The 59,842-nt window shown below is 43.2% G+C and overlaps 2 protein-coding genes across 2 annotated transcripts; both read right to left on the bottom strand.

The window, feature by feature from the left end:
- Positions 1–3,704: 3,704 nt before the first annotated feature.
- Positions 3,705–16,200, bottom strand: LOC140076425 (uncharacterized). Its single transcript, XM_072122955.1, has 4 exons — positions 16,013–16,200; positions 5,336–12,712; positions 5,149–5,243; positions 3,705–4,379 (listed from the first exon to the last, which is right to left on the bottom strand). Exons 1-4 carry the CDS (start codon positions 16,068–16,070, stop codon positions 4,323–4,325), a joined length of 7,587 nt encoding a protein of 2,528 aa, XP_071979056.1. The 5' UTR covers positions 16,071–16,200; the 3' UTR covers positions 3,705–4,322.
- Positions 16,201–44,815: 28,615 nt separating this feature from the next.
- On the bottom strand, positions 44,816–50,924 carry LOC140076859 (uncharacterized). Its single transcript, XM_072123614.1, has 3 exons — positions 49,654–50,924; positions 47,702–48,478; positions 44,816–44,905 (listed from the first exon to the last, which is right to left on the bottom strand). The coding sequence occupies exons 1-3, from the start codon at positions 49,709–49,711 to the stop codon at positions 44,826–44,828; spliced, it is 915 nt and encodes a 304-aa protein (XP_071979715.1). The 5' UTR covers positions 49,712–50,924; the 3' UTR covers positions 44,816–44,825.
- Between the last annotated feature and the right edge of the window lie 8,918 nt (positions 50,925–59,842).

Raw genomic sequence — 59,842 nt, 5'->3', positions numbered from 1 at the left:
GCAGCTGGATGGTGAATGGACCGGGTAAGTAAATCTGCCCCTCTATCTCTAGCTGTCCATGTGATGCTGTACTGAGACATTCTGCAATAGAGAGCAGAGCAAAGAAGTTAAATCAAGAAGTACGATGGAGTCTCATTAGTGGTTCAAGGCAAGTCTGGGTGATGGGCTACACTAACTGAAGCAGCAGCGCAGGTGCCTAATATGTAAATATACTTTTATAGCCCACTCTACGGACTGTCGCTCTAGACCTAGAGTTGGATCACTGTATGACATTGGGACGTTAGGATTAGGTATATTAGGGCCCTGTCCTAATTCTTATTTCCAAACGGACAGTGGAGCCTCCCTGACTGTATACTTATAGGGTAATTACACTGTCCTCCCTGCAGGCAGATATCATATCTCTAGCTGTCCATGTGATGCTGTACAGAGGCATTATGGGATTGAGAGCAGAGCACAGAAATAGAGAAATCAATAATTAAGATGGAGTCTTATCAGAGGCTCACAACAAGTCGGGGCGACATGACATCCTGACTGAAATAGGTGCCCGACATGTGGCCCCACCCTTATAGCCCGCATTGTGATGTTACTCTGTAGAGTGTAGTGTCTATCAGTGGCGTAATTTGAAGCTGATGGGCCCAAAGGCAAAGTCTATGCCAGGCCCCGACTGTATATGGATGGTTTATAGTTATAGTTTTCTCATATGGGAAAGTGACACCATAAGGGCCCCCTAAGCCCCTTGGGCCCAGTTGAGACCACACCCTCTCCATCCCCTCAAGTTACACCCCTGGTGTCTATGAAGAACTAGGGTTTGTTCACTGTATGGTTATAATGTTGGTTGTATTAGTGTTATTTTTTCTTTCTTATATTATTGATACATATTTAAAGGGGCTTTTTTAAAGTTTAATATATTTGCCCTCTCTGACGAATCCCGGCAGTCATATCCCCACTAACAACAGGAAGGGGATCCAACTTCTCAAATGCTTCTGATGGGGATAACTCTTAAAGAAATTCATTAAAATCCAGCATGATAAACCAGGGACCCCTTGGTCTTATATCCAGGCACCATGACAGTTCCCGCTCATTACATAAGTGCCGAAGGAGCAGGGGGAGGGGTAAGACAGTGTAACAGTTTGTAAATCCATTGGTAATCTTATTTTAATGATCTTATGGAGCTTCCCTTGCCACTTTGTGACCTGGATTTACAAACTGTTACACTGTCTCACCCTCCTCCCTGCTTGATCAGCACTTGTGCAGTGAGCACTTCCTGCTATATTTAGTGCTTTTTTTGGGTGCTCACACATCCATTGTCTTCCCTTAATCTTCTTTATACAATGATGACAGTATAATAGGAGGTAGACGAGGATCAAGGTAAGTAACCATTTACATTCTCTGAATTCTTCTATTTACCCCAAGAGCAGAATCTAAGGAACAATGCAGACTTCCATTCTTATATGATCAGGACCTACACCTAAGGCTTTCCTCGTGATGGAGAGGACCTGACAGAGCGAAGACCTTACAGGAGAAATGTCACCTCCGTATCTATAACCTGGGTGTGGTCCTTCCTTATACGTGACGGAGTTGTCATAGAGATAAATAAGGATGATTCTACCTATGTCGTTTGCCTCTGGGTACAGTCAGGTGAAGTATGACACCTCATGTAGAGAAGATGTGGATGTTCGAGGTCTGACATGCTAGTGACAAATCTTTCATCATGACTTTGGTGGATCTCATAATGGGGTTTTAAGGTAATGGGCCACATTTACTACTAAAAACAGATGTACAAGTTGTGGTTTGGGCTTAATTCCTGGTGCAGAGGCGGGAATTGCGACTTCTCCAGTTGAGTGGGGAGGTGCTGGTTTGTGCAGTGGGCCGGCGCGGGGCAGGAACAAGCACTGCCTATAGCCCATTAGGACGCAGTCTATGGTGCAATCATAAATTTATCAAATCCTCCTGATAGATGAGGCGACAGGGCTTCTTTACTATAAAAACGGTCAATCTGTGGAATAGCCGTGCTCAGGAGCTGGTCACAGCAGTGACAGCAGAGAGCTTCAAGAAGATGGGCTCCATGACTCTTTCTCTTACACACCCACCCAAGTATTTGTGACCCTTCTCCATGCTTCCTCGGTGCTTCCCCCTCCCACTGTCTACCAAAATTTTGCAGTAGCACATAGCCCTTTATCTACTGGGCCCCTGATAACATGATAGCCTTTTCTCATAAGCTTCAATGACGTTGAAGATCATATAAGAAATAGACCACTAAGCCAAGTGTTTGGGACCCAGGTCTCCTTAAAATTTGTTTTTCATGATGGAGCTTTTTATGTTTTAAGAGAGAAAGTCACTCCATGGGCTGAGCCAACCCTAACCACATGTGTGGTCCCTACGTACAAAAAGTAAAATGTTAACATCTAAATGTTGTTCATCCATCGACCTTACCCAGCGTAGAGGTAAATTGGTACTCGAAGATGGAAATCAATTTTAGTCATTTTACTCTTCATAAAGAAACAGAAGAATAAGAAAACGTATCACTGTAGACGAGTGTGATGACCCTGTGGGATGCAGTGACCTATCTGTAAATGAAGATGCAATTCTTCTATATGCCTATGTATGATAGGGTCGGGAAGAAAGCGTTCTCCTTATGGAGACTTTACCAATTAAGGCCACCGTGTAGGCGCGTGGAGACTTATAGCCATTGATGCTCCACTAGGGGATTCTGGGAAAATATACAAATACGTTTTTCAGGGTGGGATAAGGAAAACCACACCGCATCATATCATTAGGCTTCCTGAAGGTCATGATTGATGTCAAGGGAGCTGCCTTACGAGGTAGCTAAAAGAGGCATAGTTTTCCTTATCCCATCCTGAAAAACTGAATATTTTCTATGTATCTCATAAACAGCCATGGGCTTGGGCACATTTAGACATTACGGATTGCTGGAATAGGAGCACCCAACTCTTTGGACAAATATGTGTACTTTCTTAGCTTTCCTCTGAAAGCAACACATTGAGAGATGAGTTTTGGAATATGAAAAGCTTTGTGAAAAACTTGGATTTGAATTGTGAGAGTAGCTCTTAAAGGGATTAGGGTTATTGAAATTGATGGCCAGTATTGGATCAATTTGAGTCTGAAACATTGCAACCCTTCCAATCAACTGCTCTCAATTCTATGTGCGAATTCTGTCACAGCTACAAACTGTTGTTGGGTCTTTGATGGACCATAAATATAAATAATCAAGATATCCCTTTAACAAGATGTGATGGAAAGTTCAGGTTGGACACATCCAACTGTATGATAAAGATAGAATATTCTTGGAAAGTGGAGGACCAACCGTGTTTGTGCCTAACCCTGTTACATCAGGCGGGTTGGAAGGTGACCAAGACTTCATAGGGCCAGGAATAAGTCCAAGGGGCCCCAAAGTTTTCATCTACTAGGTCCCCAACTTACTATGTATTGTTTCAGTAGTGACCTTTCGAATAAGGATGAGGCTTCTTACAGACCTGGAGGCGATTGAGCGCTTTACACCCTTGGAGCTTCTTCTGGAGGCCATTTTGAACTTTGTGAACTTTGTTATCCAGCTCCAGAGCTTTTCGTTTTGATCATGTTGGCAATGGTTCATTTTACTTATAACACCAAGTACATCATACAAAGTTCATGTATCCATCATATACCATAAAATACAGTACATCTTTATTCATTTTGCACAGCTGCCTATGTATAACACATACACAATAAATATATAGTTTCTATAGCAAAAATATTCAAGATATCATACAAGCCACACCCTGATTGGTTATGGTGTTGCCAGCAATACCACTCTTGACCATCAGAGGCGCAGTTTAATCACGTAATATTTAATGTAAATAACATATAATTTATCATTATAGCATAATCTACAGTGATCACCAGGATCCACCCTCACACTGTATCCCCACCACCTGACCAAGCTCCATGGGTTATATATTATTCCATTGTTGGCCGGTGCTTCTAGATAAAAATGTGTAAGTTCTACAAGCAATAATAGATGTGGTAACCAATAAGGTTGGCTTAGACCAAACCCTTGTCCACCACAGAATATAGAAGTCCACACCCTTCATCGTCTAGTGTAGAAGGTGCCATCTAAGGAGCCCCAGACCTACAACGAGGGACTTCTTGTACACCGAGGAACCTATGTAGCCTCCGTCACTCGTGTCATGTCAGTCATAGGATTACAGCCATCACCGGATGTTACCGTAGTCCTGAACCTTGAACCACTCTATGAATACTGCTTTTTTGGCTATAAAGCCACCTTATAACTGGTCTGCCAGGAATATGGGACATCATCTGTGTTAGGCGTTGACGTTGTAGATCGTTCGGAATGTGTGACGCCTTATGCAGTAGGAAATCTGTGTAATGAAAAGAAAAACATCTGTTAGTGTTGTCCGATGTCTTCTTTTAGTCCCTCTCTTACTATTCTATTTTTCTCAACTGGGCCATTGAGGATAACCAGGCATATTGAAAATGCTATCTAATCCACAGGATCATGTTATAGAGCAGGGGGAGCTAAGCAGATTGTACATAGTGTCCTATCTACAGGCAGCATGTTATAGAGCAAGAGGAGCTAAGCAGATTGTACATAGTGTCCTATCTACAGGCAGCATGTTATAGAGGAGGGGGAGCTAAGCAGATTGTACATAGTGTCCTATCTGCAGGCAGCATGTTACAGAGCAGGAGGAGCTGAGGAGATTGTACATAGTGTCCTATCTGCAGGCAACATGTTATAGAGCAGGGGGAGGCGAGGAGATTGCACATAGTGTCCTATCTGCAGGCAGCATGTTATAGAGCAAGATGAGATTCCATTTTCAAATTGAAAGTTTTCTCTTTTTGTTCTCGTGCACCCATTGTTACATCATAATCACTTTTTAGGCAGACATTTAAAAATGTGGACATTTTTGTTCTGTTTTATTCTCTGTGACAATCATCCCATGTGTGATGTCTGTATTTAGTGCGTTTCTAGCCTTGTCCCCTGTCAGATACCTCCCCCGATTCTGCACCATCACCCATTGAACAAATGCAGACCCACTGACACATCTATTTTATCTACATGTAGATGGGGACTCAGGGTATAGAAGGTGAAGATTTTCATGGGCAATAGACAGAAGGATACAGACTTACCAAAAAGAATGTACCCATGAGTAAGCCCAGGGTAAGGATAACAGCGAGTGATATCAGGATGATTCCCCAGTCAGGAATAATAACCCCGGAAGAAGCTAGAAACAAAAGGAAAATAATGAAATATTCAATTAAAAATGTTCCCTATTTTATATTTTCTTCTCATCCTTATCCATTACAATGGACTTACTAGTGGCTGCGACTGTGGATACATTGGTACTCGTGGGGTTGTTGGTTACTGTTGAGGTTCCACTTGATGGCTTTTGGCTAGTGCTGCTTGAAGACACTACTGTACTGGAACTGGTTGTAGTAGTTCTGGTTGTACTGCTTGTACTGCCTAAGGTAGTAGTTGTAACAGTTGTAGGCGTTGAAGTGCTCGTAGAAGTTACTGTAGTAGATGTTGGTTTACTTGTTGTTGTTGACTGACTGTTAGTGCTTTGGCTGGTAGTTGAGATGGAGAATGAGGTAACTGGTTTGGTTGATGACGTGGTTGATGTGGATGTGGTTGAAGTCGTAGAGGAACTAGTTGAACTAGTGCTAGTAGGTGTCTTGGTGCTGGTAGTTGTGGTAGTTGTTGTCACTGTGGTGCTTGAAGTTGGAATTGTAGTTGATTGGCTGTTGGTGCTTTGGCTGGTGGTTGAGGTGGATAATGATGTGACTGGTTTGGTTGATGAAGATGTGGACGTGGTTGGAGTTGTAGAGGAACTAGTTGAACTAATGCTAGTAGGTGTCTTGGTGCTGGTAGTTGGCGTAGTTGTTGTCACTGTGGTGCTTGAGGTTGGAATTGAAGTTGATTGACTGTTAGTGCTTTGGCTGGTAGTTGAGGTGGAGGATGATGTGACTGGTATGGTTGATGAAGATGTGGACGTGGTTAGAGTTGTAGAGGAACTAGTTGAACTAATGCTAGTAGGTGTCTTGGTGCTGGTAGTTGGCGTAGTTGTTGTCACTGTGGTGCTTGAGGTTGGAATTGAAGTTGATTGACTGTTAGTGCTTTGGCTGGTAGTTGAGGTGGAGGATGATGTGACTGGTATGGTTGATGAAGATGTGGACGTGGTTGGAGTTGTAGAGAAACTAGTTGAACTAATGCTGGTAGGTGTCTTGGTGCTGGTAGTTGTGGTAGTTGTTGTCACTGTGGTGCTTGAGGTTGGAATCGTAGTTGATTGACTGTTAGTGCTTTGGCTGGTAGTTGAGGTGGAGAGCGATGTAACTGGTTTGGTCGATGAAGATGTGGATGTGGTTGAAGTCGTAGAGGAACTTGTGGAAATAATGCTGGTAGGTGTGTTGCTGCTGGTAGCTGTGGTAGTTGTCGCGGTGGTGTTTGAGGTTGGAATTGTAGTTGTTTGACTGTTAGTGCTTTGGCTGGTAGTTGAAGTAGAGGATGATGTAGTCGGTTTGGTTGATGAAGATATGGAAGTGGTTGAAGTCGTAGAAGTACTTGCTGAATTACTGGTAGAAGGTGTGTTGCTGCTGGTGGCTGTGGTAGTTGTAACTGTGCTGTTTGAGGTAGGTTTTGAAGTTGACTGACTGTTAGTGCTTTGGCTGGTAGTTGAGGTGGAGAATGATGTAAGTGGCGTGGTTGATGAAGGCGTTGATGTGGTTAAAGTTGTAGAGGACATTGTTGAACTACTGGTGGAAGGTGTGTTGCTGCTGACCGCTGTGGTAGTTGTTGTCTCTGTGTTGTTTGAGGTAGGTTTTGTAGTGGTTGTAACAGTGCTAGTACTGGAAGGACTTGTACCAGTGCTTGATTGGGTTGACTGTGTACTGGTCAAAGTGCTGGCAGAAGATGTTGTAGTAATGGTTAATGTACTTGATGATGTCAAAGTAGTTGAAGTAGATATTGAAGCACTAGCAGTGGAAGTTGATGATCCAACTGTTGGAGATGTTGTAACAGTAACAGTGGTAGAAGGTGTAGAACTGTTCACTGTAGTCCCAGTGGTGGGAGGTGTTGTAGCGTTGGTTGAGCTTAGAGAAGTTGTAGAGTTCTGAATATTTGATGCAGTAGAAAGAGATGTTGTGCGTTGGGGTGTTGTAGATGAGGTAATTGTAGTTGAAGCACTAGTAGGAGAGGGAGATGGCCCAACTGTTATTGTTGTTGAAGTTACTATAGGGAGTGTAGTATTTGAGGTAGTTACAGTACTATTATTGATAGGACTTGGGCTAACAGTAGATTGAGGTATTGTAGTGTTGGCTGAGCTTGTGGAGGTTGTAGAGCTCTGAATATTTAATGGAGTAGAATGAGCTGGTGTGCTTTGGGGTGTTGTAGATGAGGTAGTAGTGGTTGAAGCAGGAGGAGATGGCCCAACTATTATTGTTGTTGATGTTACTGTAGGGGGTATAGTTGTTGAGGTAGCTATAGTACTATTATTGATAGGACTTGGTGTAGCAGTGCCAGTGGTGGATGGATTCTGACTAGTAGCAGTGTGAACAGTTGTCACAGTGCTGGACAGAGTTGACTGTGTATTGCTCAAAGTGCTTGAAGAAGATGAAGAGGCAGAGGCTGAAGTCAAAGTAGTTGAAGAGCTAGTAGAAGGAGGAGATGGCCCAATTATTATTGTTGTTGATGATGATGTTACTGTAGGAGGTATAGTAGTTGATGTAGCTATAGTACTATTATTGATAAGATTTGGAGTACTGGAAACTATTGAGGAAGAGGCCAGAGTACTGCTTGGGGTTGTGTTTGGATTGGTTATGGTGTTAGAAGTTGAAGGATTAGTAGAAGTTTTTATGGTGCTGATAGTTACAGTAGTTTGAGTTGTTGTTGTATTGGTTGAACTTGGTGTTGAACTGACAAATGTAGAGTTCTCAACACTGGATGAAGTAGACAGAGATGTTGCTGTCTCTTTTGAAGTTGATGTGATCAATGTAGTTAAAGAAGATACAGTTTGATTAGTGGTAGGTGTTTGGGTACTCCCCACTGTTGTAGTAGATGATACCACGGCGTGATTAGAGGTTGTAGCATTAGCACCAGTGCTTGTGGTGCTTGTAGAAGCAGAACTACTTGTTCCAGTATTTGAAGTTGGAATGATGGTTGAAGATGGGCTAATTGCAGATGACTGGCTACTAGTTACAGTAGTTGTTCCTGTGTTGTTAAGTGAAGAAGCTGCTGTGCTAAATGATGTTTGGCCACTTGCAGAAGTAGAGAATGTTTGTTGGCTGCTTGTTGGTGGCTGGCTGCTGGTTTCAGTACTTGACGTTGATGAGCTGCCAGATACAGTTGATGTTCCGACACTTGTAGATGTGAAGATCTTACTGGAAGATGGTGGAATACTAGATCCACTAGTCGAAGCCACAGTACTAAATGTTTGGCCACTTACTGAAAAAGTTTGTTGGCTGATTGTTGGTGGATGACTGCTGTTTTCGGTACTTGATGTTATTGAGCTGCTAGATAAAGTTGGTGTTCCCAGAGTTGTAGAAGTGAAGCTATTGCTGGAAGATGCGGGGATACTAGACCCACTAGTGGGAGCTGTAGTAGTCAGAGATGTTTGGCCACTTACAGGAGAAGTAGAGAATGTTTGTTGGCTGCTTATTGGTGGCTGACTGCTGTTTTCAGTACTTGATGTTACTGAGCTGCTGGATAAAGTTGGTGTTCCCACAGTTGTTGAAGTGAAGACATTGCTAGAAGCTGGTGTGGTATTAGACCCACTAGTGGGAGCTGCAGAACTAAGTGATGTTTGGCCACTTGAAGAAGAAGGAAGTGTTTGTGAGCTGCTTGTTGGTGGTTGGCTGCTGGTTTCAGTACTTGATGTTCCTGAGCTGATAGATACACTTGGTGTTCCCACAGTTGCAGAAGTGATGACATTACTGGAAGATGCTGGGATACTAGACCCACTAGTGGGAGCCGTAGAACTAAGTGATGTTTGGCCGGTTACAGGAGAAGTAGAAAATGTTTCTTGGCTGCTTGTTGGTGGCTGACTGCTGGTTTCAGTACTTGATGTTACTGAGCTGTTGGATAAAGTTGGTGTTCCCACAGTTGTAGAAGTGAAGACATTGCTAGAAGATGGTGGGATACTAGACCCACTAGTGGGAGCTGTTGTGCTAAATGATGTTTGGCCAGTTGCAGAAGAAGTAGAGAATGTTTGTTGGCTGCTTGTTGGTAGATGGCTGCTGGTTTCAATACTGGATGTTACTGAGCTGCTGGATAAAGTTGGTGTTCCAACAGTTGTAGAAGTGAAGACATTACTGGAAGACGATGGGATACTAGACCCACTAGTAGGGGCCGCAGTGCTAAGCGATGTTTGGCCGGTTACAGAAGTAGATAATGTTTGTTGGCTGATTGTTGGTGGCTGGCTGCTGGTTTCAGAGCTCAATGTTACTGAGCTGCTAGATAAAGTTGGTGTTCCCACAGTTGTAGAAGTTAAGATATTGCTGGAAGATGGTGGGATACTAGACCCACTAGTGGGAGCTGCAGTGCTAAGCGATGTTTGGCCACTTACAGAAGTAGAGAATGTTTGTGGGCTGCTTGTTGGTGGCTGGCTGCTGGTTTCAGTACTTGATGTTACTGAGCTGCTGGATAAAGTTGGCGTTTCCACAGATGCAGAAGTGAAGACATTGCTGGAAGATGGTGGGATACTAGATCCACTGGTGGGAGCCGTGGTGCTAAGTGATGTTTGGTCACTTGCAGAAGAACTAGAGAATGTTTGCTGGCTGTTTGTTGGCGGTTGGCTGCTGGTTTCAGTACTTGATGTTACTGAGCTGCTAAATACAGTTGGGGTTCCCACATTTGCAGAAGTGATGACATTACTGGAAGATGGTGGGACACTAGATCCACTAGTGGGAACATTGGTGCTAAATGATGTTTGCCCACTAACAGAGGAAGTAGAGAATGTTTGTTGGCTGATTGTGGGTGGCTGGCTGCTGGTTTCGGTACTTGATGTTACTGAGCTGCTAGATAAAGTTGGTGTTCCCAGAGTTGTAGAAGTGAAGCTATTGCTGGAAGATGGTGGGATACTAGACCCACTAGTGGGAGCTGTAGTAGTCAGAGATGTTTGGCCACTTACAGGAGAAGTAGAGAATGTTTGTGGGCTGCTTGTTGGTGGCTGGCTGCTGATTTCAGTACTTGATGTTACTGAGCTGCTAGATAAAGTTGGTGTTCCCAGAGTTGTAGAAGAAAAGACATTGCTGGAAGATGGTGGGATACTTGACCCACTAGTGGGAACATTGGTGCTAAATGATGTTTGCCCACTAACAGAGGAAGTAGAGAATGTTTGTTGGCTGATTGTTGGTGGCTGGCTGCTGGTTTCGGTACTTGATGTTACTGAGCTGCTAGATAAAGTTGGTGTTCCCAGAGTTGTAGAAGTGAAGCTATTGCTGGAAGATGGTGGGATACTAGACCCACTAGTGGGAGCTGTAGTAGTCAGAGATGTTTGGCCACTTACAGGAGAAGTAGAGAATGTTTGTGGGCTGCTTGTTGGTGGCTGGCTGCTGATTTCAGTACTTGATGTTACTGAGCTGCTAGATAAAGTTGGTGTTCCCAGAGTTGTAGAAGAAAAGACATTGCTGGAAGATGGTGGGATACTTGACCCACTAGTGGGAACATTGGTGCTAAATGATGTTTGCCCACTAACAGAGGAAGTAGAGAATGTTTGTTGGCTGATTGTTGGTGGCTGGCTGCTGGTTTCGGTACTTGATGTTACTGAGCTGCTAGATAAAGTTGGTGTTCCCAGAGTTGTAGAAGTGAAGCTATTGCTGGAAGATGGTGGGATACTAGACCCACTAGTGGGAGCTGTAGTAGTAAGAGATGTTTGGCCACTTACAGGAGAAGTAGAAAATGTTTGTTGGCTGCTTGTTGGTGGCTGGCTGCTGGTTTCAGTACTTGATGTTATTGAGCTGCTAGATAAAGTTGGTGTTTCAACAGTTGTAGAAGTGAAAACATTACTGGAAGATGGTGGGATACTAGACCCACTAGTGGGAGCTGCAGTGCTAAGCGATGTTTGGCCAGTTATAGAAGTAGAAAATGTTTGTTGGCTGCTTATTGGTGGCTGGGTGCTGGTTACAGTGCTTGCTGTTACTGAGCTGCTGGATACAGTTTGTGTTTCCAGAGTTGTAGAAGAAAAGACATTGCTGGAAGGTGGTGGGATACTTGACCCACTAGTGGGAACATTGGTGCTAAATGATGTTTGCCCACTAACAGAGGAAGTAGAGAATGTTTGTTGGCTGATTGTTGGTGGCTGGCTGCTGGTTTCGGTACTTGATGTTACTGAGCTGCTAGATAAAGTTGGTGTTCCCAGAGTTGTAGAAGTGAAGATATTGCTGGAAGATGGTGGGATACTAGACCCACTAGTGGGAGCTGTAGTAGTAAGAGATGTTTGGCCACTTACAGGAGAAGTAGAAAATGTTTGTTGGCTGCTTGTTGGTGGCTGGCTGCTGGTTACAGTACTTGCTGTTACTGAGCTGCTGGATAAAGTTGGCGTTCCCACAGTTGTAGAGCTGAAGACATTGCTGGATGATGGTGGGATACTAGATCCACTAGTTGGCACGTTGGTGTTAAGGGATGTTTGGCCACTTACAGGAGAAGTAGAAAATGTTTGTGAGCTGGTTGTTGGCGGTTGGCTGCTGGTTTCAGAGCTCAATGTTACTGAGCTGCTAGATACAGTTGGTGTTCCCACAGTTGTAGAAGTGAAGACATTACTGGAAGATGGTGGGACACTAGATCCACTAGTGGAAATCACAATACTAAAGGTTGTTTGGCCACTTGTAGAAACACTAGAAAATGTTTGTGTGTTGGTTGAAGATACTTGGCTGGTCGATAGACTGCCACTTGTAAAAGATATCGTACTTAATGATGTTTGACCACTTGTGAAAGCACTAGAAAATGTTTGCGGACTGGTTGTTGGTGGAAGGCTGCTTGTTTCAGTATTAGATATTGATGGGCTGCTAGATGCAGTAGATTGAACTGATGTTCCCACAGTTGTAGAAGTAAAAACATTACTGGAAGATGGTGGAATACTAGATCCACTGGTGGAGACCACAGTGCTAAATGATGTTTGTGGGTTGGTTGATGATGCTTGGCTAGTTGATATACTACTAGTTGATGATTGTGCTGAACTTGACGTTAAGACATTACTAGTTGAAGACTGGCTACTACTTTGTGCAGTAATGCTTGTGCTGCTGGATGCAGTTTGGCTACTGGAAGAAGGTGGAGTGTTACTTGTAGATATCAGCTGACTAGTTGTCCCAGTATCAAAGGTTTGAACAGTGTTTGATGTTAATGGTGCATTTGTTGTCGGTGGTGTAGAGCTTTCAAGTGTAACTGTACTCGGTTGGGTAGAGATCGATGTCTGAGTGGATGTACTACTTGTCCCACTAGAGGATGCAGTAGATGCAGAAGTCACAGTGGTACTTGTAGAAGTAGGTGGTGTGCTGGCTACAGTGCTCGATGTAACTGTAGTTGGCTTGGTTGTGGTTGACGTGCTCGATATCAGCGTTGTGGGCGAGACTGTTGTAGTAGTAGTTGTAGATGATATTTGTGTTATTAAGTTGGATATAGCACTAGCGATGGCAGCAAGAATACTTTGTATAATGGAAAGTATTGAGGATGTTGAGGAGGTCTGTGCTTCAACAGGGGACACTAGGAGAGAACATAAATGAGGTATTACTTGTAAGTACAATTTCTTTATATTACTTGAGTTTCTTGGACATAAAGCAAAATTCAAGCAATAGTACACCATAATACTTGTAGACATAAAGGCCTAGATATAGCTGATACCTCTGCTCCTTGGAGCTTATTATTGTGTTAGACACTAGACCCTTTAATGGATTCCTCTGTCACTCTGGTGGTCATGTTTTACACATCATTACCCAAGGTTAGTAGTTTAGTACATTCAGCTACATCGAACTCTTAAGCGATAAGTCATAGAAAGTTGACAATGTATGTAAACAAGGCCGTTAACCAAGGTGGGGCAGTAGGTAGCGAGGTAAGGCAGGCGTGTCGTACCCTGATACACACAACGTATAGACTCCAATGTTTGCACTGTGAGGTAGCTGGCCGTATGTGATAGCGATGAATAGCAGTGGAATGCTCTTATCTTCCAGACAATGAAACTGTTGCTACTGAAGTGCGGTTTCTAAGGAGCCACTTCCACCTTGTACCTCAATTGCTTCTTTTCATGAAGATGAATAGATGCTAAAAAATTCCTTGTGACTTTTGTCCCTGGCGCCATTGATGCAATAATCACAGTCTCCCTCCCTACTCTATCTATAGATTTCAGTGGTGGGAGAACCCACTATAATTGATTCCCTACTCATAGGGTAGACCACCAATGATAGAGTTTGGGGGTTTTAGCTCCCGATTCCCCACAGATGAGCTGAATTGAGATGATCTGTCATATTTAAAGTATGCACTAACTCCATTCATAGGCTAGTGGCTGTGCCTGGTATTGCAGCACAGTCCCATTTATTTGAATGAATAAGATGCATGAGGGGCAAGCTGTGCTTGGATATAGACATCCACCAATTATTTTACATGATCCATCTTTAGGATAGGACATAATATTGTAGTCCTGAAAAGACCCCATTAATACATATGGAATCGCTAGTGAGTAATACTTAATACACTGAGCTGCCAGGTACTTCAAAACAAGAGTTGGTCTTAGTACTTACTCACTTCTTTGGGTAATAGACCTATACGTAGAAGTCCTTTACAGGGAACCTCTACTAACTCAAGATTTGGGATGTATGGCTACTTGTCAAAAAGGATATTTCAGAAGAAGAAGAACCAAAAAATATAGGACACAGTCAGAAACAGAATCAGGGTAGACATAGTCTTACACTAGAGATCACTAGTCGGAGTATATAGTGTACAGTTCAGGGAAAAGTGTATAAGAAGGACATATCAGAACTAGAGAAAGTGCAGAGGAGAGACCAAGGGAATTCCATGGTAATGGGTGGATTAGAGTACAAGGACAGTAATATTGGGAATATTTAGTTTGGAAAAAGACGTTTACAGGGCGATCTAGTTACATTGTAGACAGAAATCTTTTTCTAACCAGTATGAGGGGGGAAACACTGGCGGTTTCCCCATTGTCCTACACATTGGGGGAGATCAGAGTCTGAGAGCAAAACTGTTCTAGTTAGTGATGGCAAACAATCAAAGGCCAGCTTTTATTTTCCCACATCTGTTTATGAAATGAAAGCTGAACTCTGATTGGTTTCCATGGGCAAATAGAAATCTCTCCCATTGGGTCTCATTTACTAAGGGTCGCGCACCCACTTTTGTCACACTTTGCACCATTTTCAGGGCTAAAATGGCTTGCACAGGTATTTAAGATGGGTGTGCGTTGTGATTGTGTCGCACGCAACCCTTTTTTTGGCGAGGCTTCCATGAGACAAAATTTAGGTGTCATGCCATTGGACAGTCTGACTGATTTGGATTGAGCGCAGGATTTAACTTTCAAATTGTGTACAAAGATGGTGAACGCTGTCAGACCTGAGCGGGGAAGCGAAACATGCAGGATATCCGGGGCATGATCTTAGTGAATCGCGGCACAGTGCCGGACAATGCACTTTCGGTGAACTACAGTGACGGGGTAAGTAAATGTGCCCCATTGTCTTTTATATGAGAGTAGGGACACTATGGACCTCCCTGCCACAGGATGTTGTGAGGTTGATTTATTTCCCATCTTTAAAACTCCTGTTCTTGGAATTAGATTCTTGGGATGGAATCATAATCGAGGGATTAAGTCCGACTGCCATATTTAGAATCTGGATGGAAATTCTCACTTTTATGGGAACACCAATATGGATCAATTGACTTTATGGGGTTTTGTGCCTCTAACACTGGAGGATTATAATCTGACGTCTTTATGTAACCTTATCTACCATAATATAATGTACCAATTATGGTTGAATGTTATGGTTGGACAATGACCTCCATTAGGGTGGTGAAGTCATGGATCTGTATAGGATGCTGAACAATGATCGGACGGCATTTTCCACTGAGTCTAAGACAAACACACAATACAATCCATCTCACTGCTACAATGGTATGCAAGCCCAGCCAGGCAGATGGACAAATAGGACTCTATGTGCTGTGCAAACTCCAGCAGGTGTACTGCATACAGAATACGACAGAACAGTATGGGGGGTATTGTATTCAGATAAAGGATGCAACAAAAGTTATCATCATCAACCACAACCTGACTCTTCCCTCGATTGGTGCAACTTTCCTAAAGTGAAGATCCATGCAAGGCACCAAAACTGTTTCTTTTATTATAGGGTCAGAGGAGCAAGGAGAGCGCACCCGTACCCCGCCATATATGTCACTAGGCAACAACAGCCCAGCACAAAGTACTAACAAATTAATGAAAGTGTCTAAAGTCTAATGGATTTTAACAATAGAAGGTTATATCTTTGTTAATCTATAAAAAAAAGGTAAAATAACAAATACAGTATAAATACAATGTAAAATGTAATAAAAATCTATACATATAAATGAAACAGAAATATAAAATAATGCCAAAAGAACAATAAAATCAACAAAAAAAATAATGCTAATAATTTTGTCTAAAATAAAGTGTAAAATAAGATAATATCTACTATATTATTTTTAAAAATGTGTCAACTATATAAAAAAAAGTAAATTAATTTTAATTATTTAAAATTACAACATTATAAAGTTTATGTTTTATTCCCAACGAAACAAAATCCAATATAAGAGAATATAATTTAAAAACAGAAAATATAATTTAAAAACTAAGAAAGAAAAACTAAATCTGATTTAAAATAAAAGCACAAAAACAAGAATTTAAAAATTGGCTTCGAACTAAAACATAAAATATAATAAAATGTGTTGCAAAATAATTAAAATAATGAAAAAGGTTTTTAAAATACAGTATGATATAAAATAGAATAGTTCATGTTTTTTTCTTACCTGTAAGTAGTAGAACAATCCCTAAAGTAATCACTCGTGTGGTCCCCGCTGTGAACATAGTGAATAAATATTAAATAAAAGTATTCAGCCAAATTAGAAGACAGTAAAGAAGTCACTTTGGCACAAGAATATAAAAATCCAGAACAGTCCTGTTGGAGGTGAGATGGACCCAATATAATCTCCCTCTCCTTTAATGTATGTGTATATATACCAGAGTGTACACACACATATATATACATTCAGACATATAGGAAGCAGGGAGTGCTCCAGGGTGTGTGACCAGTGACCTCATACTCAGCATGCAATCAATATCTAATGTATGTGTTCCTTTGGGTTACATATCTGGGTGCTATGTAAGGGTGGAGTTTCTAAATATAGACAGGAGCCAGAAGGTTACATACAATTTAGTGAGAAATGAAAGTATTTCAGGGTATACAGTAAGTAGGATTATGTGAGGGGTTCTTCCGAATTGTCAGAATTAACAAAAAGTTCACACGTGTAGTTTAAGATACAGGCAGTCCCCGGGTTACGTACAAGATAGGGTCCAGAGGTTTGTTCTTAAGTTGAATTTGTATGTAAGTCGAAACTGTATATTTTATAATTGTAGATCCAGACAAAAAAAAATTTGGCCCCAGTGACAATTGGAGTTTAAACATTTTTTGCTGTAATGGGACCAAGGATTATCAATAAAACTTCATTACAGACACCTTACAGCTGATCATTGCAGTCTGGGACTATAGTAAAGCATCCAGAGAGCTTCACCAGAGGTCAGAGGGGTCTGTCTGTAACTACGGGTTGTCTGTAAGTCGGGTGTCCTCAAATAGGGGACTGTCTGTATTCTTCCTAAACCTCTGTATACATTCAGGTTCTGTTCAGCTGCACGTGATTGTATTCTCATTAGGAAGAAGTAAACCACCTTTGGTGGTGGATCTACTACTTCACATACAAATTTCTGGTGAACGTCAAGATGACGTTCATGTACGTCAAGATGACGTGACCACAGAGAACTGCCTGCAACATTGGATACTGTCTGAAAAAGTCATCATACTTTTACAGAACTTTGATCAGATCCATATCTAAGGAGGACATGGCTCTGAAACCATGACATGAAGCCAATAAACCAAATCAAGAACTCATTGAACAAGCCAAAGTTGTCTATCTCAATTTAAAGCCTAACGTTCATGGTACTTTATGTGAACATGACTTCAAACCAGGGTGTCCACCACTTATCGAGGAGTTTAGAAGGTCCTGCTTTGCCCCAACCAGTTTTTATCACTTGCTTGACAACAAAACCTGGCAGCCAAGCAATGGAGATACCCCGCAAAGTCTTTCCTCCACCAATGTAGATTTACTGTATGGATAAGATCAGTAATAACCCCCTTCATGGGGAAACCTACAATTGACCCATAGACAACCAAAATCTATTTCCAAAGAGCCTTGGTGGAGATTGTCCATTTTTGTGTACATCATATTTACCTATCTACCATCATATCTAGCTATGGGTTACTCCATGATACAGTAACATAAGTCCCCAGTCTCCCCTTATCAGATGTTGCACTCTTTGGACCTACCCAACACTACACCAAACACCTGCTATAACGTAGGGATTGGAAACCTTTATGTGGTGGAAGTTCTTATTATCAGATGAACGTCATACTCTATTATGAGCTATTTTCGGCAAAAACATTCATGATCTTGAAAAGAAAAGACGTCAGCTTCCTGGTCTATAACATCATTGTCCGCCCAATCTGTAAATAAATGGAAACAGTTGACATGGAAACTGGATTGATAAATGCGGCGACTGGACAAATATGGAAGGGCGAAGATGAAAACAACGACTGGTGTCTTCCAAAGCCACGAGACATCATCATGTGTAGAAAGTGTCTTTCAGTGGCAAATGCTGTCCCTCCTCCGATGGGGCAAAAGGTGGCAAACACCATGGGGCAGATTTACTTACCCGGTCCATTCGCGATCCAGCGGCGCGTTCTCTGCGGTGGATTCGGGTCCAGCCGGGATTCACTAAGGTAGTTCCTCTGATGTCTACCAGGTGGCGCTGCTGCGCTGAATTTCCCCGAGTCCCGCCGGAATGCACTGAAGTACACCGGCCTATTCTTAGTGAAGGTAAGCGTGAGTCCCGCAACACTTTTTTAAAAAAAATGCGGCGGTTTTTCCGAATCCGTCGGGTTTTCGTTTGGCCACGCTCCCCGATTTCTGTCGCGTGCATGCCAGCGCCAATGCGCTCTACCAGGATACTTCTACCTTTTCTAACAAAAGTGATTGTATTGCATCCATAATAAAAAAAAAAAACTGGAATGTACTGATGAAGGAACCTACTGGTGTTTCCGAATCTAGGAACCCTCATTTATTTTTGTATAAACGTGGCAAAAATATAGGGAATCGTCTTGTAAAATCTGATGTGGGACCATTGAGGACTTCTATACAGAGGGGCATATTGGGAGCTACACGTACTGGCGGTTTCCCTTGTAGATCCTGTATTAACTGTACATTAATTTTCACATGGAGGTCACCATTATAGAATTAGAGTTCAAAATAAGAATACCGCAACATAGATAGACCATTCAAAAGAAGAAACTGGATTTACTGGAGTCAACACTTCCCAGAGGTGGGACATGATGAATCCCAATTACGTTAAACTTTGATTGACCACATACCTTTGCTGAGAAGAGGAGGTCAAAGGGCACAATTATTAAGGAAATGTGAACTAAAATGGATTCATCGCCTTAATACTCTTTAAACGAATGGCCTAAATATGGACTATAATATCATAAGTATCATCTAAAAAGGTGGATACATGAGAAGCTGTTGTTACTTGAGATTTCCTGTATCATCCCTCCTTTTCCTTACATGATGTAGACTTTAGGGAGATACCCCTTATCCAGCTAATACAGGCGGTCCCATACTTAAGAACACCCGACTTACAGACGACCCCTAGTTACAAATGGACCTTACTGTACTTTATCCTTAGGCTACAATAAACAGCTATAACAGTTATCACAGGTGTCTGTAATGAAGCTTTATTGTTAATTCTGTTTCTTATGACAATCCAACATTTTTAAAATCCAATTGTTACAGAGACCAAAAAAATATTGTCTAGAGCTACAATTATAAAATATACAGTTCCGACTTACATACAAATTCAACTTAAGAACAAACCTAAAGAATCTATCTTGTATATAATCTATGCCTGTATATATGTCCTTATTGTTTCAGATGTAAAGATATACACTCACCGGCCACTCTATCAGGTACACCATGCTAGTAACGGGTTGGACCCCCTTTTGCCTTCAGAGCTGCCTCAATTCTTCGTGGCATAGATTCAACAAGATTTTGGTCCATATTGACATGATGGCATCACACAGTTGCTGCAGATTTGTCGGCTGCACATCCATGATGCGAATCTCCCGTTCCATAAAGATGCTCTATTGGATTGAGATCTGGTGACTGTGGAGGCCATTTGAGTACAGTGACCTCATTGTCATGTTCAAGAAACCAGTCTGAGATGATTCCAGCTTTATGACATGGCGCATTATCCTGCTGAAAGTAGCCATCAGATGTTGGGTACATTGTGGTCATAAAGGGATGGACATGGTCAGCAACAATACTCAGGTAGGCTGTGGCGTTGCAACGATGCTCAATTGGTACCAAGGGGCCCAAAGAGTGCCAAGAAAATATTCCCCACACCATGACACCACCACCACCAGCCTGAACCGTTGATACAAGGCAGGATGGATCCATGCTTTCATGTTGTTGACGCCAAATTCTGACCCTACCATCCGAATGTCGCAGCAGAAATCGAGACTCATCAGACCAGGCAACGTTTTTCCAATCTTCTACTGTCCAATTTCGATGAGCTTGTGCAAATTGTAGCCTTAGTTTCCTGTTCTTAGCTGAAAGGAGTGGCACCCGGTGTGGTCTTCTGCTGCTGTAGCCCATCTGCCTCAAAGTTCGACGTACTGTGTGTTCAGAGATGCTCTTCTGCCTACCTTGGTTGTAACTTGGTGGCGATTTGAGTCACTGTTGCCTTTCTACCAGCTCGAACCAGTCTGCCCATTCTCCTCTGACCTCTGGCATCAACAAGGCATTTCCGCCCACAGTCCTGCCGCTCACTGGATGTTTTTTCTTTTTCGGACCATTCTCTGTAAACCCTAGAGATGGTTGTGCGTGAAAATCCCAGTAGATCAGCAGTTTCTGAAATACTCAGATCAGCCCTTCTGGCACCAACAACCATGCCACGTTCAAAGGCCTCAAATCACCTTTCTTCCCCATACTGATGCTCGGTTTGAACTGCAGGAGATTGTCTTGACCATGTCTACATGCCTAAATGCACTGAGTTGTCGCCATGTGATTGGCTGATTAGAAATTAAGTGTTAACGAGCAGTTGGACAGGTGTACCTAATAAAGTGGCCAGTGAGTGTATATCGAAACCCCCATCGGATGGACCATATTACATCCACGTCTCCTGTTTGATTTTTTGCCAGCTCTAGACAGTCCTATTAATAATTATTGGACTTTCATTGGTGGTAATATGAGGTGGGATTGCTATCCTATTATGCGACTATACGTCTTGGGTACCTGGTACCATATTCTCTCGTGACTATATGTCTGTCACTTGATGGACTTTGTAGCCTTTGGGGGGTTTCTGGCATTAAGTGGGTCCTGCATATGATGGGGATCCATGGTATATGCATATAGCATGAGCCGCTAAAACTCCTTTTATAATAGGGTTGCCCATATGCAAGATGGCCACCGCAAACACTATGGGGCTCATTTATAAGGGTCTCGGATTGCATTTTCGTTGGACTGTTTGCCGCTTTGGGGGATTACAGGACTTGGACAGGTATTTAACAGTTGTCAGCGCTGGGATTGTGTTGCACGCGATGGTTTTTTGGCGCAGCTGCACTGGCCTCCATGCGACACAAATTAGGGGGTGTGCTGTCAGACAATCGGACTGATTGGGACTGAGTGCGAGATTTAACTTTCAAATTGTGTCGCAAGACAATGCACTTTCATGCCCCAGGAAGAAGAAGGTGAACTCCGGCGGACCTGAGCGGGGAAGCGACACAGTGTATTATCATCAGACAATGCACTTTCTGCGAACTCCAGCAGCTGCGTAATTAAATGAGCCCCAATGTATCTAATACGCTTGCGCGATCCATGCTGATTTTACCAATTATGGTAGCACTTCTGCCTTGCAGCGCTGCGGTCCTGGGTTCGAGTCCCACCCAGGTCAACATCTGCAAAGAGTTTATATGTTCTCTCCGTGTTTGAGTGGGTTTCCTCCGGGTCCTCCGGTTTCCTCCCACACTCCAAAACATACTGGTAGGTTGTTCAGATTGTGAGCCCCATGGGGAAGGGGACCAATTTGGCAAGCTCTGTGCAATCTGTGTGCCCTATATAAATAAAGAATAATTATTATTATGTTCTTACTCTCATGACTTCTGGTTTCACGGAGGTTGTCCTCCATACTTCCGGTTTTATGTCTAGTGGCTTGCATACAGGTAATCTATTTTTATGAATGATTAGGAGGAGACAAGGGTTAGGTCATCATACCGGTGGGCGGGATTTTCTTCGTATCTCATGCACTATGTCACCTTTCGATCACTTGTATTATTTATTATAATGTAATATATAATTATGCACTTTATTTGTATACATAGATGAATTCATTGTATAAATCTTTACACTTTATCAATGTTTCATGTTTTTACATTCACTTTTTATTTGACCAATCAGATACACTGTTGGTCCTTAAATAGCTGGTTGTGTGTTATACACTTTATGCTTGAAAAAGGTGTACCGCTACACGGAAACGCCGCTTCTATTCTTTACGGTGAAACTGCGAATTAAAGCAAACCTACTACTTGTAGTGGCAGGTTTCTGATGGAAATACCGGGCACCAGCTCAGGGTGAGCTGGTGCCGGAGCTTATTTTCGTTAGTGTTTTAAACCGCGGTATCGCGGTGTCGCTGACGCCATTAAACCGAACTGTACAGTAGGAAAGGTGTGGTGTCATGTACTGTAATCCACTCCTTGCACCAAGGCCTGTATATTTGTTAAATCAACGCTTCTTCCCTGGCGGCAATTACATAGTGTGTATATCTGCATTGCGTTAGCATATGCGATACGAGTACCTCCTGACTGGCATCTTTACCCATGTATGGGTGGCATCCAGGTGCTAACTGTGTAACACCCCCGGTCCCCTAAAGACCCGCAGTTTACGGATTACCCCCATGTGCAAACCTCGGTTTGAGGGATCAGGTAGCGGTCAGTGTTTTACACAAAAAGACGGTCCGACACAGCCACACTACAACCTGTAAAGCCTATGAAAGGGTTAATGCAGACTACTGGCATATATGACAGTGTGCAAACAGGTCAACTCACATTGGCTTAGAAGCCCAATGGGTACACATCTTAAACGTTACAAACGTTACAGAGGTAGATAGGCTACTCAGGGTAGCAAGATAGTAAATGTCTCTTTTCCTGCAAAGAAAAGGCATAAAGAGTGCAAGCAGAATGTCCACACCTAGAAAGGAAGGCATTAAGTGCAAAATTATAATAAATTACATTGCAACTTTTCCTGGTAGTATCTGGCAAAAGTCTCACAGAAGGTCTTTAATAGCAAAGTCCATCTTCTGGGTACAGCCCTTGAGGTGGGGAAAAGTGCACTAAAGAAACAAAGGGTCTCCTCTTTGTGTAGAGGGACAGGGTCCTTTGGTAGGAATCTCTGCTGTGGCAGAGGAAGGGGTGCTATCATAGCACAGGACAATAATCAGTTCAAGGTATGTCTCTTGGCTGAGATAAATAGGGATGAGAGTCTCAGGAAAGCCTCTGGCTCTTTAGGGAAAATGGAGATAAATACACATATGTACACAGTGCAGTACCTGAAGTGGGCTACAGCCCTTCAGGGGTTACTCTGCATCGCTGGGTTCAGCAGAGACAGGATCCAGCTCCAGCAGGGAATCCTGTGCATCCTCAGCGGGAGCAGGTGCCGGCTGGGGACACCCGGTGGCAGTAGCGGGTACTGCAGGTGCAGCAACATCCTCCGGACCTTCAGGGGGAGGAGCGCTGTTGCCCGGGGTGTCAGCTGTTCCAGCCGGGGGCTCAACTGAGCCAGGGACCACGGAGGGGTCCAGAAGGAAATAAACAGGGACCTGCGGCAGCGCCGCAGCTCCTTCCAGCTCCGGTTCTTCCGGGGCCGGGTCATCACTCCATTGGTAACCGGCAATGGGAGATGTGGGCCTAGACGGAACCTCCGGACAAGGCTCACTAGCCGGGATGTCTTCTCCCACAGAAGAGCCGCGGGATCGGGCAATACTCCCGGCAGGGGAGACGGTGGGGGTGGCGCCCTGAATCATGCCCGGCCCATGGATGGCAATGGGACCCGTACTCACGATTACCGTGGATGGGGCATTCACGTGGGTCACCGCCCGGGGACTCGCAGCCGAGGAAGAGGAAGTGTTCGGGGACTCCGGCCACTCGTCGTCCTCATACAGCTCGTCGTACGAGGGGTAGCGGTCCTCATCGGAGTCCGGGATCCGGATCACACCAGCCGCCCATGGTCCTCGGGGTCCCTCCTGCATGGAGAACTCGATGCACTCTCCTGGCTTCAGATTGTGCAGTCTCTCCGGCAAGTCAGGCCTCTTGACAGACCGGCGGGGAATAAATACCTCCCGTCCGGTGTAGTCCTGGGTGGCGAAGCCATAGCCACGTTGCTTATCGAAGAACCGGACCATGCCGGTGGTGCGGTTCTTTTCCACCCAAGCTCCAGCTGTAGACCGGCCGGCCATATACCGTTGGGCCTCCTTCTCTCGGCGTCGCTGTTCCGAGACAGCGTCTCGGAGTCGCCGGCGGACGGCCTCACCTCGGCCTTGAGGCTGCGGAGGTGCCGGTGCTGGGGCTCGTGGCTCCGCTGCAGGCTCGGATCTCCTTGGGCGACAGGTAGGTGCCGGAGGATTAGGAACTGCCGGAGGATCAGGAACCGTCACAGCGGGGCTGGCAGGCCGCACAGCGGGAACGGTAGGCCTCGGAGCAGGTGGAGCGGCAGCAATAGGCCCAGGCGTTGGCTCAACAGGAGTCGGGGCCTCCCCACGTGGCACCTCCACGTGGGTCCGCGGTACCAGCATGGTAGCCGGGAGAGGCACGAGGAACCGCCCGGGTGGTACCTGGTGCTGCGTCACCGTTTGAAAATACGTCCTGGTGACGAAGGCCCGGGTCAGTCCTCGGTGCAGCCGGTGTCCAGCGGAGGGTCTCCGGACCGGCTGGGCAGAGACCACGACCATAGTCTCCAGTATTTCGAAGAACTCCGGCTGCTCCACAGGGGGAAATGGCGGAGGACCCCACATGGTGCTGACCTCACTCTCCAAGATCAGCACGAGTTCTGGCGCTTCTCTGAGGCGGGGCAGGAAGTCCGCCTCGAGCCAGTGGGAGGAGTCCAAGTCCTTCCCGCCAAGAGCTGTGGCGGGCTCTAATTTTTCCTGCGCCACAGGAGGCGGGGTTCGCGCCATTCGCGCGTGGGCGGAGTTTGGTGAGTCATCTGGGTTTCCCGCCACTGAAGGTTTTGGCGGGCTTGAATTATTTGCTGCGCCACAGTTTCTGAGGTAAAATCCTCAGGCGCGGCAGCGCCGGATGTAGCAGAGCTGGTACAGTTCTTGCAAGGATTAACCTCTTGAGTGCTGGAGCGGCGCTCGACAGCACGTGGCAGCAGTATAACAGTTCAATCCAGAAACACAAAATTCCTTGGGCCTAAACCCGGATGGCAGCAGGGTTAGGCAGCACAGTCTTTTTAATAAAGGAAAGTCTTTAATGCCGTAATAAGGCACAGAAGTATCAATCCTGTTCGTGACGCCACTTGCAACATCCCCCACCGGGGCCTAGCCCTTGAGGTGAGGCCTGGAGTCAGCCGGGGCCCGCAGTACCGGAGTGGCTGGCGGTTGCGGCCTAAGCACGCTATCGTCACGGTGCTTGGTACGGGGGAACCGGAGGGCTGTCCTACAGCCTGGCAGGTCTCCAGCAGGGTGGTGTTGGCAAGAAATGATGAGGGAGAGACTGCTAAAGCGGATCTCCCTGGGGCAACCCCTTAATGTCCCGAGTGTGAGTCTCTGGGTGATGGACAGGGTGCCGGTGATGAAGGCAGCCGTATTAGCAGGGACCAGACGGAGACAGAAGTTGAAGAAAAGAACTTACAGTTCTTTATTTGAACCGGCAGGAACCGCAGCAACGTGCCTTTAACAGGTAGATGGAGTGCTGAGATGTGAGTTGGAGGGAGCCTCAGGAGATAGTTCACCAGCCTGGATGTAGAGGGCAGGCTGGGAGGCAGCTGTGTCCTGGTAGGAAGCTTCAGCTTGTCCTGTAGGGCTTCAGGTATCACCTTTAAAGGTAAGATGATACCCCTTTCCTCACTATACTAACTCTAGTCTTAGACTCCACTCTTCAGAGGCAGGGGCTAGGCTCTTCCTGCTCTGGTATGGGCTAGACTGAGATTGCTCACTCACTCACTGATCTCTAGGATTCTCCTACACTAGAATCTCTCTGAAAAGATCTCCAGAACATTCCTGGCCAGGGGTTTTATTACCTCCCTTTGGTCAGGTGGTGGCTGCTCCTCCAATCACATCTCAGCTTACAAAGGACAGGATGTAACACAGATCATTGGACAATAGCATCTTGCATCATACAAAATACTTAACCTCTGCCTTGCCAGGCAGGATTCACCACTGCAATATCCCCTATGTCCTATCAGGACCATGTAGTGTAATGTGATTACATGCAGCTGGGACGTATTCGCAAACACTCCCTCGCCATTGCATCGGCGAGGGTGTTGCAGATAGATAGATAGATAGATATGAGATAGGTAGATAGATAGATGGATAGATGGATAGGAGATAGATAGATAGAGATAGATAGATAGATAGATAGATAGATAGATAGATAGATAGATAGATATGAGATAGATAGATAGATAGATATGAGATAGATAGATAGATAGATAGATAGATATGAGATAGATAGATAGATAGATAGATGGATAGATAATAGATAGATAGATAGATAGATAGATAAGAGATAGATAGATAGATATGAGATAGATAGATAGATAGATATGAGATAGGTAGATGGATAGGAGATAGATAGATAGAGATAGATAGATAGATAGATAGATATGAGATAGATAGATAGATAGATAGATAGATATGAGATAGATAGATAGATAGATAGATAGATAGATAGATAGATAGATATGAGATAGATAGATAGATGGATAGATAATAGATAGATAGATAGATAGATAGATAAGAGATAGATAGATAGATAGATAGATAGATATGAGATAGATAGATAGATATGAGATAGGTAGATGGATAGGAGATAGATAGATAGAGATAGATAGATAGATAGATATGAGATAGATAGATAGATAGATAAGAGAGATAGATGGATAGATAATAGATAGATAGATAGATAGATAGATAGATAGATAGATAGATAGATATGAGATGGATAGATATGAGATGAGATGGATAGATAGATAGATATGAGATAGATAGATAGATATGAGATAGATAGATAGATAAGAGATATATAGATAGATATGAGATAGATAGATAGATAGATAGATAGATAGATAGATAGATAGATAGATAAAAGATAGATAGATAGATAGATAGATGGATAGATAATAGATAGATAGATAGATATGAGATGGATAGATAGATATGAGATAGATAGATAGATAGATAGATAGATAGATAGATAGATATGAGATAGATAGATAGATAGATAGATAGATATGAGATAGATAGATAGATAGATAGATAGATAGATAGATAGATAGATCTATTACTAGATCTGTCACTAATATTACAAGCCTTTTTGGTATTTGTGAAGGAGTGTCTCAGTCACTGATACTTCTTGCCCGGCCCTACTATTTATTACATTGTTTTGTGTCTTGATGACACAAAATACAGAAGAATGTTTTAGATGTAAGAATGTCTTATATTACACAATATTATTTCAATAGGACAAACAGGATCAGGGAGATCCTACAAGAAGAGACATGATAAGTTATCTGCCCTACCAATACATAGATATGTTATCAGGCTTGACAAAGGCTGGTTCACAGCTGAAACGTTGCTAGAGATTGAATAAACACATAGGGGGTCATTTACTAAGGGCCCGAATCACGTTTTTCCGACGGGTTATCTGAAAATTTCCGATTTGTGGCGATTTTCCCTCAATTGCCCCAGGATTTTCGCGCACGCGATCAGATTGTGGCGTATCAGCGCCGGCATGCATGCGATGGTAATAGGGGGACGTGGCCATACGAAAACCCGACAGATTCGTAAAAACCACCGCATTTTAAAAAAAAAAGTCGCTTGACACGCGCTTACCTGCACCCAGCGTAGGACGGTGAACTTCAGTGCACTCCGATGAACTTTAGTGGAGCAGCGACACCTGGTGGACATTGGGAGCACAACCTTATTAAATCGCCGGAAGACCCCAATCCTCCGCAGAGAACGCGCTGCTGCATCGCGAATGGACCGGGTAAGTAAATCTGCCCCATAGGGCATGAATTATCACAAGCTACAACCATCTGTGATAGGTTGAGTTCCTGCCTCTTATTAATCACTTTAACACAGTTTAGGCCAATTTTTTTTCCTTCTTTAATGGGAAGTTCTACCACCAGCTCAGGGTACGGCGATGGGTAGCCCTAGTGCACCCACGTACGCCAATTTGCTCCTGGGCTGGTGGGAGATGACTGTACTATTTGGTGATACCCCTCTCTCTGGGATTGAGAGGGCAGAAATATATCTCTGTTTCATAGATGATATATTTGCACTATGGAGAGGAGATAGAAGGCCCTTCTCTACTTTTGTGGACAGTTTAAATGTGAATTTGATTGGCCTAAGATTCACATGAGGCTGACGAAAAAAGATTACCGTTTCTGGACGTGCTTATAACAAAAACCAAAGATGGGTCCCTTGGTACCACAATTTACCGTAAACCAACAGCAACCAACGCATCACCACCTACCACTCAAAAGAGGTTTCCCAAAGGGGCAATTCCTAAGGATTAGGAGGAACTGCAGTTCCCAGGAGTTTAGGGCACATTCCAATGACTTAAGAAAGAGGTTCAGACAGAGGGGTTAATATTATTCATTCATGTGAGGATATCTACATAAAATTATTATATGAATACGGTGTGTGCCTATATGTAGACCCCTCTTATCTCTCAAGAATGCCAGTATCATCCTATATGCATACATACCTGTGTTTTCGTCTGGATTTCCGGGGCAGGATATGCGCTATTTGGCTTTCTATATAACATGCATTCTTGTAAAGTGGTTACAGTGGTTATCTTGGTTGGTGCAACTGTTTTGTGACAAAACTTGTATTGTGTATAATATTAGGTTTGTAGGCACATTCACTTGCTATTGCTGTATGTTTTGGAACGTGTCTGATACCAAGCACCCTCCCTGAAACACCCGCCTCCCGGTCACGTGACTGACAGTTTCCCCCGCTCGCATCATCAGTATGTGACGGCACATGTGGGGTGCAGCCTGGACGCGGACAGCGTCCTGTGATAGGGTGAGTAAAGGGGTGAGAGGGCGTGGGAACTGCTTTATGATGCAGCACCTTAGTGTTGAATAGAGATAGCCACCATGCTACCGATATCAGTCAGCAAGTCTAGTTTACCAACACTAGGTACAACTCGGGGGTGAGGGGTCATTACCACCCACCCTTTACATGTTTACATACCCCATGATGAGTCAGGACTTCATCCTCCTTTTTTTTTTTTTTTTTTTTACTTGCATCCTTTTGTTTGGCAACCCTCTGAAGAATCTGACTAGAGGAGGAAACTCATCAGGGTAGGGAGGATGCGGGGTATATCTAGGTCCTAGTACTTGGTACTACCCTTGTAAGGGCAGGAGTCTATTGGGGATGTCAGGGACAGGTAACCACATGCTGCGATGTACTGTGTTGCTGCAACTGACCCTATGCTGTGTTGTTTACATGTTGTTTACATTTGTGTTGTAAACACATGTGTTGTTTACATTTGGCGTATACATGCCCTGTACTCAATTTTAATGAATATCCAATAAATGTTTTGGATTTTAGATATTATTTGACTTATGAGCTCTCATTAATTGTTATGCTGGTCTAGTCTATGGAATAAGAGAGAGAGGGGGTCCAAACTAGACCCTGGTAAGTAGCTACAGTGTATGAGGACCGTTTCTTTTGCTTTCTACATTAGGCGCAGTTTAGGCACAATATAGATGCAATGTTAGATTCGGGCAGTTACATGTGATCCTCCTACAAGCACTTCTCTGCTTCTCTCCTGCACCACAGAATGAGAATAACGCTCACAGCAGCACCCAGGTGTGTGACACCCTGCACCCAGTGATCTCCTCAGCAGTGGCTTCTCCTGGAGGGGATCCCCCAGTGCTGATCTTTTGCTGCCCCCATGTAATTCTGGCCAGTATTCTCCTCCGACATCAGTGGGGTCATCCTGCTACACAGGGAAACTTCTCTGTAGTATCTGCAAAATCCTGCAAACTTCTCTCCTGCTCTGAGCTGAGGCTTTGGCAGATTGTTTGCAAATAGAAGGTTATGGACTGTAAACAGAGGCCCTCTCCATAGGGATATATGGCATATTGCTCCATATGGTGAGAAAAGATAGGACATGTCAGAGTTTACTGGGCGGCCACTCTGCTGGATTCATGCTACAAGGGTAGAAACAGATTCTATAAGTAATGCTAGCCAAGGAGTAACGTAAATCTAGACTTGAAGAAGGAATGTCACAATACATGTAATGAATGGCCTCCAACATATCTGACACGGTAGATTGATGTGCCCTTAGTTTACAGTAGCCTCTTCTAGATTTTTCTGGGTACTCTTGCACCAAACCAAGGATTTTGTAGGTTTATGATAAAGTGTATGATTAGATCAGGCAGGTGATACAGTATATTAAGAGGCTATGCAGGGGATGTAACAATAAGACTCAGCTACAATGGAGAGGTGGTAGAAGACAGTTACATTTTAGCAAATGAAATTGGGGATTTCATCAGTAAATGGTGTCCTGTAACACAGGCAGATGCCTAAGTTTCAGCAGGATAACAATCCCAAACATCCAACCAATGCCAAGAAGAAGAACCAGGAGTTCTGGAAGTGATGCTGTGATTTGCCCGAATATCAATATCATCCAGCCTAGCCCCTCTGTAACAGGCAGTTACACTGTCTCACCACCTGCAGGGATACGGTGAGACAGTGTAACAGCCTGTAAAGCCAGATCACAATGTGGCCATGGTAGCCCCTCAGGCTAGTTGAAATAAAAGAAATCAGCAATACCTAAATGAGTAACGTCATTCCGGGTGCCTCTTGTTGGGTAACATTCCTTCGAAGAATGGGCGTGTGGCAGTTCTTGTGGTATTTATGGGATTTTGGTTTGTAACATTACAGAAATAGTAGAAAGCAAGATGTGTCCTAAAATTACAAAATTTGTAACGACTTCCTGACCTTTAAACAAGCCTGACAACATCTTCGGGATCTCATCCCCAGGGAGGATTTACCAAAATGGTCATAAAAAATGATTGACAACTACCATAAGGATAATAACAATAGTAATTGATAATTCCCCTGGCAGGACCTGTTCTTCTTTAAGCTTTCTATTCTCTTGTGTTTAAGATAAAAAGGCCTTTAAAATGATGCAAGTGCCTGAGGGGCTCCAGGCTACATCAAGACCTATGAAGCACGGAGCCTCTCAGGCTCATTTGCATCATTTTGAAAGCCTTTTTTTTTGTAAAAACCAGGGCATAAGAAGCTAAGAGTAGAGTAGATCCTTTCAGAGGAGGCACACACCAGTATGTAAGTGTACTTGGTTTACAATCATTGATCATAGTGGTAGATGTCTTTTAAAGGAAACCTACCACTGCTTGCATGAGACCACCCTGTAGGCTACTTAATGCTGATGCCGGCACATAGTTTAGTTAGGCTCAGCGAACTTTAGTTGAACTAAAAAAACGATTTTCTTACATATGTAAATAGCCCTCCGGTGCTACCCTACCTCACCTTCGGGCTGGCGATGGCTTCCGATATTTAATTATTCCTGCCAACTTCAAATTACCTGTCCTCCTTCAGGTGCCGAGAGCCGTGACGTCACCAAGCTCTCGGCACCTATCGCCGACCGGCTGTCCGAGACATGCGCGATAAGTGCCGAGAGCTTGGTGACGTCACGGCTCTCGGCACCTGAAGGAGGACGGGTAATTTGAAGTTGGCTGGAATAATTAAACATCGGAAGCCATCGCCAGCCCGAAGGTGAGGTAGGGTAGCACCGGTGGGCTCATTTACATATGTAAGAAAATAGTTTTTTAGCTCAACTAAAGTTCGCCGAGCCTAACTAAACTATGTGCCGGCATCAGCATTAAGTAGCCTACAGGGTGGTCTGCTCGCATGATTTCATCATGCGGGCAGTGGTAGGTTTCCTTTAAGCACCCACACAGTGCAAATTAAAAAATCCCCTAAAGCCTATTAAAAATAATGGAATGTTGTCCAAATTTTGGTTCCTACAGAGAGAAATTGAGATGATCTTTCTAAGCCTCTTGGATTCATTTTGATGTTTTGTGGAAGATATATGTTATGACTCCTGACCTATAGCTCTGATGGAAGGCTGCAAAGTGTCCCGATGCATAGGCATGGAGTATTATACACTGCTCTATCTTGCCACAGTAGAGCCAGTGAACCAAACATGGTGGATCATATCCAAGAGCAGGGGAAGGGACCTGTTTGGGTATTGTGCTATCGGCCAGTTGGCGGCCATTTTATTGAAGACCATGCTTCCAATGGGTGACACAGATAACCAGAAACCTCATGGATACCCCATTAATAACTGAAAACAAATGAAGCTCTTCAATGGACTTTGTAAATGAAGCATCCCATTTATTTGAGGCTAGTGACCCGTTACCAGGAAGATGCCACATGATTGAAGAAAAATGATGTAGTAAGAGAAGAACCTAGCCTTAGATGTACAAAGACGCCTGCTTATGACCAAATGAAGAGCCACCAACCTTTGGAAAGGTCCCCTGATTATATCGGCAGGTCAACTAGTTGATGTGATAAAACCAGAAAGAAGAGCTAACATTGTGATCGGTGGAGGTTGCGGTGGGGATGCAGTAATAGGGTCACAGAGTTGCCCGTTTTAGCTGATTTTCCTGTTCTCTAAGACAATGAATGAAAACTTAATGGTTATTAGGAGGTAGTGATGTACAGAATTGCATAACAATGTAATAATCAGTTATCAGCCAGAACTTTTAACCTCCACTGTAGACCTGTCATCAAGTGTCATCGCGTGTATCGTTGTCTCATCACAGAAGCATCTAGGAATTCTAGAATAAAAGGATTCCAATTCTTTACAAAACACTTGAGTATCAGAGGCGTAGAATAATGCACCTTCATTGTATACTTGATAATTGCTAAGGATCCACCTTCTGATACTACTACCAATTATAGCCCAGGGATCTGCCTCCCTGTTTTACAGTATAGGTGGTACCTAGTTTACCTGTCTCCATCAGATCCATTGACTTTGAACGTAACATTGTTGTACAGTTATGAAGACTGATTCATTCATGGGGAGGGGGCAACAGGAGTCATGAATGAAAGGGGCTCCAATGATCTGACCCCAATAATCATATCTGTTGAAGGATATTTTCTTATATTAAAAAGAGTGGAAATTATCTCTAAATATTTCTGCCATGGTACAGCGATGGGGTCCAAATTAACCCCAAATGTAATAACTGTATACTTTTAATCTTATTCTTTAGTGAGCTGTTTATATTTTTAGCATGTCAAGCTTTTGCAATGTCTCGGTGATCACTACAGTGAATATGTCTATGTCCTGTGCATGTACCCAGTAGAGCAGACTACTCCTTTGTGTTGTGTCAGGTGTACATCTTACACACAGGTAATTGTATGGTTTATATTTAAGGTCACTGGCAACTGGGCTTAGCTTGTCTGGGCCATATGGAGTCTGCTCTAGACCCACAGGTTTTATACTTGGATGCCAAGGCAAGCCATGTTGCAGTAGTAGAAATGTGGCACAAATGTGACTTGTACTAAGTTTAAGTATGAAGGTTTCGAAAAAGTAAAAAGTCATGGAGATTCCATTAGATGAGTTGACTGCACTAGTCAGGTGTTGGCCCAGGACCCTGCTGCTGTCTTGAGGTGTTCTGAAATTACTTGGACTCAAGACAGGGTCGGCTCCAGGTTTCAATAGGCCCCTGGGTGACAGAGCCTCAGTAGGCCCCTTTGCAGTGAACTCATGTGGCAGCATTAAAAATTCAGAAACTGAAACAGTCTCCTGTTCCCTAAAATATTCCATTATTTATTATAGCAAACAGCCCCCTCATGGTTATTTTATATAAACCACCCTCACACCCTATGGATTCATTAGATACAGCCCCACTAACCCCCATGGATGAAATATGTACAGCCCTATGTGGGCCCCCGCGCAGCTCTGGTACATGGCATTTGCCCAGGTATGCCCAGTTCTGGCACTGGCCCTGACTGAAGAAGTTGTGTCTTTTGAGACCGATGATCCATGCCCCGCCATGAATGCACAGAGAAGCCTTCAGGTGCTGCTGCTAATTTACAGTTGAGTTCATACTCAACCACTACTCCTCAAAATTGAGTGGTGAGGAGATATCAGTCAGACCCCATCGGATGTATCATTTACCACCTATCTGTCTTGTAGATAGATCATAAATTATTTTAGCTACACTAAAACTAGTTTTACCTTAGCGTATTTGTCTTATCTCATATACAGTGTTTATGAAATATCGACAGGATATGTCATAGCTATCTGGTGGGTCCAGGGGTGGGATCTATTGGGGGATTATAGGTATAACAAACCCCTTATCACTGTGTAAGGTGTCATTTTTGTGGGAAGAGCTGATGTTTTTATTGCTACCAATTTGGAGATTGTGCAACCTTTTGATTACTTTTTATTACATTTTTTTATGTGTTGCAAAATGGCTAAAAAAGTGGCAATTTGGACGTTATTCACCATTATGGGGTTCACTTTCTTTATTTGTTTATTTTTATACCAGTTCTAGGGAAAGAGGGTGAAAATAACTTTTTTTTTTTTTATTTTTAACTATTAACATTTTTTAAAATTATTTTGTAGACTTTAAGCCTAGGGGTGCCAAATCATTCCTAACATATATTGCAATGCTGTATCTGGAGAATTTTGTATCAGTTTGTAACAATGGCACCCTGTTACAGATCCTAAAGTCTTAAATATAATAAATAAGAAAAGCAGATGCAATGACAGAACAAATCAATTTTATTGGTTACAAAAAGTGAATATAAAAACACTTAAAAAAAAGGGGATAAGAACAACCGGTCCCCCACTGCACAATTACGGTAAGTATGCAAGAAAAATAGAAAGTGTCACTGCAATGAATAAAGAGGCTACATTCAGATACTATAATAGTGGTACAAGTGTAAAAAAACATATATTGGTAATCACAAAAGATCACAAAAACGGGCCTCCTCACGGGATATCGGGCAAGAAGCAAGCATCCTAACATGAAGGCCCAGCATGAAGTTTGTCAAAAATTTATACATATGCAACATAAACATCACAATGTATAATCATTTGATAGCCTATATTCTAGTACAACTGGCACAAGAAGATCCTAAAGTCTTATAAAAACTTATGCTGTTATGGGAACGGAGGATCGTCACTCCCTGATGACATCATAAGGAGTTTCGATCCAAGCCAATATGCAGTGCCCAAATACAGCAGGAGCCCTTCTCCTCCCGCTACCTGCTTCTTCTTCACCACCCCTCCTGTTCTGTGCTAGGAATCCAGTTGGCACAAAGCTCATACTGTGTTTACAGCAGATAACGGGAGGGGGACTGAGATAGCTCGAGGGTGGAAGGGCTCCAGTGATGCCCCCTTGAGCCTAGGAGATTAATTTGCACAAAAATAAAAAAGTCATCTACAGAAAAAAGGCTCCTAAGAAGCATATATTTTATTTACCACTGTTGGGATCTACCCAATGCACCCTTTCCGTACTCCATTAAATGCCTTTTATGACTGTCAGGCTTCTAGGGTAGTTAACCTCCTGGACCACCGCGGATGAGGACACAAGCTGACACCTGGGACCGGAATCTACGTGGCACTAGGTTTTCACCAGAGTCCGCCACAAAGCGGGTTGGACTTACTGCGGCTTGGTACCACCAGGTCGTTCCACAGGTGCGACTTGTCCGCGGTGGCAGCCAAAGTCGAGGTACCAAGCCACAGGCAAGCTCGTGGTCGGGAGGAGGTCAAGACAGGCGGCAACGGTTCAGAGTCAGAGACGGAGCAAGAGGTCAGGACTGGCAGCAGAGGAGCAAAATCGGGAACAGGTCCGGGGTCACAACACGAGGTCAATACACAGGAGTAGGTCACAGGAAACAGCTTTCTCTTAGGAATTGAGCACAAAGATCCGGTGGGGGATGCTGGGAGGAGCCAGCTTTTAAGCAATAGCTGGAAGTGGGCAGCACCAATCAGCGGCATGCTGGCCCTTTAAATTTACGAGTGTCGGCCCTAGGAAACTGGGACAGGAGCAGGAGCGTGAAGAGGTAAGTGACGTTGGGGAGAGCAGGCGCTGCAGAGGGTGGCCCGGTTGCGCCTGCGACCCGAGAAGTGGGTCGCAGGAGCACCCGTGACAATGGCACATGTCAGTAAGGGGGTTAAACCTATACAGCACTGAAAATAGGCTTCTTGTTCGTAAATGTAGCTTTGTTGAATTCCGACCATCATCTCATTTATAAGATGGAGTTGGAGGTCAGGAGACTTTTTCACCATGGGTAACAAAAGTATTGAAAAAAATTATATTTTTATTTTTTTATGATAAATATGAAATGATTCATATGATTAGTCTTAGGCTATAAAACAACCTGTTACATCTTGTTTTGTACAATTATGTCATAGGTATTCACCAATATGGATTTGTGCTGTAACCCACATAGGAGGAGAAGCTACTTCCTCCACCAGTTGTGTCACTATTGATCTTCCAGAATTTCTCATCAGTTACTGGTTTTGCTGGATCGGCAATCTTTTATGATGCTATGATGATTTATGATCTATTTTGTCACTTGGACAATAGATGATGACACCGGTCTCTATTGTGTTGACGTGACAGCAATTATTCTGCTTCCTGGTAAAAATTCCTTCACTATGGTCTTCTGTGGAGCATCTCTTGACTTCTTGCATAGGGGACTATACGTAGACACTGTAGTCACTGTAATTGCCCAATTTTTCCTTGTCTTTTTCAGATATGAGTCTACATTTGAGTAACGCTATGCTGTTATTTATATCACACCTATTCCACTGAACACACTGTATAAGGAGTGTCTGTGATAACAGGAATGAATTATCACCACGACACCTTCTAAAAACATCAACTAGTTAATCTTTGAAAGAATTCTTGCAAAACTCTCTATTTAGCTGTTACAATACTGGTATACATATAGTATCCAAAATATATCCCTTATGGAGATTGTATATCCATTGGTGTCTGATCAGTAGGGGGTCCAATCACAGCGACCTCCAGTGATCATGAGAATGTGGGTCCCTGATTGTGCTCTACAAAGGTTGCATCTGCTGGATCCAGACAGGACTCCAAGGAATAATCAGGAGTCCACAAATGCGTGATCCTTGGCTACAGTACACAGTTTGTCACCATCAACCTCTTTCTTGGTGTATTGGGTGTCAAAACCTTCTTTAGAAATGGTTTTGGCCAAAAAAGAAAATTCCACATGAACCGGAACATTGGAGTGTCACCTTTATATTAAAGGATGCAATGAGTTGATGGTGGTGGAAGGTCTTTTACCTGGGCAAACACATTTGCTTCAGTGCAGAATCATATAGGGGCACATTTACTAAGGGTCGGTGGAACACATTTTCGTCGGGTTTCCCGAATTTTTCCATTTTGCGCCGCATTTAACTGGGGTTTTTGGCGCACACGATCGGATTTTGGCACAGAAAAGCAGGATGAAGGAGACCTGACCCAACAGACCTGATAGGGTATCAAAACTACAGGTTGGAGGGAACCTGGGGAATAGTGATCATAATATCATTGATTTTGTATTACGCTTTACTAAGCACGTTAGTGAAGGGGCAACCAACACTCTAAACTTCAGGAGGGCAAATTTTCATCAACTAAGGGAAGACCTTAAAGGCATAGACTGGGATAATGCTCTCAAAGACAAAAGCTCCCCCCAAAAATGGGGCTTTTTCTCATATATTCTGAAAAAGTCCTGTGAGAAACACATACCTTATGGGAAAAAGCATAAAAGGAACGAGAAAAAGCCTATGTGGCTAACTAGTCTTGTAAGGAAAGCAATAAGCGAGAAAGATAAAGCGTTTAAGGTGCTAAAACGTGAAGGTAGCGATGAGGCATTACAGGATTATAGAGAGAAAAATAAATCCTGTAAAAAGCAGATAAAGGCCGCAAAAATAGAGACTGAGAGAAATATTGCCAGGGAGAGCAAAAATAATCCCAAATTATTTTTCAAGTATATAAATGATAAGAAATTAAAAACAGAGAGTGTGGGTCCCCTTAGAAATAACATGGGGGTCATGGTGGAAGGAGATGAGGAAAGGACCAATCTACTGAATGTCGCCTTCTCAACTGTCTTTACCCAGGAAAATCCCCTGGTGGAAGACACAATGAGGAATAATGTAAATTCTTTTTATAATGTCAACAGTTTAACCCAGGAAGAGGTACGGCGCCGCCTCGCAACCACTAAGATAGATAAATCACCTGGGCCAAATGTCATACACCCCCGGGTTCTGCATGAATTATGTACGGTGATAGACAGATCGTTGTTTTTAATATTTGAAGATTCACTGAGGACTGGTTATGTTCCACAGGAATGGCGCATAGCAAATGTGGTACCAATATACAAAAAAGGATCAAATAGTGATCCTGGAAACTACAGACCCGTGAGTCTAACTGCTGTGGTGGGGAAAATATTTGAGGGGTTTATCAGAGATGCTATCCTGGAGTATCTCACTGTGCACAACCTTATAACCAAGCGTCAGCATGGGTTTATGAGAGATCGGTCCTGTCAGACTAATCTGATTGATTTCTACGAGGAGGTAAGTTCAAGACTGGATCTGGGGGACGCTGTGGATGTTGTATATCTGGACTTTTCAAAGGCATTTGACACCGTGCCACATAAAAGGTTGGTATATAAAATGAGACTGCTGGGAATAGGAGAAAATCTGTGTATTTGGGTAAGTAATTGGCTTAGTGATAGAAAACAGAGGGTCGTCATTAATGGCACATTCTCAGATTGGGTTGATGTTACCAGTGGAGTGCCACAGGGGTCAGTATTGGGGCCACTTCTTTTTAATATTTTTATTAATGACCTTGTAGTGGGTTTACACAGTCAAGTTTCAATATTTGCAGATGATACTAAGCTGTGTAAAGTAATAAATACTGAGGTCGATAGTTTAGCATTACAGAGGGATTTGTGGAAGCTTGAGGGATGGGCAGAGAAATGGTTGATGAGGTTTAATGTAGATAAATGTAAAGTTATGCACTTGGGCCATGGAAACAAAAAGTATAATTATGTTCTAAACGGTCAATTACTTAGTAAAACTGAAGCTGAAAAGGACTTGGGGGTATTGGTGGATGGTAAACTTAATTTTAGTGACCAGAGCCAGGCGGCTGCTGCTAAAGCAAATAAAATAATGGGATGTATCAAGAGAGGAATAGATTCTCATGATAAAGACATAGTTCTGCCCTTATACAAATCCCTGGTCAGACCACACATGGAATATTGTGTACAGTTTTGGGCACCAGTGTATAAAAAGGATATAGTAGAGCTGGAACGGGTGCAGAGGAGAGCAACCAGGATTATTAGGGGAATGGGGGGACTAGAATACAATGACAGAGTACAAAATTTGGGATTATTCAGTTTAGAAAAAAGACGACTGAGGGGAGACCTCATTACAATGTACAAATACCTGAACGGACAGTACAAGGATCTCTCCAAAGATCTTTTTATACCTAGGCCTGTGACCAGGACAAGGGGGCATCCTCTACGCCTAGAGGAGAGGCGATTCTACCATCACCATAGACAAAGGTTCTTTACTGTAAGAGCAGTGAGACTGTGGAACTCTCTGCCGCAGGAGGTTGTTATGGCGGACTCTATGTACATGTTCAAGAGAGGCCTGGATGACTTTCTGGAGCGAAAAAATATCACGGGTTATGGGGATAAAACATTTATTTAATTCTTGAAGGTTGGACTTGATGGACTTGAGTCTCCTTCCAGCCTTATATACTATGATATACTATGATGATACCTCAGCGGGGAAGCGACACAAGCAGGATATCGGGTGCGCGATGTTGGTGAATCGCTGTGGATTTCATCTTTGTCGGACCATCCGGATCGGGGATCGCAACAGGACCGGGTAAGTAAATGTGCCCCATAATGTTATTATAACCTGGAAAACTGACCTATGACTGATCTGGTTTGTGTAGGATAAGTCTATTTGAAACCATTGTCCAAGAAGCTCCAACATTTATCTCAATTTATAAAACTGGGTCAGATATGATTCAACCCTGTGAAATATGTTGGATGCAGGTCTTCCTTGGGTCATGCTATTTCCGAGCTCTGGAAAGGGTGGATCTATATGTTTAGGTCACTTGCGCCACTTGGTCGCGGTAACCAATACAGAAGAGTGAGTAATAGAGGTATCATGCGTCGTGCTCTATTCTGAGCTTGTTCATGTTATCAGCTCTTGTATTGATATGACATGTATTATGTGTTATCATAGGTACACACGCCCCGGTGTTGGTTCAGCTTGACCTCTGATCTGTGATCAATCACCTTTCCTTTTGTGAATTGACCACTTCATCCTTATCGGTAGTTCACCTTCCTCAGGTGCCATTCACTACTCACACGCATTCATTCTCCAGGGTATTAAAAATAACCTTAGCCTATTCTCTGCTTTATTTGACGTAAAATGTCTGTTATTATTAACTAGATCTAAGCAAGAATCTGTATTTCTGAAAAAAAACATGACGCCCTTAAGGCTGGGAACTTGGCCGATACAATACTACACCCACGGTCAAAAACAGTAAAACAACTAACGAGACTTTACACATAATAAGCAAAGCTGACCGATCTCTTAGAAGTGGTTGAGATTGACAGATTAGTTTGTCTTAAAGGTAAGTAGTGTGTCGGAGGACGGGTCCACCAAAAAAAATTGCCAATAATTTGTGTAGAAATAGTTTCCTTCAAAAGAAGCATACATTTAAAAGAGAACTTTTACCACTTCCACCAACTTCAATCCATTTAACCCCTTGCCGCTCAGCACCGTACTTGTACATTGGAGCGCACAGTTAATTAGCACTCATCACCGGAGCCGAATCGGCATTGGGAAAATGGGATGACAGATGTGTAACGACCACAGAGAAAGTTACATGTAAAGGAAAAAAAGGGAAAATAACCACACAAACCTCACATTTGTGTCAATAATGACCCGTACAATATACCAAAATCGTTATTGAACTCGCACCATGAAAATTGTTAAACTTACCAAAAATTACCTATCACAAAAAATTAAAAATTGATCAAAAAAAATGTATGTAATCCAGAGCAATAATAGTCTAAAGTATAACATGTCCTAGTAAAAACAAGCCCTTAAAGGGATTTTTTTCCACAAACACAGGATAGAGCCTAACTTGCTGATTTGTGGGGGTCTCAGTGCTGAGATCCCCACAGATCACGAAAACGAGGGGTTCGTCGTACCCCTCTTTGCTCCATCAAATTAATGGAGCAGATGGCTGCACATGACCGGTCATGGAGTAATGGAGCAGAACGGTCATGCGCAGCCATGTGCTCCATTAGTCTGATGGAGCGACGAGGGTTCTCGTCTCTGTTAGACCCTATCCCCTGCATAATAAAATTTTAAACTGGTTGCAAGTTGTGTAACATCGTAATAAAATATTAAGACGATTTTAAGATGATGAAAACATAAAGCAGACATAAGGGAAATGTTAGTAACTAATTTGGGTGGTAAAACTATTTGTCTGAAAAGGAGATAATTTTGAAAATTGCAAATGTTTCAAAATGTTTGCCAAATTTTCAGTTTTAAAAAAATAAATCGCATGAACCAAAATTCGCCATTAACCTTAAGTACAATGAGGGGAATTTAGTAAGACAAGCGTTTTGAGTGGCAGTCTTAAATTTCCCTCTTGCCTGCCTACCTGACAAAAAGTGATCACTGTCAATAATTTTTGTTAAAAATTTTAGAATATCCTACCTTTACTACCCACCTGACAGTAAATCAAAACCAATAATGGTCAATAATTTTGGTAGAAATTTTTGACATTTTGTGTAGGCTAAGTAAGAAAGTCATCAGCCAACTTACATCCTGACTACGGCTTTGCCCGTCCCCATCTCGACCTGGTGGCTCCACCTCCTACAGTATACATTTACATTTAAAGGAGAACATTTACCACTTTCAACATCTTCAACTAATTGGTCTTGTTACACTGATACACAGTTGGAATTTTATTTTTTAGACCTCACCATTCCCGTTCTTCTGTCAGGTGAGTGATCTGGGGCTAGAAGAGAAGGCCTGGGACCACCCACATGACAGTACAATACTTTTGGGTGCTAAAACAGACAGCACTCATTAAAACGCACGTTCGGTCCTCCTTGCCCGACTTTCAAGCCCCGGAAGAAGCCGTGCAGGCAAAACTCTGAGTTGGTCAAGGAGAACCGAATGTGGTTTTAATAATTCATTTTGAAGGCCTGTTTTTATCTTATTTTTTGTGAGTATATCTAAATATTCAATAGAAAAGCCTGTCTGCACTATTGCGTCTTGTTTTCTCCCTTGGGGATGGAGCCGTGGCAACTCTGAGACCAGCGGAACCACTAGCAAGGTGGTACGAGTTCCCAGTCGGAAGACTGAACCCGTTCACCTGGAATCAGCTGCTATTCGTGTGCCTCATTGACGAGTACAGCCGGAAAAACGCCAACCCGGGGAGGAAAGCAGACGAAAGGCACTGTGTAACCTGGGTCTATGCCTGTGCATTATGTGTACTTGGGACTAAAGGGAAGCTGGCAAGGACGTGGATGCGGTGATCTTTACTGCTATTGTTTTTTCCTTTAAGAAACAATTCTGCTGCACATTGTTTCATTTTGGGATACACCCTTTCCTAAAAAGCCTGGCCCCTTTCATATAAGCGCCGCCTCTTTCATTTAAGTACCGCCCTTTTCATTTAAGCACCGCCCCTCGCATGAAAAGTCAGAAAAACAGCCCTAAAGCTATAATAAGTGGTCCACAGGGTGTGTACAAGTTTTTTTTTTTTTTTTTGCCTAAATATGTTTGTGCCATATAAAAATTGGAGAAACAGAAAGTTTAGGAGTTTAAGTAAAACTTTTATGAAAGGTAAACCTGAGTCAGTATAGTCAATTTTTACATGAAGGTTTTATTTTATATTTTGTTTATTATGTTTGTTAATTTTTATTATGTACAATGTTAATGTTCTGTGAATGTTCTATCACCACTTTGGGATTCCAATTTTCATCATCCACGAGGGTCTCTTGAGGGTGACTTCATATTACAGGAATACCCCTGTAAGATTCATGTTATCCAGGATTATTTGGTTTAGAAGGTCATTATTAGTTTGCCCACGATTAGAGGAGACAACTGGAGTACAGTCTACATTCAATGCGACGTCCGGACTTCTGTTGGATGCTATCAGCGATTATTACAATTATAATGGAAGTTAGAATTTGTTTTATGAAATGTTTTCCCACTTTCCTTTAGGAAAAAGTAATATTGTTGCAAAATCTGAGATGTGCCTTATTGATTGCAGTATCATTCTGCCCACTAGATGTCCCCAGGAGGCGCGACTATGAACAAGGTGTCATCTGAGACCAAAGTGGAGGAGATACAGAAGTCTGGAAATATTCTCGTCTCTCCGATCCAGGAAAATTTCAATAGAAAATTGGCTGTCAAAGTCTAAGGGAAAAAAAAAGGATCAGTGAATTTATCTGGTATCATCATAATTTATAAACAAACTCTTATACCCTGAAAAAAGAACTACTATTACTACTGCTACTCCTATCATGTATGTATGGGCACAGTACTAGTACTCCTATCCTGTATGTATGAGCACAGTACAGTACTACTACTCCTATCCTGTACGTATGAGCACAGCAGAGTACTACAGCTACATTCCAGTACATATAGGCACAGCACAGTACTACTACTCCTATCCTGTATGTATGAGCACAGCACAGTACTACTACTCCTATCCTGTATGTATTAGCACAGCACAGTACTACTACTCCTATCCTGTATGTATGAGCACAGTACAGTACTACTACTCCTATCCTGTATAAATGAACACAGCACAGTACTACAGCTACAATCCGCTATATATAGGCACAGCACAGTACTACTACTCCTATCCTGTATGTATGGGCACAGAAGAGTACTACTACTCCTATCCTGTATGTATGAGCACAGCACAGTACTACTACTCCTATCCTGTATGTAAGAGCACAGCACAGTACTACTACTCCTATCCTGTATGTAAGAGCACAGCACAGTACTACTACTCCTATCATGTATATATGGACACAACACAGTACTACTACTCCTATCCTGTATATATGGACCCAGCACAGTACTACTACTCCTATCCTGTATATATGGGCACAGCACAGTACTTCTATTCCTATCCTGTATATATATATGGGCACAGCACAGTACTACTACTCCTATCCTGTATATATGGGCATAGCACATTACTACTACGCTTATCCTGTATATATAGACACAGCACAGTACTACTACCCCTATAGTGTATACATGGGCACAGCACAGTACTACTACCCCTATAGTGTATATATGGACACAGAATAGTACTACTACCTCTATAGTGTTTATATGGGCACAGCACAGTACTACCACTCCTATCCTGTATATATGGGCATAGCACATTACTACTACGCTTATCCTGTATATATAGACACAGCACAGTACTACTACCCCTATAGTGTATACATGGGCACAGCACAGTACTACTACCCCTATAGTGTATATATGGACACAGAACAGTACTACTACCTCTATAGTGTTTATATGGGCACAGCACAGTACTACCACTCCTATCCTGTATATATGGGCATAGCACATTACTACTACGCTTATCCTGTATATATAGACACAGCACAGTACTACTACCCCTATAGTGTATACATGGACACAGCACAGTACTACTACCCCTATAGTGTATATATGGACACAGAACAGTACTACTACCTCTATAGTGTTTATATGGGCACAGCACAGTACTACCACTCCTATCCTGTATATATGTGTACAGTACTACTATACATATCCTGTATATATGGGCACAGTACTACTCCTCCTATAGTGTATATATGGGCACAGCACAGTACTACTACTCCTATCCTGTATATAGTTTGTTTATGCACATGTGCTTTATTTCTACAAATAAATAGACTCTTATTGCCTGGGGGCATCTCATTCCTCCAGTATCTGATGAGATGCCATAACAAGAAACAGCTGTGCTGACCAGAGATTATCTGCATATTTCCCATGATGCACTGCCTGTAAGCAATTCTTCATATACCTGCTGGACCTCCAGTATAGTAACAAATAGATATTGCAGGAGACCTAAGTCATCCATCCCCCACCCAGCATAGAACATGCTATTTTTGGGTCACAATAATTGCATTACCTTGAATAAAATGACCTCACAGAACTGCCATGAAGATCCACGCCAAGGACAGGACAAGTATGGAAAGTCGTGGTAGTACAGAAAGACCTGCGTTAGCTGCAGAGGCAAAATAAGAAGAGATGATCATGAGCTTATGATTTTATTATATTTTCTATTTCTTGACCCCTCCAAAGTTGAGAGTGAGGACCACCCTCCATCTATATCCAATATGTCCACCTCTTCTCATAATGTCACCACCGAAAGTGGTTGTCTTCTCCTGGATCGTATTTATCTCCTGGTACATTGGCCCATTGCTACATTGTAGTCTCAGGGAGGGTAAATCTATTGTTGTGACGAATTAAACTTGCCACAGGTGGAGCGATGAGCACCCTACAACCTTGCCCAAAGCTGAGTCTTAGCATTAAAACAACTAGGCCCAATGGCAGACTTAAGGTCCCTCATGCCACATTGAAGGCTTCTAGTCTATTAATTGTAATTAAGCTGGCATGAATTCATTCAATGCTTTTTAACCATTAATCAACTCCTACTTGAGCTGATTTTAACCCCTTACTGACATTTGACATAAAGTGTCGGCTGCGAATGTATGGAGAGGGCTTACCGGCTGAGCCTTCTCCAGACAAGGTAGGTGTTTACTGCATATTGCAGCAAACACACACAGGTAACACCCGTGGTTAGTGCTGGCACCGTTCACAGGTCTTAACCATGTAAATGCCTTCAGCAAAGCTTTTTATTCATTAAAATTCCAGTGTCACACGGGCAATAGGATATTACGGAGGTCTTACGAAGACCCGAGGCTGTCTCGTTTTAACTCATTCATTTCAATCTGCGATTTGCACGTTGTAATAAATGATGTGGTAAATCCTCATATACTGCCATACTGTAGTCTGGCAGTATATGGTAGGATTAATCAGACAACCTAGGGTTAAAGTACCCTAAGGGGTCTGAAAAATAGTAAAAAAATTAATTAAATTAAAAAGTTTAAAAAAAATGTAATTAAAAACCCCTAAAAATGCAAATCACACCCTTTCCCTAGAACTTATATAAATAAACAGTAAAAATCATAAAAATGTCCAATTACCGAATATACTAGTGTATAAGCCGAGTTTTTCAGCACAAAAAATGTGCTGAAAACGTCCCCTTGGCTTATACACGAGTCAATACAAGCACGCCCCACTTAAAAAATACTTAAGAAAGAATAAACTTATATACTCACCCTCCGGTGGCCCCAATGCGCAGCGCTGCTTCCCCGATGTCCGCGCGGGTCCTCTTCTGGCTTCCGTGCCCGTCTTCTTTCTTCTCTAACATTGTGCTGGGCGGGAGAGAGCAATGGCGGCGCCCAGCACAATGTTAGAGAAGACAGAAGACGGGCGCGGAAGCCAGAAGACGAGCCGTGCGGACATTGGGGGAGCAGCACTGCACATCGGGGCCACGGGAGCGTGAGTATATAAGTTGTTTTTTTTAATGCTGGGCTGTGCTGTATACTACTGGGGGCAGGCTGGGCTGTGCTGTATACTACTGGGGGCAGGCTGGGCAGTGCTGTATACTACTGGGGGCAGGCTGGGCAGTGCTGTACACTACTGGGGGCTGGCTGTGCTGTGCTGTATACTACTGGGGGCTGCCTGGGCTGTGCTGTATACTACTGGGGACTGGCTGGGCTGTGCTGTATACTACTGGGGGCTGTCTGGGCTGTGCTGTATGCTACTGGGGGCTGGCTGGGCTGTGCTGTATGCTACTGGGGGCAGGCTGGGCTGTGCTGTATACTACTGGGGGCAGGCTGGGCTGTGCTGTATACTACTGGGTGCTGGCTGGGCAGTGCTGTATACTACGGGGGGCTGGCTGGGCTGTGCTGTATACTACTGGGGGCAGGCTGGGCTGTGCTGTATACTACTGGGGGCAGGCTGGGCAGTGCTGTATATGTCTGGGGGCAGGCTGTAAACTACTGGGGGCAGGCAGGGGTGGCTGTATACTACTGGGGGCAGGCTGTATACTATAGGGGGCTGGCTGGCTATATACTGAGGGGGGGGGGGTGTCTGTGACCAATGCATTTCACACCCTCAAGTCAATAGGTTTTCCCAGTTTTTGGTGGTAAAATTAGGGGTCTCGGCTTATACTTGGGTTGGCTTATACTCGAGTATATACAGTATTATTATTCCCGATGTTGAACCCCAGCAACGGCAAATAGCGACCAAAGTAAAAAATGCCACTAAATATAAAAAGTGATCAAAAGGCCGTACTGTCTTCAAAATGGAAGCATTGAAAACATCATCAAAAGTTGCAAAAATTACACCACAAACAGCTCCGTGCACCGAAGTATGAACAAGTTATTAGCGCCAGAAGATGGCAAAATGAAGAAATGGTTTTTTTTGTACAGGCGGTTTTAATTTTTTTGTATGTATGAAACAAATTTATAAAACCAATATAAATTTGGTATCCACGTAATCTTACCGACCCAAAGAGTAATGTAGACCTGTCATTTGGGGCGTCCAGTGAAAGCCATAAAATCCAACCCCACAAGAAAATGGCGCAAATGCGTTTTTCACACATTTTCACTGCATGTGGATTTTTTCCCCGCTTCCCAGTACATGGCATGGAATATTAAATACCATCACTATGATGTGCAATTTGTTACACAGAAAACAAGCCCTCACACAGCTCTGTACACGGGAAAATAAAAAAGTTATGGATTTTTGAAGGTGGGGAGTGAAAAATGGAAACGCAAGAACGAAAAAAAGGGCCTCGGCGTTATGGAAGAACTTTAATTTTTGAAGACCAATGGATACCTCAGGAAACTTAAAGAGCCATGGAACCCCCTTGCCCCAAATTTAAAAGAAATGAGGAAATTTTTAATTAAATATTATATTGAGCACTCACTCTCCATGGTTATTGACTTACCGTCTCGCTTAATTGTACTTGCACTGGGAATAGTACTGGTAAATACAATGGTGGTGGCTTGAGTACTAGTACTTATGGTTGATGTCTTTGTGGTAATTCCACTGGTGATTGTAGATAGGATCTTGCTGGTTGATGATGGCATGCTGGTGGTTGTAGAAGATGACCCTGTTATATTGATGGATAGTGGGGGATATGTGCTTGGGGGTTTAGTGGTTGATGTTGGACTGCTCGATACTGGTTTAGTGGTTGATGTTGGACTGCTTGATACTGGTTTAGTGGTTGATGTTGGACTGCTTGATACTGGTTTAGTGGTTGATGTTGGACTGCTTGATACTGGTTTAGTGGTCGATGTTGGACTGCTCGATACTAGTTTAGTGGTTGATGTTGGACTGCTTGATACTGGTTTAGTGGTCGATGTTGGACTGCTCGATACTGGCTTAGTGGTCGATGTTGGACTGCTTGATACTGGTTTAGTGGTCGATGTTGGACTGCTCGATACTGGTTTAGTGGTCGATGTTGGACTGCTTGATACTGGTCTAGTGGTTGATGTTGGACTGCTCGATAATGGTTTAGTGGTTGATGTCAAACTACTTGACATTGCCGATTTGGTAGATGTATTTGAGGTTGAAGGGGTAGTTGGTGTAGTCATTGTTGACACTGTAGAACTGGTTGGATGGAGGGAAAATTGATTTCCTAAAATTGTTAAAGCATTAAGAAAGTCATTGATGGCGTTGTAAAGAGAGAACGGGATGGGCGTCTGGCCTTCCACTGTCGGAACTAGAAAGAAAGATAAATCGATAAATCAATGGATTAATAACACATTTTGCATCATTCTATACAAAGACTCCAGGAATCCCACCATGACAAATTTTCCCCATTATAGTAGGGGAAAGACAGTGGGGATATTTACTAAAATCCACTAATTTTGGCATAAAAGTAGCAAAAATGTATCTGAACCTTTTTCTTTGAAAAGAACTTGCAAGTTCATTCAAGATTTCTTTACACTTTTATGCCATCCACCTCATTTACAAAAATAGGTAGGATGAGACTTTGGGAGAAGTGGTGGGGCCTCCTACACTATTTACAAAAATGTAATTCTATCTGTGTTTTATACATATATCCCCTGAAATGCAATGATTTAATAGGCCCTTGTGCTAAATTCATAAATATTAAATTTCCAAAATTTACCCACACCCACAGTACACTGCACAAATTTGTAAACCCCAAACCGGACCCCTCACCAGTGCCAGCACTGATGCAGGTGTTAAATGTTCATATGCCTGGCATTTAAATGTCTGTGTCAGACATTTTGGGGAGGATCGTCACTCCCTATGATGTCCTCCTCAAAATGGCTGTCCCGGCAGAATCGGTCTGGGCACCACATTTATTACTGCAACTTGACAGAATTGTGTTACACGATCTATGTTAAAGGTGCACCACAAAAATGTTGGCGCACACTTCCCGAGCAGTGCAGGGGACGCCAGATTAATGAAGACCGGGCGTCAGTATTCAATAATCTGCACATTAGGGAGGCACACTGCACATAGTTTGATAAATGTGGTCCTATGTGTCTCCATGGTTTAAGGTGAGAGTACATTAAACTAAGTAAGACATTTCTGAAGGATCTGACTACAGACTGGATTTGTTTGTAGTCTGTAACCATGGAGATATTTATATTCAGACCTAAACAAAATGGTTGTAGGTCTTAATACAACACATAAAATACAACATATATTGCAAAAAAAGTACAATATTATTCTTAATACTCAATATAAGGGTGAGTTTCTTGCCTCTATAACAAACACTTGGGGGAAGACCACCTACCCCAATATGTTTTTAGAGTTAAATTTTGAAACTACAAATATAGTTTCTACATATTCCCTTTCAAATTTCAACCCAGGACATCGTAGAAGACTAACATACATTAAATAATATAAAGTATCTTTTCTTACCAGTGATGAATATGCTTAGGCCCAGGATCAGAATTGCACCAGTCCCATAAAAAGCCATCGATACTCAAAGTATTTGAAACGTATTTTACCAAGCTCATACAACCCAGACTGTCTGCTATGGAGGGTAAGACCTCTGATAGAGCGCGGATCTCATATATACCTATAGTGGGAGGGGGTGTTAGGGTGTGCCGGCCGCTTGCTATAGCAGATGTCATATAGTATCTTTTATTGTGTATGTGGAGAAGATGGATAATCTGGGAAGATTAAATCCACTAAATATAGACACAATGCATCTGGGATGGGTGTCTGGATGAACCTGTTTCAAGATCTCTAAGAAACCCCAAATAGTGGTTAATCCATTGTCAATCAATATAATCTATAAATCCAAAAACAATTGCAATGAAACACTTGAGGAAAAACTTAATAGGATAAAAGATACACCAGAATTCCTCACTAAAATTAGGCATGCAAATTAATTAATACTAGAAAAGACGGAGGCGCCCATCTCTAGACACGTTTCTAGGGTTTTGTACATCATCAGTGGTGAGCAGGGTTATTGGAGGGCTGGATGTGATACCATACACACAACTCAACAAAGGGAAGGAATAGATGAAAAATATATGTAAATTTTAAATGAATCAGATTGACCTTTGAAATTTAATATGGCCGATCTTTTATTCACGTAACGTCATGTGTCAGATGACTCAAGGAGAGTCCTACACCATAAAATAATAGCCTCACCAAAACATCTGGTAGCTCAACTTTCGATCACCCAACAGCAATATCCTGACTCCTTCATACATTTTCACAATTGTCTTGACCAAAATTACTTGTGTAGTAAATAGACAAAACTGGTTCTATCACATTAAATGATTGGGCAGTTGAATTCTGACTTCACCAAATAAAAGAGTGGTCCATAATAAGAAATGGGGTCTACTTTTTCTTTACCATAATTATCACCACACAAGACAATTTCATCATTGTGGACACCACGTTGACCAACGGCAGAAGACACCCGATACATTACAACAAGCTCAATTTTTTCCCCAGACAGTGACATAGTCTGAAACTTATTTCTGTTGGGTACAACGCTATGGAGGTTGTTTAGGGAAAATGTCCCAGGGCCCCCCCTCCAATTAATAGTTCTAGAGGCCTACAGTACTAATACATATATTGCCACCTCCAAATAATTTATTTACTGTAGACTTCACCAGTGACGTCTTCCTGTCTCCTGGCTGAGCGGGAGTCAGATGGTGCAGGTAGTGTGGCCGTGTGATGTCATCAGCATGCAGCACTGCTTCCTGGGTCAGAGTGTGTTGCGTGCAGGGAAGTCTCCTGATAATGTCACTCTCTTTGTCAATAGCATAAAGACACAGATGCTATTGAGGGTGTCAGCACCAGCAATTATACTCGAGCAACCGGTTCTGGCCACACTGAGTATTATCACAACTACTGGCAAATGTCCCAATGGGGATGGAGGCCCCTGCCATAGCACCATGCATCAGGGCCCACCAGTCTACGGGTCTACCAGTGGGCCAGCCTGAGCCTGCCAGGTAGGTTGTTTTCAGAATGGTGGAGATGACAGAGTAGCTTATATAAGAGTATGACATTGGTTCACATGGGTTTGTGGTCACTGTACTTTATGCAGCTGCCAGAGGTTTACGTTATATGGTCATGTTTTTTAATTCCTGACCCTTGACAAAAAGAACCTTTCACCATGTAAATCAACCCCAACTCCATAGGTACCACCTCACTGATTCAGGTATAGTTTCACTATAGGCCCAATGGTACATTGAAATCAATACTTTTTCCTTCCTTCTGTCAACTGGGCAGGACCAAATAAGAGACAGAGATGGCGGGGTCAGACAGTCCAATGCCCTATCTCTGTCACTTATTTGATCCGGCCCAGTTTGGAAATAATGGTGACTAACAAGAAAATTTCTGCTCTCCTGGAATCAGTGGAGTTGATGGAGGTGGTAAGCATAACCTTATGTATGTAGTATGTAGCCCCGAACCTTCATGCTACATCTTATATTGCCATATGTATGTTATATATGTTGTTGGTCCCACACCCAGATGACATCTACGAGTGAAACTAGACACCATTTGTGGTGCAGCAGGTGTTCTGTAGAAACCAAGGGGACCTGAGAAATCCCATCCTTGTCAGGATTCAAAGTGAATCTCAAACAACATTGCGGTGAGTTCTCGAAGTCTCACACCCAGGTCTGAGGATCACACACCCATAGTCACGAAGCTGTCTGAGATCTGTAACACTCCCATAAGTGACACAGGAGATGATGTGTGAAAAGAGAAGAACATCTTCTAACCTGTATATCTCCAAACTCAAGGAATGAAAGATTCAAATCTGAATTCTAATAAGAAGACTTACAAAATCTATCTGAATAATGAGATGAATCCTAACATGAACGGATCAGTTTCAAAGAGGACCATTTACTCCACTCTTCTGATTTTGCCATACTTGGAATTTTCTCTTTTGTCCCCACAGTCCCTGAGTGATAAATGTAATTAAATTCACATCTCTATTGTCAGCTGGGTGGAGCCAGGTTGTCTGATTTAGCCCGGGTTACACCCATCCGACAGTAGAGAACCTAAAACTATCCTTAATTTAATAACATAGAAATCGTATAGGAAACGTTGTGAGACAAAATACTTGAGAAATCAAAGTTTAAGCACATAGGATTGGACAATGTTTTTGCACAATATTTTTGGATTAATCCCCATCCTGAAGATTATGGGTAGAACAGTGAGTAGTCAAATATTGCAAAACAGGGAAGACAGTATTCAAAATAATGAGACTTAGGTTCCATCAAACATTTCTTATAATTGAGGTCATTAAGTTGGGGGATTACCAACAAGGTAGGTTCCTTGGGTTTGTACTTAAGTTGAATTTGTATGTAAGTCAAACTGTATATTTTATAATTGTAGATCCAGACAAAAAATGTTTTTGCCCCAGTGACAATTGGAGTTTCAAATTTTTTTTGCTGTACCTTACAGCTGATCGTTGCAGTCTAGGACTAAATTAATAGCATCCAGAGGCTTCAGGGGGCAGAGAGCTCCTTCTGTAACTAGGGGTCATTTGTAAGTCAAGAGGCCTTAAGTAGGTGACCGCCTGTATATAAACACAGTAGAGCCTACCTTTAGGATTGCACTCTACCTATGCAAAATTACCTACTTAGGTAAAAAATGATGTTTCTTGACTGTGAGAGAAAACCTGAAGATCCAGATGAAACCCTCAAAGCAGAAGAAGACTGGAAAAAGTGTCCTTAGTCATCGAGCCATCATGGATGACCTCCATAGAACAGACTAGGTCCATGTCATAGATTGCATGGCTCAAGATAACTTTTACTCCATGGCTTCTCTTGAACCTGCTGGAAGAGACCATTAGAAGATGATCAGACAGTGGCCACAATGGAATCCACTGCTACACAATTGTGGGAGAGTGGTATAATTTCAATTATGGTCAAAAGATGGTCCCAAGATAAAAACAGTTTCCTGCTTGTTCATAAAAGGAATGGTCTTCTGCTTTTGAAGATCATCTAAAGTATTTCTAAGGAGGCTTTATATAGTAGCTGAATGTATAGTTTGTAAAGAATGTTGGACGTATGGGTTTTTATAAAAAAACGATTTCTCCAATGTATGGTGTCCTCCCAGTCCTGTCTAGTCCAGAGGGTCTGATATTTTAACCACCATCACCTTCCAACAATAATCCTCCTTAATTGGATTATCTGCTGCTGGAGCTATGAGGACAGTTATGTATTAAAGCTTGGGCCCACTTCAGGATCCTCTGGTTTTCTGGTGAGTCAGTCTAACACTGGTCAACATAACATACCTTTGGGTCATTACAACAACCAGAGGAAACAAGAACAACCAGTTGGATTCATATTGGTCCTTAGGTCTGGCAGAAGGCAACCAAATGTTGAGGCTAGACCCTTAATCTGGCCCTGGGCTTAGGCTACGGGAATCTATTACCTACAGGCAACTTTTAATCATCCCTATTATCGACGCCTCTTCTTGGGGGCACCTCTTTTACAGGACAGTGAGACTAGTTCTTGGAAATAGTAGGATGACGGGAAAGGGATGTAACATTGTGGAATCATCTTTCATCTGGGTTTCTAAATAAACTTGATAATTACTGATGATTTCGAGATCAGATTGGAGGGAATCATCGGTGGTGATCACTGAGCAGGTATGAGCCTTGTCAATACTGAAGGGTGGCCGTTAGGAAAGGGATTATTAGTCAGCCCCCACACCTCACACATGTCTCAAGGGCGTTCACTGTGCAAAAATAGGAATCCAGGAGGCGCCCAACGTCACCGAGAACCTTACATAATCTCCATACACTGACGATTGTGGAGTCCTGGAGGTGCCAAGCGCTCATGACTGCGATGTTCTGCAGGAAGACATGATGGGACAAGTGTGATGAGGGATCTAAGGCCACCAGTAAGGGACTAAGTGCTATATTACAAATATACTCTCAGAAGTTTTATAAATGTGTTAATTTTACTTCCAAGCATAACTCTAAAGCTCTACAGCAGTTTTGATCAGAACAGCGCCACACCTGCCTATTGGTTGTGTGCAGTATTACAGTTTGATTTACTCTACAGGACAAGACACAACCGATTGTACAGGAGTGGCCATAATTCTCAATCTTACACAACTTCTTAAATTAATCTATGGGTGAGAGTTGCAGCATGGCGCCACCTTGTGTCGGAAAGTGGTGAAAAAGTGACTTTACAGCTCCTGTCTGTGCAGTTAGTCACTGAGTGAGACAAGGACGCCTCTTCCTTGTACTTTTTATCCGACTTCGGAAAAACTTCTTGTGATGAACAGTGAACATTGCAAACAAATCCTTGTGCAAACTGCGGTGGGCTCAGTCATGTCCGCTGCAGGGAACTTGTCTGTACAGGTCGGAGGAGTGATTCATCCCCTGGAAATGTTTTACTAGGAGAATAACACAAGAACCGCCATGTCCTCACTCTCTTAGTAGTACGGTATTTAATATTATATTAACCTCATACAACTCTCTTTTATCTTACAATAAGATGATAACAGTTTTTTCTTTATTAGTTTCAAACTACAGACAAACTCTGTGAACAACATTCCTCTATAGCACCCCCGCAGGTGAAATTAAGTATTACACAGATTTAATGGAACTCTATCTCATATCTATCTACCTAAAAAAAAAAACAAGTAGAGTTCAAGTCAGCACAGTAGAAGTGGCTCCTCAAATGGAGGGGTGCAGAGCCCCCCAAGGATCTTGGCAAGGTCCTTACTTGTATGCATATGGAAATGGCAGGCAGCAAAAATCACCTTTGTTTGACTTGAACCCTGGAGTGCTGCCTGCCATTCCCATTTGCATATCTATCTATCTATCTATCTATCTCATATCTATCTATCTATCTATTTATCTATCTATCTATCTCTCTCATATCTATCTATCTCTCTCATATCTATCTATCTATCTCATATCTATCTATCTATCTATCTATCATATATCTATCATCTATCTCATATCTATCTATCTATCTATCTCATATCTATCTATCTCCTATCTATCTATCTCCTATCTATCTATCTATCTATCTATCTATCTATCTATCTATCTCATATCTATCTATCTCCTATCTATCTATCTATCTATCTATCTATCTATCTATCTATCTATCTTTCTATCATCTATCTATCATCTATCTATCTATCTATCTATCTCATATCTATCTATCTATCTATCTATCTATCTATCTATCTATCTATCTATCTATCTATCTCATATCTATCTATCTATCTATCTATCTATCTACTGTATCTCCTATCTATCGTGGCACAGTGCATTATACCCCAATGGGGCACATTTATACATTAACCCATCCGTGAAGTTCCCCGAAAGTGCGTGTCCGTGTATAATGCACTTTGCCGCGATTCACTAAGATCGTGCGCCCGATATCCTGCATGTGTCGCTTCCCCGCTCAGGCCCACCGGAGTTCACCTTCTTCTTCCCGGTGCATGTAAGTGCATTGTCTTGTGACACAATTTGAAAGTCTGAATCCTTCAGATCATCCGACAGCAGGCCCCCCCCCCCCGGATATCTGTCCGTATCTACGTGTGTTCCTTGACCACAGCTCATGGCCAGAAGTGTTCCTGGTGGGTAGTTTCTTCTGTCAGTAGTTTTATTTAGTCCATCATTCTAATTAGAGATGAGCGAACACTAAAATGCTCGGGTACTCGTTATTCGAGACGAACTTTTCCCGATGCTCGAGTGCTCGTCTCGAATAACGAACCCCATTGAAGTCAATGGGAGACTCGAGCATTTTTCAAGGGGACCAAGGCTCTGCACAGGGAAGCTTGGCCAAACACCTGGGAACCTCAGAAAAGGATGGAAACACCACGGAAATGGACAGGAAACAGCAGGGGCAGCATGCATGGATGCCTCTGAGGCTGCATAATCGCACCATTATGCCAAAATTATGGGCAACAGCATGGCCATGACAGAGTGACAGAATGAAGCTAGATAGCATCTAAAACATCCAATAATTGACCCTGACACTATAGGGGACGGCATGCAGAGGCAGCGGCAGCAGGCTAGAGAGTGTCATGGCGACATACCCTAAATGGACTCAGGCTTCAAACCAATGGGTGGCAGAGAGGAACCAAAGGAGGTGAGCAAGAAGCGCTCAAATAATATCGGTACATGATAAAAGTTTGCCAGTATATTTTGTGGATTACACAGCAGGGTGGCGACAAAGTTAACATGGAAGCCATGAAAACAACCCAAAATTCTGCCTGACACAGCTCGTTTGATAAGGGGACGATGTATGGAGGCAGTGAACTAGTAGTAGATTAAAGGTGCTGCAGTTAAAACTATGTTAGTTGGATCTTGGCATGGAGCTGGCGCTCCGCTGCCAGGCGAGCTTTCGCCAATCCAAGCCCCTGTCTCTAGGCTACTCCCCAAACAGCACTTCTAAGAACCTTTTGTATAAGATCAAGTGTAGTAGCGTTCTTATAAGTTTAGGATATGCCGGGTGAGGGGAATGTAAACAGATGCGCAAGAAGCGCTGAAATAATATCCCTAAATGGTAAAAGTTTGCAAGTATATTTTGGGGATTACACAGCAGGGTGGCGACAAAGTTAACAACTTTGATGTGGAATGCCCTGTAATAGCTCTTGGGCGGTGTGCCTTTTATCGCCTAGGCTCAGCAGTTTCAGCACCGCCTGCTGTCGCTTAGCGACGGCACTGCTGCTGTGCCTAGAGCTACCGACTGATGGCGCCATGCCCACGGATGGTAATTCGGAGGAGGAGGAGGTGGAGGAGGGGTGGGAGGAGGTATAGTAGGCCTTTGAGACCTGGACCGAGGTAGGCCCCGCAATTCTCTGCGTCGGCAGTATATGACCAGCCCCAGGGTCAGACTCGGTCCCAGCCTGCACCAAGTTAAGTGTAGTAGCGTTCTTATAAGTTTGGGATATGGCGGGTGAGGGGAATGTAAACAGATGCGCAAGAAGCGCATGATGCGCATGGAGCTGGCGTTCCGCTGCCAGGCGAGCTTTCGCCAATCCAAGCCCCTGTCTCTAGGCTACTCCCCAAACAGCACTTCTAAGAACCTTTTGTATAAGATCAAGTGTAGTAGCGTTCTTATAAGTTTAGGATATGCCGGGTGAGGGGAATGTAAACAGATGCGCAAGAAGCGCTGAAATAATATCCCTAAATGGTAAAAGTTTGCCAGTATATTTTGGGGATTACACAGCAGGGTGGCGACAAAGTTAACAACTTTGATGTGGAATCCATGAAAACAACCCAAATTTCTGCCTGACACACCTCGTTTGATAAAGGGACGATGTATGGAGGCAGCTATATGGACGACTTTTGGAGGTAGCAATGGAGACAACGTGTGGAGGCTGCTATGGAGACAATTTAATTTGGATAGTGCCTGTATGTGGCAGTCCCAAACATTTTTCAAACCAGAGGAGCAGGTAGGTGGCCCTCCAGTAAAATGGGATAGATTGAGTGCCTGTATGTGGCAGTCCCAAAAATGTTTCAAACCAGAGGAGCAGGTAGGTGGCCCTCCAGTAAAATGGAATAGATTGAGTGCCTGTATGTGGCAGTCCCAAAAATTGTTCAAACCAGAGGAGCAGGTAGGTGGCCCTGCAGTAAAATGGAATAGATTGAGTGCCTGTATGTGGCAGTCCCAAAAATTGTTCAAACCAGAGGAGCAGGTAGGTGGCCCTGCAGTAAAATGGAATAGATTGAGTGCCTGTATGTGGCAGTCCCAAAAATTGTTCAAACCAGAGGAGCAGGTAGGTGGCCCTCCAGTAAAATGGAATAGATTGAGTGCCTGTATGTGGCAGTCCCAAAAATTGTTCAAACCAGAGGAGCAGGTAGGTGGCCCTGCAGTAAAATGGAATAGATTGAGTGCCTGTATGTGGCAGTCCCAAAAATTGTTCAAACCAGAGGAGCAGGTAGGTGGCCCTGCAGTAAAATGGAATAGATTGAGTGCCTGTATGTGGCAGTCCCAAAAATTGTTCAAACCAGAGGAGCAGGTAGGTGGCCCTGCAGTAAAATGGAATAGATTGAGTGCCTGTATGTGGCAGTCCCAAAAATTGTTCAAACCAGAGGAGCAGGTAGGTGGCCCTGCAGTAAAATGGAATAGATTGAGTGCCTGTATGTGGCAGTCCCAAAAATTGTTCAAACCAGAGGAGCAGGTAGGTGGCCCTGCAGTAAAATGGAATAGATTGAGTGCCTGTATGTGGCAGTCCCAAAAATTGTTCAAACCAGAGGAGCAGGTAGGTGGCCCTGCAGTAAAATGGAATAGATTGAGTGCCTGTATGTGGCAGTCCCAAAAATGTTTCAAACCAGAGGAGCAGGTAGGTGGCCCTCCAGTAAAATGGAATAGATTGAGTGCCTGTATGTGGCAGTCCCAAAAATTGTTCAAACCAGAGGAGCAGGTAGGTGGCCCTGCAGTAAAATGGAATAGATTGAGTGCCTGTATGTGGCAGTCCCAAAAATTTTTTAAAACAGAGGACCGGGTAGGTGGCCCTCCAGAAAAATGGAATAGATTGAGTGCCTGTATGTGGCACTCACAAAAATTGTTTCAAACAGAGGACCGGGTAGGTGGCCCTCCAGAAAAATTAAATGCATAAAGTACTATAGGTAGAGCCAGTGGGCCCTGTCAAAAAATAGCCAGTTTCCTCTGCTTTACTGTACAAAGAGGAGGAGAAGGAGGAAAATGAGGAGGAGGAGGAGGAGTGGATAAATTATTCAGGTTGAGCTTCCTTCACCTGCTGGAGATTGGAAATTAGGAGAAATCCATGCTTTATTCATCTTGATAAGCGTCAGCCTGTCAGCGCTGTCAGTCGACAGGCGTGTACGCTTATCGGTGATGATGCCACCAGCTGCACTGAAAACCCGCTCGGACAAGACGCTAGCGGCAGGGCAGGCAAGAACCTCCAAGGCGTAGAGCGCCAGTTCGTGCCACATGTCCAGCTTTGAAACCCAGTAGTTGTAGGGAGCTGTGTGATCATTTAGGACGATGGTATGGTCAGCTACGTACTCCCTCACCATCTTTCTGTAAAGATCAGCCCTACTCTGCCGAGACTGGGGACAGGTGACAGTGTCTTGCTGGGGTGACATAAAGCTGGCAAAAGCCTTGTAAAGCGTACCCTTGCCAGTGCTGGACAAGCTGCCTGCTCGCCTACTCTCCCTCGCTACTTGTCCCGCAGAACTACGCACTCTGCCGCTAGCGCTGTCAGAAGGGAAATACTGTTTCAGCTTGTGCACCAGGGCCTGCTGGTATTCATGCATTCTCACACTCCTTTCCTCTCCAGGGATGAGAGTGGGAAGATTTTGCTTGTACCGTGGGTCCAGGAGAGTGAACACCCAGTAATCGGTGCTGGAATAAATTCTTTGAACGCGAGGGTCACGGGATAGGCAGCCTAGCATGAAATCTGCCATATGCGCCAGAGTACCAACGCGTAAGAATTCACTCCCCTCACTGGCCTGACTGTCCATTTCCTCCTCCTCCAACTCCTCCAACTCCTCTTCTTCTGCCCATACACGCTGAACAGTGAAGGACTCAACAATGGTCCCCTCTTGTGTCTCGCCAACATTCTCCTCCTCTTCCTCCTCCACCTCCACCTCCTCCGATATGCGCTGAGAAACAGACCTCAGGGTGCTTTG

This window comes from Engystomops pustulosus, chromosome 9, assembly GCF_040894005.1.
Source record: "Engystomops pustulosus chromosome 9, aEngPut4.maternal, whole genome shotgun sequence".
NCBI classification, from domain to species: Eukaryota; Metazoa; Chordata; class Amphibia; order Anura; family Leptodactylidae; genus Engystomops; species Engystomops pustulosus.
This window is presented reverse-complemented; position numbering and strand designations above follow the sequence as displayed.

Coding starts and splice junctions, on each gene's coding strand:
- LOC140076859 (XM_072123614.1), bottom strand. CDS start 49,711: ATGGCTTTTTATGGGACTGGTGCAATTCTGATCCTGGGCCTAAGCATA. Junction 48,479..49,653: donor CCTAAGCATATTCATCACTG/GTAAGAAAAGAT, acceptor CTTTCTTTCTAG/TTCCGACAGTGGAAGGCCAG. Junction 44,906..47,701: donor AAGTACAATTAAGCGAGACG/GTAAGTCAATAA, acceptor TTGCCTCTGCAG/CTAACGCAGGTCTTTCTGTA.
- LOC140076425 (XM_072122955.1), bottom strand. CDS start 16,070: ATGTTCACAGCGGGGACCACACGAGTGATTACTTTAGGGATTGTTCTA. Junction 12,713..16,012: donor GATTGTTCTACTACTTACAG/GTAAGAAAAAAA, acceptor GTTCTCTCCTAG/TGTCCCCTGTTGAAGCACAG. Junction 5,244..5,335: donor ATCCACAGTCGCAGCCACTA/GTAAGTCCATTG, acceptor TTTTGTTTCTAG/CTTCTTCCGGGGTTATTATT.